This window comes from Xenopus laevis, chromosome 9_10S, assembly GCF_017654675.1.
Source record: "Xenopus laevis strain J_2021 chromosome 9_10S, Xenopus_laevis_v10.1, whole genome shotgun sequence".
Lineage (NCBI taxonomy): Eukaryota > Metazoa > Chordata > Amphibia > Anura > Pipidae > Xenopus > Xenopus laevis.
Window position 1 is genome coordinate 36,761,892 of NC_054388.1, and position 53,528 is coordinate 36,815,419.

Sequence of the window (53,528 nt, forward strand, 5' to 3'; positions counted from 1 at the left end):
TGACACCTTCAGCCTTAAAGAAGTATGTGAAAACAGCGCATCTCTATGTGCCAGATCATTTCACTAATGTGCTTAAATATTACTGCTAAGGGATTCCTGATCACACTGTGCTGGGGGGCCTCAGTATTATTAATTTCATGATGGAGGCTGAGGGCCGGTGTAAATTTTAGAACGGGCCGCACTTTGGACATGCCTGGAGTAGACAGTATATCATACTTCATGCATTTTTATTATATCATACAAGTGTCATAGTTGCAACTCCTGTCTAGAGCCTTTCTCTAGACAAAATAGCCCCAAACAGTACACTTCTTTTAAACATTGCCAGAAGGAGTTGCCCCCTATGCATGTGGATCAAAAACATCAGGGAACAGTAGCCCCCACCTCACCAGGGGTGATAATGTCTTTTTAATACTATGTTCGGAGGTAAACAGGGACCACCGTATGGGTTTACTTTAACGTGGTATCGTGGCTTATCAATTTTATTATCATAATTTTATAACTTAAAAAAACCCTGTTTTTGGAAATACACGCACTTGCATTTATACTGAATTACTTATGAGATAGAGGACCAGGGAATGTGCATTGATTAAATGGCCAAATCAGTAGCATTTCTCTCTCTCTCTCTCTCTCTCTCTCTCTCTCTCTCTCTCTCTCTCTCTCTCTCTCTCTCTCTCTCTCTCTCTCTAATACACAAAAGCCATGAATATCTTATATATAAATATAATATATTATATCCTTATAAACGGTGAGTTCTGATGTCACCAGTTATAAACAGTGAGTTCTGATGTCATTTCTGTCACATGACTCACTGAAACTTGTGTATTATAATAAACAAAGTACCCCCAGTTGCAAAATATGAGGATATTAGAAGTTACCTCGGCCTCGTGTTTTTATATGAAACTCCTCGGTAACTTATCCTTATAATTTACAACAGGGGGTACTTTATTCACTATATATTATTATAAATTGAGTTTTCTACTTCTAGAATTTGTAGTTTCTCAGTGTCCTGTTTGGTTTCCTGTGTGCTCGGTTTTACGGCTGGGCTGAGTGGAGGGTTGTACCATCTACTGACTGACAGCTGAATCATCCACTGATGTTTGTATTCTGGGAACTGCCTCTTCTAGAAAGGAAGGTGCCCCACCCATAACAGAAGTACCTTGGCTGACACTTTAGCTTGTATATTCTGCTGTGCTGCACGCTTTCCAGGTAAGTGCATCAGATTCTGTCCATTAATGGCTATTAAAGTAAATACTGCATATCTCAGGCAGCGTAACACTGCACTATTAGTTTGCAGAGGAATGCTGAGTATGTAGGGCAGCTCCTTTCCATCTGTTTGTGCTGCTCCCTAACTGCTGAGCAGTGTTTGCCAAAACAGAATTACATCAGATAAGAAGCACATTCTCTCCAGACTTCTCTCCTGTACCTTACTGACATGCTTTACTAATAAGATTGTGCAGCAGAGGCTGCTATAACCAGCTTCATTTAGTAAGGATTTGCACAGAGCTGGCTGCACCCTTTTCATTGTTCATGGGAAGGATCATGAGATCTGTAGTGTATTGCTTTACACATGTCTGTAGTCCTACCTTCATTGCATCACTCCTGACCGCTGGGGAAGCTAGGATCCACTTCTGTTACTGAAACTGTCAGCAAAGAAGTTCAAACCTGAAAATAAATATTTTTAGTGCGATGTAGAGGGCAATAGTTTTCGTGTTTTTATTACTTAGGGGTTTTGAGTTATTTAGCTTTTTATTGAGCAGCTCTCCGATTTGCAATCTTCAGCAATCTGGTTGCTAGGGTAAAAATTACCTTAACAACTATGTATTGCTTTAAGTAAGGTACTGGAAGATGAATAGGAGAAGGGCTGACTAGAAAGACAAGTAATAAAAAGTAGCAAATAATAATAAACGTGTAGCCTTACTGGGCTTTTTTTTTTTTTTTGATGGGGTCAGTGACCCTCGTTTGAAAACTGGCTAGAGTCAGAAAAAGCTAAATAATTCAAAAACTATTAATACAAGAAATAGAAAAGTTGCTTAGAATGCTTACAACTCTAAAAGTAAACATTTGTAATTACCATTGCAACTGTAAATGTTATTTGCGCCCCTTTTGCCTCACGAGGAAACTTCGGGCGACTTTGGAAAACGTATCGCTGCGTGTGATTAGCGCAGGTGATTTTTTATTTTAGCCAGGCACAGAGCGAGGGGAGGCATTCGGGGAAGATTGGTCAAGGAAATCACCGCGATTAGTCGCCAGCCGACTAAATCTCCCCAAATCGTCCAGTGTGTCCCAGCCCTTAGAGCAGGGGTGCCCAAACTTTTTGCAACAAGGCCCAGATTTGGTGAAGTGAAAATGTGTGGGGGCCGACCATTCAGCCTGACATTCTTTGAACCATTAACATTAAATTACAGGAATCAAGGAATCACGTAGCCGTAATATTTGGGCACATTAGTGAAATGATCTGCCACTTGGTCTATACTGCAGCCTGTGTGCTGAAGGTGTTAGTAATAGACATTTACTGGCACGTAGTGACGCCATACTTCTTTAGTTTGCTGTACAGGCCCGTCAGTACGTCTATTGACACCTTCAGCCCTAAAGAAGTATGTGAAAACAGCGCATCTCTACGTGCCAGATCATTTCATTAATGTGCCTTAATATTACTGCTATGGGATTCCTGATCACACTGTGCTGGGGGGCCTCATTATTATTAATTTCATGATGGAGGCTGAGGGCCGGTGTAAATTTGAAAACAGGCCGCAATTGGCCCCCGGGCCTCACTTTGGACATGCCTGATCTAGGCAGTTGTGATAATGATTATCTCCAAAAATCAAAAATGGTTCTTAAATCTTTGACATTATGCAATAGGTGTAATTTAAGAATGTGTAGAAAGTGCAGTGTGTTAAGGCAAGTTTTGGATGTCATTTTTTTTTTTTTTTTACCGATAACACATTTCCCCCCATGCTTCCAACATAATTGCAAATGCATTCCAAATTGCACCCACCACAATCATATGCAAGCTGTGTCTAGCATTTTCCTAGCATGGAGGTTGTGCCACTTCCAGAGTGTGCATTCAACACAGTATTTGCATCTGATTTGCTGGGTACAAGGGTGGATCTGGGGCAGGACACCATCCAGGGGTCCACTTGCCCATTAATTCACCCTTGGCTGCTGTAACATCATGGGGTTGCCCTAAACTGATCCGTGTGACCTCATAAAACAATAATCTCCCTCTTGACGCATTTTGTGTTGTTGGGAACTTCATCAGTTTGTAAAATCTGTTGGTCTAAGGTGTTAATGGCATAAAAGAGAGGGTGCAATTAAAATGGACTTGTTTTGACAGTGTTCATTTTTGTTAAATGGTAAAATATAAACCGGCCCGGATTTGTGACAAAAGCCTGGGCCTAAGGCAGCAAAATATTAGATGAATTATCCCTTTGGCATTTTCATCACTGCCATTTTTTCTAAGCAGTAGTCAAAATGCCTGTCCCTGTCTATGAAATAATGAGAAACTCTCTGCCTATGGCTGACGCTGCCAGTCAAAACGCTCAACCGAGAGCACCATGGCAGTCACACCAAGGTAACTGTACTTTAACTTGTAGAATGCAATGAGGCTGTACGGTGCAATTTGCTTGATCTCTGGCCAGATGTCTGATAGAATGTGCTGGGCTTTAAATGTATGCTTGACTTTTAACATAGACTCTCTCCCCGTAATAACAAGTTCCTGACTATAAGAATGAACAGATTCTTGCAAACACCTTAGTACAAGTCAAGTATTTAGCCTAAGGTCACGTCAGGAATCAAACCAGTAAGACAGCAATGAGGTGGCACTCCTCTTCCTATGTAATGTGAGAGAATCCATCTCAAGTATTCCCCACCTCTCTCAAGCAGACTGACTCTATGGTTCTTACTATTCCACTCAGAAAACACAGTTTCATTACCAAGAATGTTATCCTCGGGGCTGGGGCAGCAACTCGGGGAGGCCCATTTATCAAAGGTCGAATTTTGAATTCGTGTGAATTTTTTTTTAAATCGAATATTCTCACAATTCGTAGGAATCTAGTTTTTTTCCCGAAAATAAAACTCGAATGTCAACATCTTCAAATGGCTCAACGGACCTCTGCCACTGACTTGTAGGTTTTAGGTGGCGAATATTCAAATAAGGATTGTTTCTATGGTTGAGGGGTGATAAAGCTCACATTCGAATAGGGGGATTAAAATTTGAATGTGTGAATTCTGACACTTGAGAATTGGAATTTACTATTCGACCCTTGTTAAATCTGCCCGTAGGTGTCTTATACTTAGCAATATCACCCCAAAGTTAATCATATAGTTATGGCTTAGAAAGTCATTATCAGGGGTGTAACTAATGAAGAAGCAGACCCTGCTGCCTGGGGGGGGGGGTAGTAGGAATAGAGCAGATATTGCATTGGAATCTCATTAAATTATTAAAGATTCTCTTCCCTTTTCTGACCATCTAGTGTTAGTGGGAGTCTGGATAGACCTGTTGGGCAAGTCCTATTCCATAGACACTGTATAAACATGCTCAGACAGCAAACATACATATGCAACGTTGTTTTACAGAGGTTTCATGGGATCCCAATATTACTGGCAGGGCCTCTGGGTTTACACAGATGATTAAATTTGGCATTTTAACATATTTCACGTAATTCTTTTGAAGTGTATTAGGCGTGTAAGGTGATCACAACTTCTGTTGACTTTCAGCAGGCCAACCAACAATTGGGAAGTCCTTTTTAATTTTCTTGGTCTCTTGTCCCAAAAAGTAGATTAACCATGGAACTGGATTATATTTTGTCCAGTTAGATCTTCTCTTAAGCATCCCTCTGTGTGCAGTTTACAACACTGGTTGCTAGACTACATAGAACCCTGTAAACCAGATTACCATTCCAAACTGGGGTGCTTCGGAGAATAGTGCTAATATATTAAAAATAAACATTAGGACAATGCCTATGGTCTTCATTATCTGCTTCGTAAAGCCCCATGTATACCTTTACTTCTTTCTGAGGTTCTCCTGTCAGGCCCCTTCCCTTCTACCAAACCCCAGGCATAGCTCAGTGTTTTGCTTTAGAGCAGAAGGTACAGAAAATGGAGAAGGAGGTCTGTACCAGGGGAACTCCAAATGTGTGATTTAAAGGGTAATGAAAGTAAGAGACTAATGGCTGTTATGGAAAGCAGCGCAGTGACCCTATGCCATACAATTGCAGGACAACTGTGGTCACTCATGATTTCAGAAGACCAGTGTCAGACTGGGTCCACCAAAGAACCTGACATGGAGGGTCCATTCTCACAATGATTACATGAAGTCAGTGCTATAATAGGGGTCATATAGGAAGTTATAGCTAATAAAGTAAAGCCAAAAAAATAAAATAAAATTTTTATTTCTTTAATCTCAAATATACTTTAAATAAAAAACGTGTACTGTTTTTTTTTTTTATAAGAAACCTGACTGTATGCAGTGAAATTCCCCCTTCATTTACATTTACTGCTGTATATAGGAAACTTCAGACAGTCCCTAACTGCTCTGCAGAGAAACGAATATACTTTCAAACAGCAGGGGGAGCCCGCACCTTACATCCCAGAACTTGAGCAGCTTTGTTAGTTTTCCTGTAGAGCAGCTGGCAACTGAGTAGAGCTTCGTATCCGCAGCTGTCAGAGCAAATAAATGAAGGGAGAATTTCACTGCATATAGTCAGGTTTCTTATAAAAACAGTGCAGATTTAATATTGGGGATAGGGTTCTTTTTCAGTTAATAAAGTAAAAATGGGATTTTATTTTGTTTCCAACTCCAGCTGCAGGAACTAAGATCACGGAGCCAGATTAAAACAGATAAACTGGGATTCTATTTTTAAGGATTATTTTGCTGCAGCCACTGGCTCTGCAGAGTTGGAGAAAGTTTTGTATTAAACAATACAAAAACTATAAAATCCATATTAGATTACATGACAACACAGGACCCTGTGCAGTCTGCATATTCTGATTATTAATCAGTCTTGCTGTATTGGCTTCTGGCAGATATTTGACTTTGTGCTGTTTTGATGATGACAATCCCTAAACAGCCCAAACCACACTGAGCATGTGCATAGTCTTGGTCTTGCAGAGATGTATAACAAAGTTACAAGATGGTGACCCCCTGTGGCCAACTTTGAAAGCATAAATCATTTGTTTGATTAGGCTTCTGGTGCAGTAAGTTTATGTTTAGTATACAAAATACAGCATTTCTAGCCTAATTCTGTTTTAGACTTTAGTTTCCCTTTAACTCGGTCCTGCTGTATGACTTTCTGGTACTCTGCCAGGCCAGTCCCTCCCTGAATCCAATTATGTTATTGGTGTTTGTGTGTTTTTTTTCTACTAGCATTCTGGAGAAGTATAAGGGCCCCAAATTGCTAGTGTGAGATCCAGTCCCACTGGCATAGTTGGCACCTCCTCCTAATTATAGTCCATTGACCCCAGTTTACAAAAGCCTGGTCTGTGCTGTACTCATTAAACAAAAAAGACATGTTTCACATTGTGTAGGTATGATTCATTTTCATGGAATGCGCTGGGTAGGGGAAAATTGGATACAACTAGTTGCTGTGTGTATACGGGGTTCGACACATTCTGATTAATGTGGAATTCACAATTTGCTTTGTAAAGACAAACAGTAATTTGAATTTAAAAAAATCTTTCTTATGTAGATGGCTCAGTGTGTGACCAAGATTCAGCTGTCCATCGCCTGTTCAGATCTTCTGGACAAAGATGTGGGTTCCAAATCAGACCCTCTGTGTGTGGTTATGCAAAGCACTGGAGACGGCAAATGGATGGAGGTAAAACGTATTTTATTTTGCACACATCTACTGAACATAGTGGCAATAACGCGACTGTAAAGTTACTGGCAGATAAAGAGATTATTTGCCCATGATAAATCTCTTCTGCGGGTGACTAATCTCCTGCAAATGCTTTTAATGACGTTAATAGCCGGTGTGAAAATATATGAATTCATCCTGTTTTTCATGTTTCCTTGCTAGACAGCTTCGGGTGAATTCAGAAAAACTGCATATGTTTTCCCACTGGCAGTTACATTATCGCTGGTGGGAAAGCACATGGAAGAAAGTAATCGCCTGCAGTATCGTAGATTTATTGCGGGCAACTAATTTCCTCATCTGTCAGCGCCCTTAGGGTTCAGGTATTTGTACTTTTGTCTAAATGGGAAAAAAAGGGTTAGTCCATCTTCCTTTATTTAAAAGGTGTGGACCTCTTATTTTTTATATTTTATTTTTTTTGAGACTCGGTCATACCAGTTTAAGAAATAGCCATTTTGGGTATGCCATTATTTTATGTTAGGATGTATGTGTTTTGTGGCCATATTCATATTTATGTGTTATCCACTGTATATGGGGGGTTGACAAAGTCAAGTCTCCAGGTAGCTTACATTGCAAGTCACACTCTGACCCAAATTATCAATATTAAAGGGTTTTCTGGGAATGGTAGTTTGGTTGTATGTTGCTACTGGGTCCATATACCTCTCAACTGGATATGGGCACGATGGGGGGTTCCTCCGCCATCCTATCAGTTGGGAGGTAAGATGTGGGGGGCAGGTATCACAAACCAGGATTTAAATTAGTGCCAGGCATTCTCTCAATAGTATTGTCTTTTTTGGCAGTACAGTTATGTGACCTGGGGTTTTCCAGATAACTGATATTTCCATAACTTGGATTTTCGAACTTTAAGTCTACTAGAAAATCATGTAAACGTTAAATAAACCCAACAGGCTGGTTTTGCTTCCAATAAGGATTAATTATATCTTGGTTGGGATCAAGTACAAGGTACTGTTTTATTTTTACAGAGAAAAAGTAAATCATTTTTTAAAATTTGGATTATTTGGATAAAATGGAGTCTAATTCCGTAATTCTGAGCTTTCTGGATAACGGGTTTCAGGATAACAGATCCCATGCCTGTACTATTATTTCTTATTCTAAATGCTTTTGAATATCTGAATAATAAAGAAAGAAAAAGCTTAGCTCATCCTGATCACCACATATATCTGCTATTTCTCCTCTAGCTGGGACGTACAGAGAGGATCAAGAACAACCAGAGCCCAGAATTCTCCACTAAACCAATCGTGGATTACTATTTTGAAAAAGTGCAAACCATGTCATTTAGGATTTACGACATTGACAATAAATCAGTGGAGGTCTCTGATGATGATTTTTTGGGAGGCTACCAGTGCACCCTTGGGCAGGTAAAGTGGCATTGATTGGGCAGTGTCTGTGTATTATCACTGATATCCTCATGTACAGTTTATGGGTCATGTTGTTACCCAGGCAATTAATAGCCGAGTGTTGGTTTGTTGTAACCACACTCTCTGAAACACTGTTTAGTTTATGCCATCATGATGCTCCTCCTGCTTCGAATATTACATATCTATTATTGTACTAGACTTCACACAATATTTATGGCAGGCTACTTTGCAGAATTATATATTAGGGATGCACTGAATCCAGAATTCGATTCGGCCAGGATTCAGCCTTTTTCAGCAGGATGTGGATTCAGGCCAATCCTTGTGCCAAATGTTAGGCACCCCCAAGTTATTGTATCGACTTACCTGAAATTTACCTTTTAATAAAACTATATTGTTTAGTTGAATCGCCCTGTAATACAGGCCATTATTCTTTTCCATTCAGATTGTGTCCAGCCAGAAAATAAAGGGACCCTTGGAGCTGAAACAAGGAAAGCCTGCTGGGAAAGGAACCATTACTGTACGTTTACCAAGTAACTAGAATTAACCTCTAGATACTGTCATGATTTTCATGGTGTCGTTTTTTTAATACCATATTATATTGTGGGTATTGCAAATAATCCTATAATGTAAACCACTAAATGTATTTTAAGTTTTAAAAGTGGTATTTTTTCTTGCTGTCTTATTTCATTCTCCATGATCCTGTGGTTACAGAATCTGAATCTTCCAGCACGGCATCATGCAAGTTCAGTGGCCACAGCTAGTCAGTTCTTAACTCTTTGACTATATGACATAGCTTGTCCTCCTATATCTCAAACTTGTGTGCCATTCTCATATTTACCACTAGGTGATATTTTTAGTAGCGCAGACTATTTCTGAGCTAGGTTTGACTTGTAGGATGCTGTAACCTACTCCAGCCTTCAGCTAGTCTTTTTTTATTTTTTTATTTATTTTTATTTTTTGGAACAGTAATGGAAACTTCTGGGGTGTCAAGATACATTTCCTCTTACTGTATATAATTAATCTGGGGACATACTTTCCACTGACTCTCACTGTATTTAGTGTATTTGAGATGTTGGTATCCCCCTGCCTGACGCTGTATAATATAGTTAGGATGCAGAGATACTGTTCTTGGAAATTATTATACTATTATTTACAGGGGAAAATATATATTATATACAGTGGCATATATATATATATATATATATATATATATATATATATATATATATATATATATATATATATATATATATATATATATATATATATTTTACCATCTGATTTATCTATGGGCATATAGGGCTGTTTTTCAAAATTATATCTTGGCTAAACTGAAATGAAACCAGTTATGGGCATTCAGATGTTCTGTGTTTGATTGTCCCCTTTTGAGCAATAGATATAAACAGAATTTAATAATATCTAAAAATGTTGGTTGTAAAAAAAAGTTTATCTATCTATCAGTATTTCTATATTACAGGTGTTGGGGAATACAACCATATATTTGACAGCAAATGGGGGTCCTAAACCCAAACAATGTAAAGACCACTTCCTGGATTTATCAATTACTAATGTTTCATATGAACCATATTACTCTTTCGGTGCTCCTGTGTCTGACTTGCAAATTAGTTTTATTATGACACACGATCCCTTTCTTTTTTTTTTTAGATCATTGCTGAAGAGATTAAGGATACCAGGGTAATTAACCTGGAGGTAGAAGCCAGAAATCTTGATAACAAGGTACAGTCTCACAAGGGAACGAGCACCACAGATTCCCCTGCCCTATGTATTTTTCATGGTACAGGTATGGGACCTGTTATCCAGTAAGCTTGGGACCTGGGGTTTTCTGGAAAACAGATCTTTCTGTAATCTGGATCTTCATACCTTAGGTCTACTAGAAAATCATGTAAACTATAAATAAACCCAATAAGCTGGTTTTGATCCCAATAAGGATTTGTAATATCTTAGTTTGGATCAAGTACAAGGTACTGTTTTATTATTATTATTATTATTATTATTATTATTATTATTATTATTGAGAAAAAGGAAATCATTTTTTACAAATTGGATTATTTGACTATAATGGAGTCTATGGGAGACCGCCTTTCCGTAATTCAGAGCTTTCTGGATAACGGGTTTCCGGATAACTGATTCCATATTTGTACTGTCAAATTATTTCACTGGGCAAGATAGTACGGCAGCAAAGAAAAATCCCAATGGGAGAGTGACATTTCTTTATTTTGCTTAATTATTCCAAAAAAATAAAATAAATGTGTATCAGTCTTCAAAATTCCTTATTATTTTATGTACTTTTATACAACCTGGCTTGGAGGATGTCTTGACGATATAAAATCATATTAAACTCCCATAATTTCGCTGTTTTATAGATTTGTTTGGTCTTGACATGGTTGGCCAGTTTCTCCAAGGGAATCACCAGTGAAGTTTAATGGAGATTGGAATGGCTAGATCTTTTATTAATTATCCAGCTTTACATCAATTGCCTCTAGAAAATATATTTAGGCCTCTCCTCGGGGTATAGCATGTAAAGGATATTGTGAAAAAGTGGGAATGATAAAACAAATGAAAATGTTTACATTAAGGGGCACTTTTGCCTAGGGTCGAATATCGAGGGTTAATTAACCCTAGATATTCGACCGTCGAAGTAAAATCCTTCGACTTCGAATATCGAAGTCAAAGGATTTACCGCTATTCCTACGATCAAATGATCGAAGGAATAATCATTCGATCGAACGATTCGAAGGATTTTAATCCATTGATTGAAGGATATTCCTTCGATCAGAAAATTGTTAAAAAGCCTATGGGGACCGTCCCCATAGACTAACATTGGCCTTGGTAGGTTTTAGGTGGCGAACTAGGGGGTCGAAGAATTTTTTAAAGAGACAGTACTTCGACATCGAGTGGTCGAATAGTCGACCGATTTTTAGTTCGAGTCGAAGGTCGTAGTCGAAGGTCGAAGTAGCCATATTCGACCATTGGAAATTCAAACTATTTTTCCTCTATTCCTTCACTCGAACTAAGTAAATGGGCCCCTAATTGTCATGTGCCATTTTAAACCATATTTAGATATCTATGTGGCAGATATATTGGCCGGCTGGGGAAACAGTATGCTCAGTAAAGTAACCTCGTACAGGCACTTGCTCTTTAGGAGTGAAATAAAGACATTTCTGTTTTCCTAGGATTTCCTTGGCAAATCAGATCCATTCCTGGAATTGTTTAAACAAGGAGATGGTGGAAGCTGGCAGCTAGTCTACCGCTCAGAGGTAAATTGCATTACACACAAATATCTGCACTAGGAAACATTTGTCATCGGTGAAATAGATGAGTTTTTAATTCAGAGCATCGGAAGGACTTAAGGACTAACATTGCTGCCTTGGACACACTCTATGTTGTGCACTTTATTTGTATTTGATAATAATAATTGTAGTGCTCAAGTCAAGAGCATAAGGAGCAGTATATTAGCTCTATTACTTAATAGTATTAACGAGCTGCTTCATGTTCTGTATTTTTCCAGGTAATCAATAACAACCTCAACCCTACCTGGAAAAAGTTCAGTGTTCCTCTGCAGACTTTCTGTGGCGGTGACATGAACAAGCCTATTAAGGTAAGGACACATCTACCTTTAGGTAAACTAACTGAAATTGTCTACTCTGAACTGTGCAGTGTGATGCAGGCTTAAATCTAGAGGATGACTGAGCAGATGAATGGGTGAGTGAAGGAATGACTCTGTGTCCTGTTTTATCAGGTTTCAATTAGCGATCACGATGACAGCTCCGATTTTGACCTGATAGGAGAATTCGAGTGCACTGCTGGCAAGCTGCTGGAGGTTAAGGACCAAGCGGTGAGCCTTATGACTTCTTCTTCTCACTACCTGCCTCTCTCCCTCTAGGTACATTGTAGCGACTATGATAGTGATGGCTCCCATTATTTAATAGGCATTTTTGAGACTAACGTGTCTCAGCTGCAGAAGGGTGAGCTTGGTTCATTATTGTAATGTACTCTACATTTGATCAGATCATACATATATTCCCTAATCATTTTGGAAGTAGAATTAATTGATCCCAGCAGATCCTCCGCATGTGAGTATTCCTTTGCAATCGCTACATAAAGGCTTGTCCCTTCTGGGGCGCAAACGCTAATCTGACCGTGTAATAGCTGCGGTTTGAATCGAAATCTAACATGCAAGGGTATCTGCGAAATTAGAGAGAGCCTTTAATAACCTTCTATATCTTGCTGGAATTCAATTTTGCACATACCCCTCTTCAGGTGGAGTTTGACTGTATTAATCCACAGAAGAAACAAAAGAAGAAAAGCTATAAGAACTCTGGCACTGTGAGGGTCAAATCATGCAAAGTAAGTGTTTTGTTTTCAGCTGCCCTCTAAAAGACACATACTATGTATTAAATGTAGCAGCATTAATTTCCTATATTTACAGATCTCTTATACACACTTGATTTTAGTAAGAGAGACAGTCAGAGCTCTCCTATGAGAAATAGAAGTATAAGACTGAGAAACAAACATATTTTGTATGTATACACAGTTATAAATGCCCTTGTGATTAGACAGAAAGGTAGAGATGCTCAAGACAACTGTGGTGCAAATATCCTAATAAAAGGCATAATCAGGCAGCATGTAAAGTGAGATTTAGGGGCACATTTATTTTTATTTTTTTGGCTACTTTGAATCGAACGATTCGAACTAAAAATCGTTCGACTATTCGATAGTCGAAGTACTGTCTTTTTAAAAAGAACTTTGACTACCTACTTCGCCAACTAAAATCTACCGAGCATCAATGTTCGCCTATGGGGACCTTCCCCATAAGCTTTCTAACCTATTTCTGATCGAAGGAAAATCGTTCCTCAAATTGTTCGATTCGAAGGATTTAATCGTTTGATCGAACGATTTTTCCTTCGATCGTTCGATCAAACTAAATGCGGTAAATCCTTTGACTTCGATATTCGAAGTCGAAGAATTTTACTTCGATAGTCGAATATCGAGGGTTAATTAACCCTCGATATTCGACCATCGAAGTAAAATCGTTCGACTTCGAAGTCAAAGGATTTACTGCATTTAGTTCAATTCGAACGATTTTTCCTCGATCGTTCGATCAAACTAAATGTGGTAAATCGTTTGACTTCGATATTCGAAGTTGAAGGATTTTATTTCGATGGTCGAATATCGAGGGCCTCGATATTCGACCATCGAAGTAAAATCCTTCAACTTCGAATATCGAAGTCAAAGGATTTACCGCATTTAGTTCAATTTGAAGTTTTTTTCATTCGAATCCTTCACTCGAGTTTAGTAAATGTGCCCCTTAATCTGATGGTACCTTTCTTTTCCCCAAGATCGACGTTGAGTACTCATTCCTGGATTACATAATGGGAGGCTGTCAGATCAACTTCACGGTGAGTAATGTGAGCTCACAAATTACACAGAATACAGGTAAGGCACTTGCTATCCAGAATGCTTGGGACCTGGGGTTTTCCAGATAACTGATCTTTCCGTAATTTGAATCTTCATACCTTGTCTACTAGAAAATCATATAACATTAAATAAACCCTCTGAGCTCAGAGGAAGTGCCGAGCATTACGGCAAGAAACGTGTAAGTCCAGTACACCCACCGCACAAAGATCGTACCACTGTATGTGCCTAAATAAAGCCGTTTTTCAGAGACAAGGATTGTGTCCTGGATTACCGGAATAGCGCCTAATAATGCGGGAGTTTTCTATTTGTTAATTAAATAAACCCAACAGGCTGGTTTTGATGCCAGTAAGGATTAATTATGTCTTAGTTTGAGTTTGGATCAGGTACAATGTAGTTTTATTATTAAAGAGAATAAGGAAATGATTTTAAAAATTTGGATTATTTGCATAAAATTGAGTCTATGGGAGATGGCCTTTCCCTAATTTGGAGCTTTCTGGATAAAGGGTTTCTCATAACCTGTACTGACATGCAAGCAACTAAAATTTAGAGTAAAGACCCATGCACAATTTTCTATCCACTTCTATCTGTCAGAGAAAGAGAGCAAATCTGTTAATTACACTGTGTATGTTTGTGTGACTACAGGTGGGTATAGATTTCACTGGCTCCAATGGGGATCCTAAGTCTCCTGATTCTCTCCACTACATCAGCCCGAATGGAGTCAACGAATACCTGACAGCAATCTGGTGTGTGGGCAACGTGGTTCAGGATTATGACACGTAAGGATCCATTTATTGCTGTCATTGCAAGTTTTATTCTTCTTATCTCCAATGCCTGTAGTGGATGTTGATAGGTAACCAGCCCATACCAGCTCAAAAAGTGCTCGGGAAAGGTATTCCATAAATTAATACAAATCTTGCATAAAAATTATACTATTATCTCTCTCTTTCTCTCTTTCTCTCTTTCTCTCTTTCTCTCTTTCTCTCTTTCTCTCTTTCTCTCTTTCTCTCTTCACAGCCTATGAAGAGAGTATTGCCTGGGAATATTGTTACTCACTTATTCACTTCCTTCCTTAGAGACAAGTTGTTCCCAGCATTTGGGTTTGGAGCCCAGATTCCTCCAAACTGGCAAGTAAGTAGTTTAAAATAAAGTGAAACACTAACATTCCACTGAAGATACTGTGTACAGTGTAGCTGTTGAGTTGTTGCAAAATCTAGATGGAGGCAAGTTACCAATGTATAGCTCTAAATGGGTTTTGTGTACTTCATCACCAGTCTTATCCAATATGCCTACTTCTACATCTGTTCGGACATTGTCTATGTTTTATTTCTAGGTATCACATGAATTTGCCTTAAACTTCAGCCCTGACAATCCTTACTGTCCAGGTAGGATATCTGTGGAGTGTAGATGAACTGTGGAATGTATGGGGTTTTTTTTACACAAGGTTGAGGGCTGGTATTTTAAATACTATGAAGAAGGGGCTATTATCAAAATATAGTTCCTTGATTTCATGCAGACTGTATACTGGTATACTGTATTTATGTGCATCAATTGCAATTTTTTAATAGTCTGTTTTGTGGTGCCTCTAGGGTGTAAGTCTTTCGATATGAGACAGTTATGATCTAATGTTATTGTGCTCTTCTAGGAGTACAGGGCATAGTAGATGCTTACCGTCAGGCCCTGCCTCAGGTCCGTCTCTACGGCCCAACCAACTTCTCCCCCATCATCAACCATGTCACTCGGTTTGCGGCAGCTGCAGCTCAGCATAAAACTGCCTCTGTAAGTACATGGTGTCGTTTCTTTCAGGATTTGGAGAAACGAAAAGGAAATTAACATTAAAATTTGTGTCTGCAATGTGCCAAAATATATTGTCTGGCTATGAAAATTAATTAAAAGGGGTAAGGGTAAGGCCACACTGGGCGTCTTGGGGAGATTTGGTCGCCTGGCGACTAATTGCCTCATCTTTGTGGCGACCAATCTCCCCAAACGCAATTCGTTTTCTGAACGTCGCGTGTGATTAGCGCTGGCGTTTTTTCATTTTAGCTGGTGCAGAGTGAGGGAAGGTGTTTGGGGAGATTGGTCGCCACAAAGATGAGGCGATTAGTCGCCAGGCGACCAAATCTCCCCAAAATGCCCAGTGTGGTCACTTTTTAATCTTAACTGGAATGGTGCATTTCCTTCTATTCAAAAAGAAGAAATCGCACTTTATAATTCCTTAAAGGGAATAAACTCAGTTTCACTCCTGACATGAGAAGATGATTCCAGCATCTGTAAATTTTCTGTACCACACTTATGATATTAGCAGTGTAAAAACGGTTAAATTCATGAATAAAATGAGCACTTTTGTGCACTGAAATGTGTATATGCTAATTAAACTATTAAAGTGGACCCGTCACCCAGACATAAAAATCTGTATAATAAAAGTCCTTTTTAAATTAAATATGAAATCCAATTTCTTTTTTTTATTAAAGCATTCATAGCTGTTGTAAACTCATTTAAAAATATCAGCTGTCAATCAAATATTGTCTGCCCCTCCTCTATGCCAGTGGCATAGAGGCGGGGCAGACAATTACTTTCACTTTCCATTCAGCACTTCCTAGATGTCACTGCTCTCCCCACATTCCCCCACCTCTTAATGATTTAATTGTGTAACCAGGGCATGGGGATGGACATTGGGTCCCTGTCCCCTGGTGCACAAACAAGATTCTGAGATGATACAAGGCTTGTCTTAATAACAATGTCCACAAAATGGCTCCTTCCTGGTTGCTATAATTATGAGTTCCCAGACTGATGGAAACAATATTCAAATAATTTATACAGTGTAATTAAAGTTCATTTTGCTTGACTAACATGATAAAATAGGATTTGGAATAATTTTGTTTGGGTGACGGGTCCCCTTTAACGGCCACCTTCCTTTCCCAGCAATACTTTGTTCTTCTGATCATCACTGATGGGGAAATCACAGATCTGAATGAGACTAAAAATGCTATTGTACAAGCCTCCAAACTGCCAATGTCCATCATAATCATCGGCGTGGGCAATGCAGACTTCAAGGCCATGGAATTCCTGGATGGGGATAATGGTGTTCTGAAGTCGTCCAGCGGGGAACCAGTCGCCAGAGACATTGTCCAATTCGTGCCATTCCGCCAGTTTCAAAATGTGAGTCTATATTAATCCTTGTATTTTTAGTAAAGGTATGAATGGGAAAATAGAAAACTATAGCTTCTTGGGGCAGCATATACTCCATTTTCCTTTAACAATATCACTTCTAGTCTTTATAGTAGCTTGAAAACTGCCCCATTATAAATATATATGTTTTTAGGAGGGGGTTATTTGGCGTGGCTCTTAAAAATAAAGCCCAAATGAAGAATTTGTTGTACAGTCAGTTGGTTTCAACTACCGTTCTTGTTTCTTGCTGCACATTTTATTAACTGCGGCTTTTTCTGTGTTTTGCAGGCGCCTCGAGAAGCTCTAACCCAGGCTGTTCTGGCAGAGGTTCCCAAACAACTGGTCTCTTATTTCAAGTTGCTTGGTCTGGGGCCTGTGAAGCTTCCGGAGAAGAGTAAACCATAGGAGATATCTCGGTACCCTTGGACAAGGTGCTTCTCACATTCCCAACCAGAAGAATAGCAAATACTGGGTTTTCCCCTCTTTTTTTTCTCTATTGCTTTTTTTTTATATATATATATATATGTATGTATGTTTCATAGTCTGCTGCTGTTCACACTTATTTTACACTGTCACTTTGCTATACCAGACTATACGAGAGTCTGCACAACTCCAGAGCACATTTAAAATGATAGACCTTGGGGTTAAGGACTAGCAGCAATTGGGCTCTCAAACCTTTCAATGGGTTCTGTGCCTGTTACTCAACCACTTATAGTTTTGTGTAGAATTCATTTGTACATTTTTGTGTGACTATAGAATGTGTTATAATCAGGTAGGCCACCATTACTGCAGTATCAGATGCTTTGTGGATGTTCTTACCCATGTTACTCCTTTGTTATAGAGTGGGTGGCCTGCATTCAAAATGCTGAATTGTTAAATGTTACAGAATTTTTTGCACCCAGTTATGGGATCTTTTCTTCATTCTAAGTCGCAAGACACAAGAAGGATTTTCTCTTCTCAGCGCAGCAGCCCTAGATGTTTATCAATATGCCAGGCATGGACGGTGCATTTATAGGTAATAAGAGTAGACCAGATCATTCCTAAAGTTATTTTGATGCCTGTGGAAATTGTAGAGGATACGACATGCCTTCAAGCGTCACGCCAACGGCTCATTCCTTATCGCAAAGTCATTTTTGGCCATGTTTAAGAAGCACTCTAATACTGTAAGAATTACAACTCGATAAGGAGGACATGAGCTTGGCAGGTCATAGTATGTATTGAGGAGAGATTACATGGGTGCAGACTGGTTTCTGCTACACAGATATAATCACTAGCTTTATTTCTTGTTTTTAGTCCTGGGTCTGCTTCTGCTCAGCATGGGGTGCATGTATATTTTATTAAGCCCACAGATTGCTGGATGTATAAACATCCTGTTTTGGCTGCACCTCCTTAGATATGTGAAAGTGTCCCCGCTGCCTGTAGAATGGTCCCAAAGACCTCACAATGCCATACGTTGCCTTGCCTTGGAATTGCAATAGACTTTATTAGTTCACTACTTTGCATCTTGAATGCTGGATCTTTTAAATTGCATTTGCCAAATGCCTTATTTTTATAATTCCTGTGCTTCTATTATGACTGCTGCTAGAGTTTTCTGAATAGTTTGCCTTGCGTCTTCCTGAAAGCGGAAAATAGGGTTTATTTCTGTTACAAATGACCAATACTTATAGAATATATATGATGCATATAAGCCATATAACTGCCATTACAAGCTGAAACTGATACTAGCTCTTAGGTGCAATGTGATTGATGGATAATACAAAAAAAAACACCTATGTAACCAAACACTGTTTTTCTATTTTTGTTATGAGTTTTTTTTCCCTAAAAAAAAAGAATGCCAATTGTGATTACCAACTCTACTGTACTTTTATTTATTTGTTCTGCTTTTGTCAGTTACATTCAGTTGAGTGTTTAGTACAATAGAGCTGCAGGGAATTAACATGCAGAATGATAGTATATTTAAGATTATAATGTGGGTCCAATGGGGGGGTGGCAAAATAGAAATAACAAACTTGTAACCGTTGCCATTTATAAAACTATAGAGCCTGGAAATTCTGAGAGTTATTGTTTAACAATAGCTGCTGTTAAAACTGAAAAATATAATGCTGGAATACCCAAACTTAATTGGAATGTTAGTGGGTTTCAGGTTACCAACCACAAATATAATTCAACAATATGTTAACTGAGTCTGATATTCCCAACTTACTTTTTTGGGAGGAAAGAAGCAATGGCAGTGGAGGGTCACACAGGAAGGCCACATAGGGTAAAAACTGTGAAGAATTCCTATTTTTTGTCCTAGATACAACTCAAGCTCCAGTTCGAAGATGTTAGAGTGAGATTTGTGGTGAATTCCTAGATATTCTTGGAATTGTGTCCGTATGGTTGATACACTCATATGTTTCTACACCTGTAACCTTGTTGTAAGAAAAGCTGGCTATCAATCTTATGGGGTGAGTTTGATAAATAATATCATTCCCTGTGCCTTTCACTTGGAACTCCAGAAACAAGTTGTGTACAGGATTGAACCCATGTAGACTAATAGAAGCAGGTCCGGACTGAGAATTAAAATAGGCCCTGACATTTCATGTACACAGAGGCCCAAACAGCCCCTACCAGCCCACTAAATACTGACTTTCTATGGGACCTTATAGCAGACCCTCTGGCATTTGCCAGAACTCACAGATTGCCAGTCCGGGCCTGAATAGAAGTGTCAGTAATCGAGTTTGTAGGCCCTTGGCTGTAACCAAAGGGAAAGTCAGGAGCAGGGTCTGATCAAACCGTAACTACAAGTCAGGCAAAGGTCAGAAGCAAAATCAGGGGTAGTCACAAACTGTCCAAGAAGACACTGGCACACAGAGGCTAGTAACAGCAGGGTTATACCCTTGGGTGTTTATTCTGCAAACGTGCACGTTTGCAGAATAAACACGCAAGGGTATAACCCTGCTGTTACTAGCCTCTGTGTGCCAGTGTCTTCTTGGACAATTTGCTGTGGGGGGTGCCGATCCCTCCAACACCGTGCACCAGGCGTCGAATTGCTGAAGGCCAGGGTTGTGCGAGCGGGCTACACTACATTGTAGTCACAAACTGGCCAGTAGTCGAAGAATTCTCAGTGTCAATCTGGATGACAGTCAGCTTGCAATGCATTGAGGGCCTCTGCGTCTATTTACATACACTCTGTGTTTGTGTGGCAGAAAGTGGGCAAGTTATGTGCTAAAAGGGCACAGATATAGACCTGAGAGAAGGCGAGTCCTAACCCTGACACACATTCACAGCCCTGATTGCCATGCCCAGTATGAGATGTCTCACAGGGGCCCTGGATAAAGGCTGGACCTCCAAAGTGGTGCACAAATGGAAAAGTCCCAACAACCATTGCTGTAGACCCTATTTAGTGAAGCAGGGTTGGTATTTGATGAAGTAACAAAACAATACCCCATAACAATAGCTCATCAACACAGACATCTGGGCTATTTTGGAATCTCTTTCTGGAATCTGGTTTCTTATTGGTTCTCCTATAACCACCACCCAAACAAAAAAATCCACACTAACAGGCATGAGTTTCTGAAGCATCACAAGAGAGGAAAGCTGTCATAGAAGCTGAATGGCAGATGCTTCAACCACTGAAATGACAAAATAGATTTGTCTCTGTGGGGATTGTTTTAAAATATAGTATATAAATATATAACGGTAAAAAATAAAAACACATCTCTAGGAAGAAATGGTCCGAGGAGTTTGCAACTGGGGATACCTGTCTGGATAATTGGGGAGTTTTCAGCAGATCTTAAGAACGTTAACATGATAGAACTTTTACCCCTCCATGAACCAGTGCCCATAAATCTGAATATTCTGTACTGTGCCCCCTGCTACATATAGTATTTCAGAGCAGTGAGTTGGAAACTGGTTTCTTTAGTTTCAAGGAAACTGCACCATAGGAACATGGTAAGTTAGGTTGAAAAAAAAAAAAGACACTCATCCATCAAGTGATATCACCCCTATCCCATACCCCCAGCAGCCCATCAGCAGAACAATGGGAAGGTAACCAGATAACAGCCTCCTGGTAGATATAAGAACAACACTCAATAGTAAAAATCCATGTCCCACTGCGACTCCGTTACATTGAGTAGCACATGACCAGGCACAATGACCTGAGATGACTTGTTGGGTTAGGAATTAAATTTTACACAGTAGAGTGAATTATTTGCAGTTTAATTTAAAAATAAAAACTACACCATAAAAATCATGACAGAATCCCTTTAAACTGCATTCAGTGAATGCATATTTATATAAACAGAAGAATATGTCCACTTCAGCTTCATTTTGTGTTTCTTGCACTTTTCAGATACAGAAGCTATTCTTACTTAATGTATGTTCCCACATAAATATGAATGTGCACAGAGAATCCAAAGGTTTACCGCATTTCTGTTTTAAAACAGAATTGCATTGTGCCTTATACAGTCATATGAAAAAGTTTGGGAACCCCTCTCAGCCTGCATAATAATTTACACCACTTTCAACAAAAAAGATAACAGTGGTCTGTCTTTCATTTCCCAGGAACATATGAGTACTGGGGTGTTTTCTGAACAAAGATTTTTAGTGAAGCAGTATTTAGTTGTATGAAGTTAAATCAAATGTGAAAAACTGGCTGTGCAAAAATTTGGGCACCCTTGTAATTTTGCTAATTTGAATGCATGTAACTGCTCAATACTGATTACTGGCATTGGTTAGATTAGCTTGTTATGCTTTGAAGTTCATAAGCAGGTGCTGGACCGCCATCAGAAATCGTAGGGCCCCATACGACAAAATTTCCTGGGCTGCGCCGACCGCAAGCCCCACCTACAGGTCCGCCCTCCCTACCACACAGTAAAAAAAAAAAATATTGGTGGCTAGGACCCCACATGAGAAAAAAAATTGGTGGCCAAAATTGTTGGCCAGCCCCCCCCCCCCCCACCACATTATAAGAAAATTGTCGGGCAGGGCCCCTTAAACGTCCATGCCTTCCCGAAGTCAGCAGCTCTCAGAAAGATGGGGGGCCCGGCTAATCAAGTAAGTGTAGCGTGGCCAGGCCCCCCTTACCCTCGGGCCCCCTACAACTCTCCCCCCTGTCCCCCCCTGATGGCGGCCCTGAGCAGGTGTGTCCAATCATGAGAAAAGGTATTTAAGTTGGCCAATTGCAAGTTGTGCTTCTGTTTGACTCTCCTCTGAAGAGTGACAGCATGGGATCCTCAAAGCAACTCTCAAAAGATCTGAAAACAAAGATTGTTCAGTATCATGGTTTAGGGGAAGGCTACAAAAAGCTATCTCAGAAGATTAAACTTGTCAATTTCAACTGTAAAGGATGTAATCGGGAAATGGAAGGCCACAAGCACAGTTACTGTAAAACCCAGGTCTGGCAGGCCAAGAAAAATACCGGAGCATCATATGCGGAGGATTGTGAGAAAGACCAAAGACCTGCAAGAACATCTTGCTGCAGATGGTGTATCTGTACATCGTTCTACAATTCAGCACAATTTGCACAAAGAACATCTGTATGGCAGGGTGATGAGAAAGAAGCCCTTTCTGCACTCACGCCACAAACAGAGTCGCTTGTTGTATACCCAAATTTATTCACCTGTCTAATTTTGTTATGATGCATATTTTCTGTTAATCCAATAAACTTTATGTCACTGCTGAAATACTACTGTTTCCATAAGGCATGTTTATATATTAAAAGGAAGTGGCTACTTTGAAAGCTCAGCCAATGATAAATAAAACTCTAAAGAATTAAGAGGGGTTCCCAAACTTTTTCATATGACTGTATAAACATAAATATACTGTATGTATATACAGTACTTTTGTTGCAATACTTTAATGTAACATACACAACTCACACAGGGCCAGTTAATCGAAATTCAATTTAGAAATGAAAAATTAGTTTCCATCCACCAACTGCTTGTAAGGGAATAAAAGCCCTGTTAATTTCATGTTGGCAATGTACAGTGAGTAGGAGGATAAGTCATTGTACAGCTAAATAACATCTATTAAGGGGGAAAAGCCTTACTCAAAAACAATGTGTTTTCTTTTTTTTTAAGAATTACCAGTCATGTAAACTGGCTGCTGCCAGAAAAAGAAAGAGTAAAATGTTACATAGCTGAAGTATAATAATGGATAGAGAGAGAGAGAGACCACTGCCTGACGGCACTTTTATGCTTGTAGTTTGCTTGTTCTTTTCAGTGCATACAGTATGCATTTTTGTCCTTTAGGACCCTTTAAATAAGCTGTCATCCATTGAAAGAAGAGCTTGAAGAAGAAAGTCCTGATCCAGAGGAATTAGATTGGTACTTCGAATTACTGAGAGAATTAAATGAGCAAGTATGTTGTGGCAAGAAGAATGGTTTCTTTAAACCCTGTGACATTGCTCAGCACAAGAACACAATCCTTAGCTTTTCATTCAAGGGTTATATGGGTGGTATATCAGTACACAGAAAAAGCTGGATAAAATGTATATATTTTATACAGAACAGACTTTGGCTGTGGGATAGGAGGTATAGTAGGGGGAGATGGTACACAGATTTACCCCTGGGATCCTCCTCACCTCGTTAAAGAGGTAACTTTAGTACACAGATTTACCCCATAGTCTCTAGGAAGAGAGTGTGACTGTGGGATAGCAGGTATAGTAGGGAGAGATGGTGTCTATAGTAACAGTGGGATAATAGTCTCTGGGAAGAGACTGTGGCTGTGGGATAGCAGGTATAGTAGGGAGAGATGGTGCCTATAGTAACAGTGGGATAATAGGCTCTGGGAAGGGAGTGTGACTGTGGGATAGCAGGTATAGTAGGGAGAGATGGTGCCTATAGTAACAGTGGGATAATAGTCTCTGGGAAGGGACTGTGGTTGTGGGATAGCAGGTATATTAGGCAGAGATGGTGTCTATAGTAACAGTGGGATAATAGTCTCTGGGAAGGGAGTGTGACTGTGGGATAGCAGGTATAGTAGGGAGAGATGGTGCCTATAGTAACAGTGGGATAATAGTCTCTGGGAAGGGACTGTGGCTGTGGGATAGCAGGTATAGTAGGGGGAGATGGTGCCTATAGTAACAGTGGGATAATAGTCTCTGGGAAGGGAGTGTGACTGTGGGATGGCAGGTATAGTAGGGAGAGATGGTGCCTATAGTAACAGTGGATAATAGTCTCTGGGAAGGGAGTGTGACTGTGGGATGGCAGGTATAGTAGGGAGAGATGGTGCCTATAGTAACAGTGGGATAATAGTCTCTGGGAAGGGACTGTGGCTGTGGGATAGCAGGTATAGTAGGGGGAGATGGTGCCTATAGTAACAGTGGGATAATAGTCTCTGGGAAGGGACTGTGGCTGTGGGATAGCAGGTATAGTAGGGAGAGATGGTGCCTATAGAAACAGTGGGATTACCACCACCCCAGCAGTAGAGATGGTTTGCTTTGCTATCAGTTAGCTAATATCTTTTAACCTGATGTAAAGATTTCAATGATTGGCATTAAAGATTGGGGTAACCCAGCTCATTGCAGGAAGGCTGTGTCCTCCTAGATAAGGGTAAATAAATTACCCTTTTTAATAATAATAAAAAAAACCCTTAAAGAGGCTTATGGCTAAGACAATGGCCCCTCCACTGTCCAAAATGCCTGACTGCCAGTTTCCTAACTTCTGGCCTGGACTATTAATATGCTCATGTGTTTGAGTAGACACTTTACCAGCAGAAGCATAGATCAAAGTGTATTTTATTTCCGATTAAGTATTCATGAGGATTATGACACTAGTGCAGCAGTCCCCAATTTAATTTTTTACCTGTGAGCCACATTCATATGTTAAAAATTTGGAGAGCAAAACAAGCATGCAAAAAGTTCCTGGGATGCCAATTATGGGCTATGATCGCCATTTGGACTGCCAGCTTAGAGGAGGCTCTGTTAGGCAGCACACCTGGTTTTTATACAACCAAAATTTGCCCCCAAAATAGGAATTCAAAAAGTAGCTGCAATTTTTCCTTAAAGAGGAAGTGGTGACAAACATCTGGAGTTCTTTCCTTCCCATGATGAACATTTAAAACTGCCACATATATGGTACACCTGTGTTATTGTTGTTTAAAAGAACATAGCCGTTCAACAATATTGCCACTTTCTGCCTTAAACTTGCACTCTTGCTCCATGCCTACTGTTTGTGTTTCTGCAATATAATTTCTTATGGATTTAACTGAAATCTTAGAATCCCAGTATCCACTTCACAATGGAACAAGCTGAGGGAGGGGTTGCATTACACTGTGAGCCTAAGGAGGGTTGGGAAATGGTTCCTGCGCGTGTCATGGTTTCCTTTCAAAGATCTCCTCCATGTGTGTCCATTCCTGATTCTCTCCTGACTTAGTACAGTTTTCTTAATTGCATTTCTCCCTTGTGTGAATGACATGTTTTTGTCTTATAGATTTATAAGTCAGAGCTGGAGAAAGCGTTTGATGACTTCCAAGACTGGCTGTATATATTCTCCTTGCACCATGGAAAGGCACTGGATGATGATGATGACAACTATATGGGAAAATATATGGTATCCATGATATGCCATGTGATTCCAGCTATTACTAGTTTCTGAAGAATTTTAGAATGAAAGGGAACTTGTGTTTCCATTGGGTTTGGAAGATAGCAAAGATATTACTGTTGCACTACTTTATCTCCTTGCCTTCCCCATGTGAGTGTAGCCATGATGCTGGCTTGGGTGGGCACCCTTCATCAAAATATAAAATATAGGATTTTAATATTATCATGGTCTCTTTCAGGGATCCTTTTATATCTACTCTGCTTCCGAGGTACCAAGAAACCGGCCAATCAAAGTGCTTGTTAGAATCTACATTTTTAAGGGTGAGTTAAATAATATTATTAGTAGAAAATAATGCTAAACCTTTTTAAGATTAGCTGTGAGGTGCATTCTGGTATGTTATAATGTTACTGTGATGTTGTTATGTTAAATGAACTGCTACCGTGTTCTTTGCGTAGTAGGGAGGAAATAGTTTGCAACTGTGGCCAGTCAAGGGACCTTCTAGTTCATCATTCTGCATTCTCCTACTAATCATCTATGGCTTGGAGCTAATACTAACTAAGGGCAGGGGCAAACGGGCCGATTCGGCGAGATTTAGTCGCCTGGAGACTAATCGTCTCTTCCGCGGGGCTACAATCCCCTCCTGCTATAGTGAGAAAACGCCAGCGCCAATGCACTCGCGGCGCTTCGATTTCCGAAGTCGCCCGAAGTTTCCTCGTGAGACAACTTCGGAAATCGAATCTCCGCGAGTGCATTGGCGCTGACGTTTTCTCATTATAGCAGGGGGAAGGCAGTTCGGGGAGATTGTCACCACGCAGAAGAGGCAATTAGTCGCCAGGCGACTAAGTCTCCCCTAATCTGCCCGTGTGCTCCTGCCCTAAACAGTGTAAGGAAAACAATCTAAAAGGAGCACTTAAGGACAGAAGAAAAGTCAAATATCATATTTAGCCATGGTTTAACTACACAAAAATAAAAAGTCATGTTTTATCTCAGGAAAGCTCTCTTGAATTCTATAGAGAAATCTGGAGATAAATCATTTTCTTCAAGCAACTGTATTTACCTCATTTCACAATAATATTGACAGCACTAAGAATGTATTAGAGAGGGGATGTGGTTATAATGTCTATGGAGAATCGCACGGTTTAGCTACAAATAGGATCTGCTGTGTTGCCTCCACATATATTTGCAGCAAACTCTACAGGCATCATGTGACATCACAGGTTCTCTGAATCTCTTTCTACAGGTTTAGCTGCTTTTAATTTTATATAGACAACACAGTTGTCCCAGACAGACCCCAATGGAAAAGCGGATCCGTATGTGGTGGTGAAAGTGGGGGAGCAAGAGAAAAACAGCAAGGATCGCTATATCCCAAAGCAACTGATTCCAGTGTTTGGAGAGTAAATTATTTAGGACCGAGGAAAGAAGGAACTGAATGTGTTCTGGCTCTAGAGTAATACAAATATAATGTCTGTGGAAAAGCAACATACTGAACCAATATTGAAGAGCTATGATGGTATCATTGTAGACGAGGAGCAGTAGACAAGTGCAGCCTGGGTTCAATTCCAAAATTTAGAATATGAGCTATAGAGGGCAGTATCGCCGTGTCTAACAATCTTTTTCTCTGCACTTGTTTCATTCATTTACAAAAATTCTGTAAGACGTCAGACAGTAAGGGATTATTTATTAAATTCCAAATGCCACAAATTCTGTTTTTTTACTATAAAATCGGAATTTTTAGTGGAAATTTTTTTCGTTGCATTAAGACTTTTTCTTATTCACAGTCAGAAAAATTCGGATTTTGATAAATAAGGTCTTAAATGTATTACAGCTCTCAGTTCTTTGCTCCACTGACATTCTATGGCTTTATGTGTCTCACTGCACCTTATTAAAAAGGAACACCACCCAAAAACAGCTTTTTGTATAATGAAAGAAAACATCATTCAAACCAACTTAGAATGAACATTAAATGATTCAGGTGTTATTTGTAGAGATTTCCTTTTAAACAGTGGCCAGAAGATTGCAGCAAATGATTAACTTTTATCTGTTGCCAAAGAAAGACATCTAAAATAAAAACATAGAGTTTTTGGTTGCAGGATCTTGTCTTGGGTTATCATTTAGTCATTGGTTACTTGTTATGACATATTAGAAGTATATAAGTCTTCCTAAAGCATTTAATGGATCTGTCCTACAGAGCTGCTCTATGCTACAGGTCTGGCGTGGTAGGACCAAATGCTCTAGCAGTAGTTTGTGCTTTAATGTTTGGACTGTAAGCAGTTTGGCCAGGTCGCCTAGTTCTAAACATTTAGAACACTTTTATTGTTAATTGAGTCATTGAATCCCATCAATATTGCAGTTACAGTAGGAAGTATAAACCAGCATGTTTGGCTTTTAAAGATATGGTAGTAGTTGGTATCCACCACTGTCGGACTGGTCCATCAGGATACCAGAAAAACTCCTGGTGGGGTAAGCATTTGGCCGATTTCATGGCCATTCCCTATGTCTATGAGAACAAAGAGTCTAAATAGATGGTATAATAGATTATAGTATGTAAAGAAAAGATACTAGGAGAATAGAGGTTGAGGAGAGGAAGAATAACAGTACTGAGAATGGGCCCCTGGTCTAAGGTTTTTTTGGTGGGCCAGTCCAACACTGGTATCCACCGTTAGGCCCCTCAGCATTACCTGCAAGCCTTTGATAGTCGGTGGACGCTCTAGTAGCAGAAACTCGTTATTTAGAAAACTCTGAATTATGGAAAGGCCGTCTCCCATAGATTCCGTTTTATACAAATACTCCAAATTTTTTCATTTTTTTTCATTTTTCTCTGTAATAATAAAACAGTATCTTGTACTTGATCCCAACTAGAATATAATTAATCCTTATTTGAGGCAAAAACAATCCTATTGGATTTATTTAATGTTTAAATGATTTTCTAGTAGGCTTAAGATAATTACGAAAAGATCCATTATCCGGAAAGTCGCAGGTCCCATACCTGTACGCGGAATATTGCACTGGTCATTTCAGACCAACATTTTAGTAGGTGGAGACTTTAAGAAAACTATGAAAAACACATAAAATTTGTTATTTCCTCATAATATATAGCTGTCATTTCCAGGATAATAAAACTTCTCTAATGACATCCAGCTGCCTTTCCTTTGTTCTGTCTATTCACCAGGGAACTTTAAGAATGTGACCCATATGTAAGAAAACAGATAAAGAAACAACTATCCTTAGCCAAACTCTGCCGCACTTCCTCACTCAGCAACCTCACTATCTCTTTTTCTATTTTTGCTGTGCATGGTTGGTATTTGAAATGGCTGTTTCCTTCCCTATTGAGTCAGAGCTCTTTATCCAAGTGTATGACCTGGTGGGATAAGATGATTTGATTGGGGAAACAAAACTGGACCTGCAATCACCGGGCAAACTGCGGGCTGGCGTTCCAATACGATACGTAAATCAAGGGTGACAAGACATCTGTTGTTTTGTAAGATAAAGAACATAGTACTTTGGAGTCTCAATTTAATGATTAATGCAATAAGAACATTATACGGCCAATGTAAAGTTCTATTACATGGATAACAGAAAAGACCCCTAATTTCCAACATACATTTAGGGGCCGATTCATCAAGGGTCGAATATGGAGGGTTAATTAACCCTCGATATTCGACTAGGAACTAAAATCCTTCGACTTCGAATATCGAAGTCGAAGGATTTAGCGCAAATGCTACGATCGAAGGATTATTCCTTCGATCGAACGATTAAATCCTTCGATCGAACGATTAAATCCTTCGAATCGAACGATTCGAAGGATTTTAATCCAACGATCGAAGGAATATCCTTCGATCAAAAAAACTTAGGCAAGACTATGGGGACCTTCCCCATAGGCTAACATTGACTTCGGTAGCTTTTAGCTGCCGAAGTAGGGGGTCGAAGTTTTTTTTAAAGAGGCAGTACTTCGACTATCGAATGGTCGAATAGTCAAACGATTTTAAGTTCGAATCCTTCGATTCAAAATCGTAGTCGTAGTCGAAGGTCGAAGTAGCCCATTCGATGGTCGAAGTAGCCCAAAAAACACTTCGAAATTCGAAGTTTTTTTACTTCGAATCCTTCACTCGAGCTTGATGAATCGGCCCCTTAAAGTAACTTAGTTCAACCACCTTGTGTCTACTACCATATACTTAGGTAACTATATCATGCCAGTCCCGTATCATATGTGACGGGGTGGCCACTGGTAGATATACATTAGCCTTGCCCCTTATTTCAGAGATGCACCCATATTTTATTACCATGCAGTAAAGCAGCAATGCCATCTATTTAAAATATACAATAGGTTTGATTTACTGTTTCTAGGAACAGCGTTAGGTAATCTTAAATGGCAAAATCAAAAAGCTCCTCATTGTTCTTGCTAACAATATTGCATACATCTTCCCATTGTGCATGAGTCAGGGGCTCAATTTTACACCTGTAGAATCAGACACAGGGCACTTTATTGCACACCTAATTCTTGTGGTGGCAGATCAATGCACTTCTTATATCCATATAATATCAGACCTCCCGACTGTCCCGTTTTTCATGGGACAGTCCCGATTTTGACAGTTCAACCCGCAGTCCCAGATTGCAAGTGAAATGCCCCAACTTTCTCTTTGATCTCCTGCTCTGGAGAGCCAGAAAAAGATACAAAGTTTCTAAAACTTAATTGGCCTTTGGCAGAGAGCACAGAATATGTGGCAGGTGCACTTAGATACATTAGCAACAATTTAAGATAAGCAAATAAACAATTGTAACAATTTAAGTTCATTTGGAATACTGACAATGTTATTCTAGACTATGTCAACCCGTTTACTGGAGAGCCTTCAAGTAATATCTACAGTATGTCAAGGGGTAAGTGATATTGTTTTTAATTTGATCAAGTGACCAGAACTTAGACTTAAGAAGTAAGATAAAAACAGAGGTACAACACAGCTGTCCATCTTGAGGCCTAGAGATCAGGCTTAAAACCCTAAGGGATTATTTTGGCCCTCTGCCTTTCCAAGAGCTAGGAAGGCTTCTTTGCATGACATCATTTTAATATAATCCAGCCTGGAAACATATGACATAATCCATCCCCTGTATGAAGGATTTGCTAGGAGAATCCATCACACCTTTGCAGCTGAACATTCGTAAAGGTAATGAAATATACACATGTGGCCCACACTGGACAATTTTATGCGAGCAAACCTTTATTTTCCACAATTTTTCATGTAGGTGTAAACTAGATTTAATGCATCAAACAGCTGGGCTGATTTCTATAGACGGAAAGTGCAGCCTAAAAAAATATGGCAGCTCCTTTCTCAGTGGCAATAATTACTCCTGCATGGGCCGAGGTGCCCCCCCCCCAATTTGTGGCTGTGTGCAATATCACACCTTCTAGTCTTTGAATATGCAAATAAGGCTTTGGCCAAATATTATATTTAATTTCAAATATTTCATTTTTGTAAGAATCCAAGTAATAAGGATTTGTTGCATCCCTAATATCTATGTATTCGGACTGATGTTCTGTGCACACGATAACGTGATCAGCTGGAATGTTCTGGGCACATAAAAAGCAGTAGTACAAAGTACTTATATTATATGTTGGGTTTATTATCCTTTCAATGAAAGGACTGACTTACATTTTTCCAAGCTAAATATCCATATTGCTTTTTCAGCTGGATAAGAGGCTTAGACAGTGATAAGCTGGAGACCAATGTACATTTGAATTCCCTCACTGGAGAAGGCAACTTCAACTGGCACTTTATTTTCCAATTCGACTACCTCCCCACAAAGAAAGAGATCACGTATAAGAAGAAGGAGTCCATTTTCTCCTTGGAGGAGTCAGAGTTCTGAGAACCGGCTGTGCTGGCCCTGCAAGTTTGGGAGTACGATCATATATCCGCAAATGACTTACTTGGTGGGTAGCATGGATTATCATGTTTAAACATGGGACAGTTGTAAAACTGAAATAGACGTTGAATTATTCAACGTAGATATTTACATTATAGCTGGGAGTAAGGCATTTTCTGGGAGATTAGTCGTCCAAAGAAGAGGAGATTTGTCGCTGGGCGACTAATCTTCTCGATTCGCAGCGTGTGCCACCACCCTAAAGAATGCTATTCAAAAATACAGTAGTCATACGGGGGAATGTAATATTGGTCGGGGTCGCTAATGCAAAAATCATTCGCAATTCATGCGTAATGCGAATAAATGTTTGCAAAGTGAACTTTATATTTGGGAACACTTTGCCCCTCACGCAACAGTAGGATAGCGATTGCAAATATTATAGTTTACAATAGTGCGCAGTGTATGTAATAAAACTTCTTAATGTAAAAGTTGTTTCGTTTGCACCAAAAGTTTGCGCCACCTTCAAGCAGGTGCTATAGGTTTGCAAAGTACAATTAAGATTTGTAATGCAATAAAAGCTTAATGAAGAATATTGCATTGTAATATGCAAATTTTTAATTGCAACCTTGTTCTCTTTGCAAATTTTATTACCTTTCCACCATTGTGCTATAAAGAACTGCTTGCTATAAACGCATCACTGCATTCAGTAAGGTGGGTGGCACATGGGCAGGTGGTGGAACCAATGGTGGAACTACCTGTGGAGCAGGGGGTGCAACTGCTTCTACCCCCCCAATACATATTGCCAGAGTCAACACACTGTGCTACAGGGAGGCCCATAGGTAAGATCTTGTGTGTGGCGCATGTCTGGTGGTGAAGGGGGCAGTGCAGTTTCTGCCCTGGGCCCATGCTTTCTTTGTTACATCACTGGGTGGGACACCCCCTATCTCTCTAAGAAGTGTCTGGGACCCAAGCACTAAAGAGCCCTGTACTCTTAAAAGTACATGCCCAAAGCAGGCTTAAGAACAGGGCTAATTTGCACCTGCGAGTACTGTACTCTGTATCCTTCAATGGATCTTTGCAAGAGGCAGAGCACAGTCTGCACAAATCATTGTCCCAAATGCTAATGTTCTGTGCATGAGCTCTAAGGTGCAAAATGCCACCCCTAATAACTTTAAGACCCCAACTTCTGTTCTGTAAATCAGCTCCTCTAGTGCAGCACAAGTGTGCTCTGAATGATCAATGCATTCCCTACAGGGGAAAGTGGGGTTGGCATCAGCTTGGCATGGAGCTCAGAATTGCCCCTAGTCAATGAAGTCCCCAGCCACTGACTGAGATTTGTAACCCTCAAAAGATATTTGACTGAATTCACCCAGATTTCCATCAGGCAGGACAAGACACCTACATTCGAATGCTGTTCATAGACTTAGTTCAGCATTCAACACTATCATTCCTCAGCATCTGAGCCTGCTTGGACTGAACACCTCCCTCTGCAGTTGGGTTCTGGACTTCCTGACGGACAGACCAATAGTCAGTTAGGATTGGAAACATCATCTCCAGAACCACCACACTGAGCACCTGAGCTCCTCAAGGCTGTGTGCTTAGTCCTCTACTGCTGACGCATGACTGTGCAGCCACGCACCGCACAAATCACATCATAAAGTTCGCTGATGACATGACCATGGTGGGTCTCATCAGCAATAATGACGAGTCACCATACAGAAAGGAGGAGCAGCGATTAACAGACTGGTGCAGAGCCAACAACCTGTCTGTAAATGTAGACAAAACAAAGGAGATGGTTGTTGATTTTAGGAAGACTAGGAGTGACCACCTGCCACTGTACATCGATGGCTCTAATGTGGAGATCATCAAAAGCACCAAATTCCTTGGTGTCCACCTGGCGGAGAACCTGACCTGGCCCACAACACCAGCTACTTAGCCAAGAAAGCCCAACAGCGCCTCTACTTCCTGCACAAGCTGAGGAAATACCATCTTCCACCATCCATACTCAAAACCTTCTACAGAGGGACTATCGAGAGCATCCTGAGCCGATGTATCACTGTCTGGGCTGGGAACTGCACTGTCATGGAGCGCAAGACCCTACAGAGGATAGTGAAGACAGTAGAGAAGATCATAGGTGTCTCTCTTCCTTCCATCACGGACATTTACACCATTAGCTGCATCCGTAAAGCCACCAGCATTGTGGCTGATCCAACACACCCCTCACACTCACTGTTCACACTCCTGCCATCTGGAAAAAGGTACCGAAGCATTAGGGCCCTCACTACCAGACTGTGTAACAGTTTCTTCCCCCAAGCCATAAGGCTCCTGAATACTCAGGGACCGGACAGATCTCTCTCACACTCCATCTGACCTTATTGTCTAAATAAATAGCCATTGGATACAATATTGTTCTCTATGAGCACATCTGCACTTTATCGTGTTATTTATCATGTTCTTACTACTATCATATCGCAATGATACACCCATCATGTCTGATGTTTGGCATTATTTACTTAACTAATTACATCTGCTGTCTTGTCCTGTCCCTGCACTATGCTGTCCTGTCTTGCAGGAGTTGAATATTTTTGCACTTGCACTTTTTGTCTGTTGTCCGGTACATCTATGTTGTGAGTAGCACCATGGTCCTAGAGGAATGTTGTTTTGTTTCTCTGTGTACTGTACAAACGTATATGGATGAAATGACAATAAACTCACTCTTGACTTGACTCTTGACTTGGTTTGCTCACAAAACAATAAGCTACTAACTTTTTTTAGATATAAACCCCATGATTCTGAACAGGGGCAAATTAAGGACAGGACTTTTAGATATGTGTATTTATGAATATATCTATATACGTATTTATGTCTATGCCAGTAATGTCCATCTTTTTGCATTCCAGATATTGGCTTCTGTTTACTAAACCGCAGTCAATTTTTGCACACAAAAACTCCAATAAATTATCACAAAATATGCTACCGCCAGTTTATTAAATACGGTGAAATATAAATGAACACAACGATTAGCACCAGGTTTACTATTCAGCGAAGTGGTCCAAAGACAAAAGTGTCGCCATATTTATTGCCACCTTTGAAGTGTCAGCAAAATACATTTTCCCCAGGAAATTCTCAGGGGCAGGACATATATCATAAATCATTGTTTGGCTGCAGCTAGTTACAGCTCACAGTGAAGGTTGTAATACGAAACATGGGAGAGTTCAGAGTTAATGGCCAAATCCCTTTCTCTCCATAGAGGCCATGGAGTTGAAATTAAGTGACATGGTACAAGGGGCAAAGACCGCCCAACAGTGCACCATAAAAATGGCCAAGGACAGGGCCTCTCCCCGCTTCTCCATCTTTCGAAATAAGCGCGTGCAGGGTTGGTGGCCCTTAGTGAAACTTAAAGCTGAGGAGGATAAGAAGAGGGAGGAACGAGAAGAAGAAAAAGAAGAAGACCAATGTGAGGATAGAGGATGTGCAGTACACAGATTCAAGTGGCTATTATCACAGTTTTCAAGCACTCATACTTAGTGCACCAGTACCTAAATCTAACTCTCTGTGAATCCTATGGTTGCTCTCCTATGGTCAGCAAGGGGCTTAGTCTCAACTTAGATGCCAAGCAGAGCATTTTTCCTTTGAGTTGATGGTTTATGACAGAGCGGTTTATTGAAAACCCTTGTCAGCCCACATACTTGGGTCCATGTTTTTCTAACACTAGAAGCACATCCCAGAAGCAGGAAGTACAGATCTTTGGATGGGTGGTGGGGGCAAGTTCCATGTGGTACTATGTGTTTGGGGCAATGGATTTTTATTGACTTAAAGGGGAAGGAAACCTAGTCGGCGCAAACCCCCCACCCCCCCTCCCGTGTGTTGGCCACCCTCCCTCCTCCCCCATGGCCTACCCGTCCCGCTGGAAAAATGCCCCTAACTTGTTACTTACCCTTCTGCGCAGGTCCAGTCCAGGGAGTTCACAGACGACATCTTCTTCCACGCGATATTCTTCCTGCTTTTGACCGGCGCATGCGCAGTAGGATCATTTCGCCGGTACCATCTACTGCGCATGCGGTTGACTTTTGGCGCATGCGCAGTAGATCCGTACCGGCGAAATGCTCCTACTGCGCATGCGCCAAAACGCCGTTCACAGCAGGAAGAAGATCGCGTGGAAGAAGATGTCGTCTGTGAACTCCCTGGACTGGACCTGCGCAGAAGGGTAAGTAACAAGTTAGGGGCATTTGCCCAGCGGGACGGGTAGGCCAGGGGGGAGGAGGGAGGGTGGGCAACAAACGGGAGGGGGGTGGGGGGTTTGCGCCGACTAGGTTTCCTTCCCCTTTAAGCCTGTGGAACAGCAGATGTTTGCTCTACTGAGAATCACTTGTCACTGCTCAGGCTCCCTGCCATAGACTTACATGTGATAGAGGAATTTTGGCCCAAAGACAATGAAATGCATGTTTTTGGCCCAAAATTTCCCTGTTATTCACTTCAGTAGTGGCTGCTTGTGGAACAGATGCTTGAGCATTAAGTTTGAGATCACTGCTGGCCATCAAGGTGCTACACAAGACCTGCAAAGTACAGTACAGTATAATTAGGTTATTAATCTATTTGTATAGAGATTATGTAGACTATATAAATTGATGTTTTGGGGCATAACATGGATTGACATACTTCACCATTACTAAGACTTACCACTAGTATGTAAACATTGCCTGTGTACTGCACATCCTCTATCCTCACATTCTTTTTCTTCTTTTGATCTTTAGCCTCCCTCTCCTCATCCTCCTCGGTTTTACCCTGCACCCTGCATGCGCTTTATTTCAAAAAAGCGGGGAAAGGCCCTGTCCTTGGCCATTTTTACGGTGCACTGTTGGGCGTCTTTGCCACTCGTACCATGTCACTTAATTTCAATCAGGCACTGGGGGGAAAACCCCCAGCTACAATGATGTCACATGATTAGAGTCATTTTTATACATCAATTAAAAATTCAATTAGGGAAACATCCAGTCAGAGTGTATAAAATATGTGTCACGGTCGGCACCCTAAATTCAGAACCAATGCTAAACACCCTGATCTCGGCTCTTTCTTCAGCCTTTAACAGCCGCCTTTCACCTTGGGAGGAGCCCTCTGCTAATCGCATGCCGCCAGGTCTTATTAAGAGAGGTGCCAAGCAAAAGGTTCTGGACAAGCAAAGGGGCACGAACGTAAAGCAAAGTCTTTTGGGCTGAAGGTTGCAGTACAAGGCGTAAGCAGAAATCATAGTCAAATCAGGGCGGGTCGATGCGGGCAGACAACAAGCGGAGTCAGACAGGCAAGGGTCAAACCAGGAGATCAGTCAGAAGGGATACGGAAACAGGAGAGTCAGTTACCAGGCAGGGTCAGGATTACAGAAGTCAGGATCGTCAAAAACAGGCAGGGGTCACAACAGGAATCAAATCGCAGAAGCTTTAAACAGCACGGAGGTGCCAGGAACTCACTAGGAGGAAAACTATAACGGGCAATGATTACAATTACAAAGGTCCCTTAAGTACTGTTTGAAATTCGTGCCATTGCGCGCTGACGTAAACACACCAGCGCCAATGCACACACAAATTGCGGAAGTGCGCGCGTGCCCTAAGGGACCGGCAGTGTGGATGAAGCGGAGCGGCGTGGCGGGCATCCCCGCCGCATCACTAGACCACCAGGACTGTAAGTTGTTACAATACTTCTTTTTTTTTTGTTGTTTTCAATAATTTAATTGAGTTTTCCATAAACACAATAGAATATATTACGCAGATTGAGTATGTCAAGATAACAAAAGAAAAGAATATACAATGCTGTATAACATGCCAAAGATTCAAACAAATATCTATAAATATATACTCAAAAGCACACATTCCAAAGGAAAATAATTAACATAGTAAATAAAATATTGAAGTAAAGAAACAATAATAAACCAAACTTCACTCAATACTTCTTCATATTTTTTAGTACACAAACTATATTAAAAACAGTAACAAAAAGCAATAATGGAACTATGTCCATCCTGGTGCTATACAAAATGTTCCTAAATGTTGCTAGTACTCTCTGCATCTTTTATATATCTTATCTTGTTAAACTTGCACTCAGGGGGACGATTTCCATTAGTTGTATTGCTCATGTGAAAATCATTGAGGCAAGCACAACGGTCTCACCTACTTCTTTTGGGCTCTTAAACCTTTACTTAAATTGTCGTACTGACTCTTTAGTTCTCTTATATTTAACCCTATTTGGCTATAGTTCAGCAGGAAACGGCCTACTCTAAATATAACATCCCCACGAGTGACTGTAAATTCTAATTCCCCTTAATTAAATATGTAACCGGACCGCCCACCCTTCTCAATAATGTAATGTCATTCTTACTGGCTTTACAAGCAACAATAGATTACTATTGCTATGGATAATCACACCCCACACTTAATTTTAACACCACTAACACCTATCCCAAAGTACGTATCCCCATGAAATTGGGAGCAAAGTGTAATACCCACTACTGTGGATTAGTAAGTGCAGCTCTTACTATCACTTATCACTTTAATCAGTATATTATGATGTTGTAATGAGGGACCACTGTGGAGTGTTTGTATTACAAGCTATGTGTTACTTATATATACTGAACTCAGCCTGTTCCCTAGAGGTGTGGGTACAGGTGCATGTGTGTATCTGGGTCAGCTCGTTCCATGCCTAAAGCTTATATCTATGAGTTAGTCAGTTTGTTGTCTATTTATGACTGTCTGTGTTTTGTAAATATTTATTTTTAATATGTGCACAAAAGCCCAAGAAGGAAGAGAAAGGGGAAGGGAAACAAAAATAATAAGGCCATTTGATTATTAAGCAGTTACAAGAACTGGTGTAATGGGGAAGTGCATTACTGTAACACTGAGACCTTTCCTCTAAACATAACCAAAAGGTACTCCAAGCCTGGCATATAGCAAGATGCAGTCATATGGATGGGTAAAATACACACACACTGCTACATGTACCTTAAAATACAGTACAAAACCCAAGCCAGCCCTGGCCACTAACAACAGTCTTTGTCTGATCATCTGACAAGATTTATAAAGGCTCAGAACATAACCACTTTTGCTCTAGGGGTCCCTTTTACTTTTTGGACCTATAAAAGCCCAACTAGTGGTCCTTACAATGAACAGTAATGTTTCCAAGTAAGCCTGCTGTATTTGTGTGTATCTGTCAGGTGTTCTGAATTATTTCTCATCCACTTGCAGCAATTAGTGTTTGGCATCTAATTATTTATTTAAGCCCATCTGTTGTGTGTGTAGCAGTGTTTTATCTACATAGGGGAACACAAATAGCTGATTGCCTATACTCTGTGCTACTACAGCAGTGATACACAAAGTTAGCAAGAATATGGGCTCTTGCTTGGAATTAAAGGACCTCCATAGACTTGCGGCCATATTTGTTATCCGACTGCTTGGCCAGGTATTGAGCAGTGTTGGACTGGGACAACAGGGGCCCACCCTAAAAGGTTAGACCAGGGGACCACTATCAGTATTATTCTTCTTCCCCTCACTCAACCTCTATTCTCCTAGTCTCTATTCTTTGCATACTATAATCTATTAATCCATCTATTTAGAGTCTTTGCTCTCAAAGAAATAGGGAATGACCATGAAATAGGCCAAATGTTTAGCAGCACAAGGGCCCACTGACACCTGGGCCCATCGGGAGTTTTCCTGGTATCTCGGTGGGCCAGTCCGACACTGGTATTGAGTGACCTTTCCATCTACATGGATTTTATGGAGGTATTTATATAGGTATTTAAATATTTCTGCAGCTCCTTACAGAAACTATACTCTATAAATACTGCACCTAAGTCCTTGTTGCAGTGTGGTTTACAATCTAAGGTCAGCTCGTGTGTTCCACTGCGGAACGCAGAACTCCGGTGCTTCTTTCCCTCGGTCACACCAAGTCAATCAATGGGGAGGTTTTGAGATGAAGACACTGGCAGTGATACTTGTAACTTAGACTGCCAAAACTCCTCTTGTTCTTGTTACTGCGATGCGTTTCGCCATTCTTGGGCTTTATCAAGCAGATTCAGAAAGGGTGACCTATTAGTCGCTATAAATACCCCCAGCTCTTAAAGGGGCCATACCAATACATATTTCCCATAGTAATAACAGTTGTCTCCACATAAGCAGGGAAAATAAATATCTTATAGATATGGTGCCAGTTCAAACCTACTGTTTGGGCAGAGAGTACTTAGATCAAATATCCATTTCTGTTCTTTGCATCTTAGTACTTTATCCTTATCTCCTCCCGTTTTCCATTTTGATACCCCATCTATAGCCATAAATCTCAGATCTTTCAGATTACCCCCATGTATGGATAAGATATGTTCGTTAAAATATGCAGATCTGTATATAGCAAATTACATGTGCATTGGATAAGATAGACAACATAGCTTGACTGACAGTTATAAAAAACGTTTTATCTCGTAATTTTTAGAACTAGTATGAGATTTAAAATGTCCCCCCTTTTTTACCCAACTACATCTGGCACAATGTCCACTTTTATCTTCTGTGGGAGAAAACTAGAAGACGATAAGGAAGCAGAGCTGTCCGGCACTCAAACGGATCCACAGGACCAGAGATATTCAGTTAAAAGATATTTTTATTTCTCCGGTCCTGTGGATCCGTTTGAGTGCCGGACAGCTCTGCTTCCTTATCTTCTGCTGTACCGCTCCCTAAAGCTGGGGGTCTGGGGCTGGTGCACCCGGACCACTTTCACTGTATGGTGAGTTACTTTACATTTAATTCTGGAGCACCTTGTCCTCTCTTACACATTAGAAAACTAGAAGAGCTGTGTACAGAATTACTATTAACTTGTCTCAACTGACTAGGAGCTATTCTAACCTTAATAGTAGGTGCCTTCTTGAAGATAATATTCATTTTCTCATCTAAGATTTTTCCCAATATTCTGTCCTCTAAAAGGATATGCCAATGCTTCTTAATGATGTTAAATACCTTCCAGCTATCTCTACTATATTTAGTCACTAGACATGGACCTTTTCTTTTGCCACTATTCCTGCTACTTTTCTTTTTCAGAACCGATAATTGAAGTCTTTCTAACTTTCTCTATGTCTCCCTGTAGTTTTTCTTCCGCATAGCCTATCTCTATAAATCTCTCTTTCATATCATTAATCTGTTTATCAAAATCTTTCTACTACAATTCCGTCTAACTCTCATGAATTGGCTCTATGGAATGCTCTCCAACCAGACTTTTTTATGACAACTGTCTATAACAGATATGAATTCCCATCTACTTTCTTAAAGTTGGTAGCTGTGTGAATACGACCCTCTGCAACCGATATCACTAGGTCTACAAATACCACTTCGACCCCTTATAGTAGAGGTGAGTTTTATATTTTTGTCGTTCAGGTTCAATTGATTAATGAATTCCCTCAGAAGGGGTTCAGGGCCCCTCCAGATCATAATTATGTCATCTATGTAACGCCTCCAAAAAACAATATGGGGGCGATAGAATTCAACCAGATGGATTGTTCCTCCCAAAAGCCCATAAATAACCCTGCATAGCTAGGAGCAAAATTAGTTTCCATAGTTGTTCACCGGGGCTGTCTATAAAAAAAGGTTTTCAAAAGTAAAACAATTATAATTTAAAATAAATTCAGTACAGTGTAATAAAAAAGAGTTCCATGTGCCCAAGTCAAGGTGCTAAATTGATTTAAGAATAATTTGACTGCATCTAGAACCAAGTTGTGGTCAATGCAGGTATCAAGTGACGTGATGTCCAGCGTTACAAGAATACAATCTGGATCTCACTAGATCTCTGAAAAAGCCAAAAGTGCATCCATTGTGTCACATTATTCACTATTTATTCACTAAAAATAAATCAATATAGACAGACAGACCAGAGGTCAGTGACCCAATTCCAGATATGATGGGCCTTCCTAAAGGGTTTATTAAACCCTCCAGGAAGGCCCATGATATCTGGAATTGATATACTTTGTAGCGATGTGCAGGCCGACCCGATATCTGCGGGACCCACGGTTCGGGTGGGTTCTGGCCGACCTCGTATGCTTCATCGCAGGTGGGTGCGGGTTGAGCTCTTCTCCTGCTCTCCCTGCCCGCCACTGTCAATGCTGGCTTCCATCTTCCGGGTTCGTCTTTTATAGACACTGCGCCTGCTCGCCCTGCCCCTTTTATGACATCATCGGCGGAGCGGGTCTATAAAAGGAACTCAGGTTAGGGTCGGCTGCGGGTCGGGGAAATCCTGCACATCACTAATACTATGGTCTAGCAAACTTTTCCTTTTATCTTCTATATGTTCTTTCAACTTGTGATTTTTAATCTCTCCATTTTATTTGCATGCAGAAGTGGGGTGGAGCAAAAGAAAGGTCTGGTATTAAAATAAAAAAGTTCTGGGATAAAAAAAAAAGTCTACATCTCCCTGAGAGGATTCTATTTCACATAAATAAAGAAGTGGGGGTGGTATCTTTGTGCATCCCTCACCAATTCCAGTATTGTGCCCTATAGATTTTCAACCAGATATTCAGGCTTTTGAGAGGGATCCATACACATATAAATAAACTGCAGGCTCAGGAGGAGTCTCTAAATCAGGTAATTTAGAACTACATGGATTCTTATCGGCTTCCTCTTTATACCAATGTGGGCTGTAATCAAACCTAATCAGAATAGCCTTTTAATAACACCAGTGAAAGAGAGCTTGTGCCAGCTCAGGCAAAGATCACAGATTTATCATGAAATGCTATTGTTTGCTTGATGTACTGATCAACAGTAAATCTAAAAACTGCAGTAAAACTTCATCATCATTTATTTATACAGTGCCAGCAACATACCCAGCGCTGTACAATTTGCATCCAGCAGCCAAAATAATACTTGAAATGAAAACAAAAGACCAGTATACTCATGAAAATCACAGATGCAGCACACTGCAGAATATTGCGACCTGCATCATTCTTTATAACAATCCTTGTGATGTAATTATATATGGGGTGCCAGGGGCCAAACTGTATCTACAGTGAAATGCGGAAAGACGAGGAGCGAGGGAAGAAAACAAGCTGACAGACAGAAACTGAGGGATATTGAGATAAATGGCTGCAAGAAAATCGAAAGTGTATTGGTGAGCAAATAAATAAAAAAAACAATTCAGCGTACGGCTCATTAAATCCCAGAGCGGCACAAAAGATAAAATCAATAAGGATTCGTGTAGGACACGGTGCTGATGTGTGTTCTAAGTGATTGGATTTGGAGGGAAGATGTTTAATGATAATTCCTGCTCCTGTTTTGTCTTAGGGTAGTTTCACTGGACCGTATTCACACAAATTCCAAATGGATCAGGCACAAGGAAATGAGATGCTGTGTATATAGAATGCTGCTTCATTTTTAGCTGCCTCCAGAGAATCATTTATGATTAAGGCCCAGGATGGAGGGGTTTGGGACACTCTAAACCAGGGATCCCCAACCATTTTTCACCCGTGAGCAACAATCAGATGTAAAAAGAGTTGGGGAGCAACACAAGCATGAAAAATATTCCTGGATGGAGCCAAATAATAGATGTGATTGGCTACTGGTAGCCCCTATGTGGACTGGCTGCCTACAGGAGGTTCTGTTTAGTAGTACAACTGTTTTTTATGCAATCAAAACTTGCCTCCAAAACAGAAATTCAAAAATAATCACCTACTTTGAGGCCACTGAGAGCAACATCCAAGGGTTTGGGGAGCAACATGTTGCTCACGAGCTACTGGTTGGGGATCACTGCTCTAAACCATGAAGATGTTTTTGTTTGCACCTACACTTTGAAATGAACTTATTTTTATACTTTCCTTCATCCCCTATAGCTAGTGATAATGCAGCCCTTATTTTTCCTTTCCTGTTTGCTCTCCTGAATAAAGGATGATTTTAGGGTTTGTGTTTCTTCTCAAGGAGAATGCAGTTGTAATGGAAGATCAAAGCGCTTGGTGAACTGATCGGGATATTCTGATTACACATGTATTGTGGCCACCTAGAAGAAGAATTGTCTTTACAGAAGTCCAATTAGATTCGGCTCGTCTCTCCTACAGATAATACATAAATGAACATTTTTATATATTAAATTGGGTGGGGAAGCTTACTAATGCTGGTCAGGCAGCACCTACTCTATAAAACAATGGGGTTCAAAACATGTTTTGCTATTATGCCTTCACCATTCAAGACTGCCCAGAAAAAGGTGTTCATATTTAACTGTGGAGTAGGAACCCAATGCACACAGGGTCAGACTGGATCAGCGGGACACAGAGAAAAACCCTGTGGGCCCCAGCCCTCATGGACCCCCGCAGGCCCAGACCCGCTCCCCTGATCTGCTGGGCCCAATCAAAAAAGTGTATGGCGCGCCACGTACCGGCGTTCACACATGCTCTCTGGGCCCCCGGAAGTTTGGAACCTGGTGGGCCTCAAATGCTCCAGTCCAACCCTGAACACACATACATGGGCCACTATTAGTTGCTGACTTTGCTTCTGCAGAGCTGGTAACTCTGGCCATACAGAGGCTGATAAAAGCTGCTGATTTGGTGCTTCCAGACCATACAGGGACCACTGATGGACCTTCCTGACTGATTTTTCCATCCGACCAGGAGCAGATCAGCACACGGATGCCTCCTGTGACAAGATTGTAAGATCCTCTGTATCATTTGAGTGTTTTGATTCAATCGGATCGTGGAAAAACTGGAGAGAAAACCTGAATCGCTCGAATTTATTGGGCTTTATCAGGCTTTTTCCCGAATTCGGGCTAAACCCAGTACAGACCACGAAAACTTCAAATTGAGGTGACTATGCCATTGACTTCTACAGTACCTCGACAGGTCTGAGATGGATGATTTTCAGATATGGGCTTCTTGCAGCATTGGGCTATAATAAATCTAAAAAAAAATTATGTTTTTTTTCCTCTAAAAATTTTAATTTTCTAGTGAAAAAAAACTAAAATTTTTTTGAGATTTTAACATTCGGATTTTAATAAATAACCCCCATATAGTTAAGAGATACTTTGTTTAAAAATAACTCGATTTTATCTCAAATCCACGATTTAGACTTCCAGGAAAATCTGTGTATTCAAAAAGGATGTCCTTCTGAGTGTTTTATAGGCTTTTATTACTGATACAGATTTGCTAACTGCTCACCGACGGCCGTCTCTGGATTTTATGGCAGAGATTGAATGGAAGCACAGCGGTGGATTTCCCTCATTTGGCTTTCATCCAGCCATGGTGCAATGATTTACATTCCTCTTCGATTTTACCAGGACTGGGGTGAATACAGCTTAACTCTAAGCAAGGCACAAGTACATTATCTATGGTTTCATAATAAATAAGTCAATAAGTTGAACACATGGCTACAGCACAGAGCATATACAAATATACATATTGGCAGACACACAGTACAAAACATGAGCACATAATACATACACATGTACACTCATACACAAACAAGTGCACACACAATAATAATAACCTATACACAGGCACATACAGTATAATACAGTATAATGCACAGATGTTCTAGACACATATGCAATAGAAACACATACACAGAGCATACAGAGTCCTGTTGGCCTACTATATTGTGCTGCTCTTCTGCCAATCAATATTAGGGCATTGTGTGCAGTTCTCAAACTTCTTAACCAAATAATTTTGTCTCATTTCTGCTTCATGGCTCGGGTGAAGGTTCTTCACTATCTGCAATCTTGTCCAACCTCCAGCACCATCTGCAGTTCTTTGATAAGGAAGCAATATTCCCCATGCATTGAGCCTGGTGTTCTGATTCACTACGAAATCCATTCCAGCCTCCAGCCCGAAAAAGTCGCCTCCCAGGCTGCGCTCCCCAGGCTGCTGATCAGAAAGGAAGCTGAGTCTTCACAACATGGTAAGCTGTGTAACAAGAAAAGCTCCCGTTATCAATAAAAGTCACAGCTTAATGCTTTGTAATGTTTGTTCTTCATTTCTGGAGGTGCAGATATCTGCCCTGTAAATGGGGGCATTGTACAATATATACTGTAATAACCATTCTGTTCCTTATTCTGAAGTTGAATTTATGGCTTTCCTGCATCTGAATCAAGGTGTAAGGGTTCTAGGAAGGACTAAACATAATTTTTAGTTGTTCTGTCTAAAGCTGGCCATAGATGTTGAGATTTTTAAAAGATCAGATCCTCATCGTGAGACCATGATTTTCTCGGAACGATCGTACGATCATACGAATTGACCATCAACTAAAAAGACCAATTTGCCAGGAAAACAGCGGGGAGCTGCCTGCTTGGCCCTGCAAACATAGATAGATTGCACTGGGACCGACAAAGATTTTTTGACCTGGCCGATCAATTTCCTGACAGATGTTGGTCGAAAAATCGTAAGATGTACGATTGTTCGAATCCCACTAACTGCACGATAATTTCGAAGGATTGGTCGGACTTCCCTAAAATCGGTCGTTCGGCAAGAAGAATCGTCTCGTGTATGGGGAGCTTTAGTGTAGAGGAGATGAGACAAAACTCCATGCAGACAAGGCTAAGATAACTATGTTATTCCATATTTCTATATTCTGCTTTGTTATTCCATATTTCTTTATTCAACTTCCACATTTATTGTGTGTGCATTTATTTCCTTGCTAGGCCTTTTATATATATATATATAATATATAAATATATATATATATATATAATTATGAATTAGTCTTATATTTTGACTTTTCCATTCTATGTGTACTGTATATTGTGAGTGGGTCCCTAAGCTCAGTAAGTGACAGCAACACAGAGCATGTGCAGTGAATCAGCAGAAAAGAAGATGGGGAGCTACTGGGGCATCTTTAGGGGCACATATCTATCCTGCTAAAGGGCTGTGATGGCCTTGGGCTGGTGCAGAAGCACAAAACATAATGTACAACATTTCTAGCTACTTCTTTAGTTAAGCTTTAGTTCTCCTTTTAAACAGTGATACAAAGGCCCAAGCAGCCCCACACAGGATAAATATTAAGCATCAGTCTATGGCAGCTTACTGCAGATTCTTAGGCATTTGCTATAGCTTCTGGACTGAGCATTGTAAATTGAGGCAGTTTATTAGACAAACACTGTCTCAGTATGTTCCTCGTTCCTACAATTTTCATTTGGCACAAGCAATTGCTCCCGTTCTGGTCTCAGTCTGGGACTAACAGTGTTGTTTATTTTTTTCTTCAGAAAAAACACTCCCAAAACATTAAACGTATGAAAACCAACAGGGGTGTTATTTACAGGGCAGACAGCAAAGTAAAAAAAAAATGATTTCAATATGTCACTTTGCATCCTGCACATCATGTAGGAGAATTACTGTAGGTATCTCTGGGGATCTCTGAGTTATTCAGACATGCAAGTTAAGAAGTGCCAGTAGGCAGAGGCCACAACAGAGTCTTCTTACTTCATGGTGTGCTGGTTCCCGATCTTATCACATGCGTATACAAGGCATGTCCTGATGCTGGCGCTAGTCTGAATGTGTATTTGTGTTTCCTGCCTGGTTTGACCTTGTGCCTGTTCCTAACTACGCTTCCTGCTGCCTGCCCTGACTTATTGCCTGTTTTTGACTGCGCCGTTGCCTAATCCTTGTTTGTCCCATGCTATTGGAATCTTCTCTCTGGAATCTAAGCTCCTCTATCGATCCGACAGCAGAAATTCCAGGGCCCGAAAAGGGCATTGGTGAAGATCGGTGTCGGCTGGATATCCTGTGGGTTTTTTCTCTAGTAGTCTTAAGGTGTCTGGTTGACAAATCTTTACAGGAGCCCTGTATTTACCTCCTGCCAATGATATGGCTGCTTTGTGTCTGCTGGTGCTATGTTCTGCACTTCATGCTGGATTTTTAAAATCTGACAGGAGGCGCAAAGTGTAGCCAAACCCTGGCTGTAAGTGAATGAGCATTAAACGGTATGCACTTTTGGCTCTTGCACTTCAATCTGGGTCTCTGTAAATGACCCGCACTATGAAAAAGAGTTAAGTCCATGTTTAAATGCAGCAAAAGAAAAAAAGCAAGAATTAACAATTTACATTATTCATTTTTGGGTACATTTCTTGATGCCTCCAAAAACTGGGCATAGATTATGCCATCTGTATTATATTTTAATTTTGCTCTGTTCTATCTCAACTATGATATCATCATGTCACAATCTTGCCTTTTAAAGTGCTGCTTGGTTGCATTACACTTCCAGTTCATTATTTCCTGAAGCTTGAAGAGCCTTGAACCAAGTCAATTTAATCTAGTTGGATCCCATTACACTTCCAGTTCTTATTTCCTGAAGCTTGAAGAGCTCCCTTGCCTTGATCCTTGAACCAAGTCAATTTAATCTAGTTGGATCCCATTACACTTTCAGTTCTTATTTCCTGAAGCTTGAAGAGCTCCCTTGCCTTCAGCCTTGAACCAAGTCAGTTTCATCTAGTTGGATCCCATTACACTTCCAGTTCATTATTTCCTGAAGCTTGAAGAGCTCCCTTGCCTTGAGCCTTGAACCAAGTCAGTTTCATCTAGTTGGATCCCATTACACTTTCAGTTCTTATTTCCTGAAGCTTGAAGAGCTCCCTTGCCTTGAGCCTTGAACCAAGTCAATTTAATCTAGTTGGATCCCATTACACTTTCAGTTCTTATTTCCTGAAGCTTGAAGAGCTCCCTTGCCTTCAGCCTTGAACCAAGTCAGTTTCATCTAGTTGGATCCCATTACATTTCCAGTTCATTATTTCCTGAAGCTTGAAGAGCTACCTTACCTTGAGCCTTGAACCAAGTCAATTGAATCTAGTTGGATCCCATTACACTTCCAGTTCTTATTTCTTGAAGCTTGAAGAGCTCCCTTGCCTCCCTTGCCTTGAGCCTTGAACCAAGTCAATTGAATCTAGTTGGATCCCATTACACTTCCAGTTCTTATTTCTTGAAGCTTGAAGAGCTCCCTTGCCTTGAGCCTTGAACCAAGTCAATTTAATCTAGTTGGATCCCATTACACTTTCAGTTCTTATTTCCTGAAGCTTGAAGAGCTCCCTTGCCTTCAGCCTTGAACCAAGTCAGTTTCATCTAGTTGGATCCCATTACACTTCCAGTTCATTATTTCCTGAAGCTTGAAGAGCTCCCTTGCCTTGAGCCTTGAACCAAGTCAGTTTCATCTAGTTGGATCCCATTACACTTTCAGTTCTTATTTCCTGAAGCTTGAAGAGCTCCCTTGCCTTGAGCCTTGAACCAAGTCAATTTAATCTAGTTGGATCCCATTACACTTTCAGTTCTTATTTCCTGAAGCTTGAAGAGCTCCCTTGCCTTCAGCCTTGAACCAAGTCAGTTTCATCTAGTTGGATCCCATTACATTTCCAGTTCATTATTTCCTGAAGCTTGAAGAGCTACCTTACCTTGAGCCTTGAACCAAGTCAATTGAATCTAGTTGGATCCCATTACACTTCCAGTTCTTATTTCTTGAAGCTTGAAGAGCTCCCTTGCCTCCCTTGCCTTGAGCCTTGAACCAAGTCAATTGAATCTAGTTGGATCCCATTACACTTCCAGTTCTTATTTCTTGAAGCTTGAAGAGCTCCCTTGCCTTGAGCCTTGAACCAAGTCAATTTAATCTAGTTGGATCCCATTACACTTTCAGTTCTTATTTCCTGAAGCTTGAAGAGCTCCCTTGCCTTCAGCCTTGAACCAAGTCAGTTTCATCTAGTTGGATCCCTTGTGAGAATGTATGTATGGTACTCCAGACTATGCTTCCTCCTTGTTCTGTTCTTTACTTTTCCATACCATACCATACATCTGACTCCACACCTGAAGACAAGGTGGCACGTGAATACTGGAAGGGTCAAACCCAAGGGAAAGCTGTTGTCGGCAGAACAGTGCATGAAATGGGGAGGGTGATATACTGACATACAAATTTCTGTCCAGGTCCCTGGCAATAAAAAAAAAGTGGAACCCACACTCCACTGGCGTTTGTTGAGTTGTTACTATTGGGAATGTCCCTGTTTCAGATGATTCTGATAATAATTTCTCTCTGCTATATTACTCTTTTTTTCTTTTTTTTTTTGGCTGAAACGCTAAAATATATTTTTTTATTCGAGTTTACATGAAACACAAGGGGGCAGATTTATCAAGGGTCGAATTTCGAGGGTTAATAAACCCTCAATTCTACCCTCAAAGTAAAATCCTTTGAATTCGAATAGAGAATTCGAAGGATTTAGCGCAAATGCTTAGATCGAATAAAAATCTTTCGAATCGAACTATTTTAAGCGATAGATCGAAGAAAAGTGCTGGGGAGGGTCTCCATAGACTAACATTGCAGCTCGGTAGGTTTAAAGTGGCAAAGTATGAAGTCAAAGTATTTTTTAAAGAGACAGTACTTCGACTATCGAATGGTCGAATAGTCGAACAATTTTTACTTCAAATCGTTCGAATTATTCGATTCGATCGAAGTTGATCGAATTTGACCCATTCGATGGTCGAAGTACCCAAAAAAATACTTTGAAATTCGAATTTTTTTTCATTCAAATTCTTCACTCGAGCTTAGTAAATCTGCCCCAAGGTGTTAATCAAGAAAAAATGTTAACAATCACGAGAAATAACAATAATTATTGTAAATACTATAAAAAATGAATAGTACAATGTTTGTCAAATAACGGTGAAGGATTGTAGGGTTTCATAGGATATTACCCATTAAGGCTTTCAGAACAACTCAGGAATAATGCCGGAGAAAGTCACAGATCAGTACAAGTGAAACCATATTTTTCAAAGATACGTACATCCCATTTATACACTGTGAAATTGATCATGAGATGAGTATTATGCCACCCAAGTGAACAGCAGACTGAGCAATCTCTTTACTCAGTCAGTTATGGAAAACTGACAAAGATTAAGTTGTCTTTTATTATTTGATTCCTTGTATACATTTGCACTAGTCTCCAATTGTCTGTCTGTGCTTAACTGCATGTCTCAGAGCAGCAGTCTTCTAATTCCATTCATGTCCCTCTTTGACGCCAACATTTATCCAGGACCCCTCTTAGCACTTAATAAGGTGTCATTGTTTTGGCGTTTCAGCCATAGTTCAGTCAATATCTAGGACATCAATGAAGCGTTCATCCATAGTCTTGCTCTGATTGACCTTTAAATTGGGCATTTTGGGAGTATCTGGAACAGATTAAGACCTTCTTCCTAAATAAGTCTGTAATTGTCCTTCAGGCTCCATACAAGGCTCTGAGCACCCTTAGAGGGGCCAACCATACAGTTTGACAAGCTGCTGACTTAGAGGCACCTAGAAGTAGTTTTATGAATTGGTAACTGAATTGCATTTTGCATATACAGTATAAAAGAGCTGGGCAATTTGCTGGTGCCACACAAATAATTGATGTTGATGATGTCCTACCTTCTCCATCTTGTCCCACTGTCACAGCTCATAGCTCATATACACTTCACCCTATTGCTGATGTATGTGAGACTAATATCTCCAGTGGCTGCGGTGGGGCCAGGTATTTGGTTGGTAGAGACATGTCAGCATGAAAAGCCCTCCAATATCTTCAAAACTATTCTGGGCAGAGTTGGGCTAAGCAGTACTGGAGCTCAAGATAATACTGCTTGTCCTATTCCCCTGCCTGAATACCATCCCATTGCTGGGTCTGCACATTACCCCCATCTACCCCCCCCTCTTCCACTGATTGTGGCACAGACCACATCCCTACTGCTATTCCCACTGATCATTCCGCCTGCCATTATGCCCCTATGCTGCCTACACTATGGGGCAGCTTTATCAAAGATCAAGGAATTTTCGAATGAAAAAATATCGGAAACACGATTTTTTTGTGTACTTTGTAAAAAATTCAAATATCGAAATTTATCATGTACTGCCGCTTTAAAAATTCGACGTCGACCATTCGCCACCTCCTAGAACCCACTTGGAGTCAATTGGTGGACTTGGAAAAGTTTCAATCGAATTCGATCGAATTCGCTATTCCTATGATTCGAACGATTCAAATTTGTCCTATTCGCTTGAAAACTGACCTATGTGACCCAAAAAAACCCTTCAACTTAATTACGGTTGGTCTTTTTTGAATTCGAATTTCACAGTTTTTTCAATTCGAAATTCGACCCTTGATAAATATGCCCCTGTGTTTCAACCCTGATTTTTGGCCCAGCATTGAGGACATGTTTTGCACTTACTGTCTGTAATGGAACTCAGTACTAGACTAGGATACCCCTGGGCCTGCCAGCAGCATCTGGGTCTGCTGACTCTATTATATTGCTACTGCACTTGCCCTTGCACACAGTTATTGTGTGACCACCTTCCTTATTTGATGGTTCAATACTGGTCCCTGCTACTCTGTGCCTCCCTAAAAAAGCATTAGATTTGTATGACTTCTGCTTGCACTGAGCTAAAATTGTCCCTCTGAGCAACCCAGCTAAAAATGCTGCAGTCTAAATGCCATTCATTCTTGATTGGACTTATTTAGAGAGATACTCATGAATGAGAGCTTTATCTTATAAGGAGACTCGCTTGTTAGGGGTCACACATACAAAGACTGCAAACTCCCAATCCATGGGGACTAAACACTGTAAATTTCCCCCACTCAAGTAGAATGGGGCTCTTCTGCAGGGGGAGGGGGGCGAATGCAGTCAAGTTTTGGGAACGCTCAGTGCTTAAAAAAAAAAAACAGCATTCCTATAGAGTCACTGGCTGGGATAAATTTGAATGGAACCTATTTAACCCATTCACCAGCAGAGAGCAGACAATGCATAAGGGTGCGGCTGTGTAGGATCCAAGTTCATTGCTTTGGGCAGATCTGCAACACTTATGGCTCTGACTGCAGAGGGTAATTATTTGTGCCTCATTGTGTTTAATTTGGTGATTAAAGCAAGGGAAAGTGTTGCCTGTACGTGATTCCATTAAGCAGCGTTTGGGAAGCTCACCCTCCCTACCCCAGGACTGTCTATTGATGAGCCCAGGTCCAACTTTCCATCTTTTCTGTCTGCAGATTTTCCACGGAACTGGCAGCTGTTTGCTGACGGCGAATTCACTTTGTGTTCAAGAGATGCTTTTGTTGCTAGAAAAGCCCATTGTACAAGCAGGGCACACAAGGCCCTATTTATAACCCCTCCAAATCAAACTATTTTTAAGAAACCAATTTTGTTGTAAATGTATCATGTCTGCTAAACTGTTGGCATGTTATTTGATAGTTTTAAATTTAATTTCCAGCTTTTTAGGGTGATGTTGGCCACCTCAGTTTCCTCCTCAATATGGCCCTTATTTTAAACCTATTGGAATTGTGAATGAACTCCAGACCTAACTTATTCATGTAGTTCAACTAGGATCGGTCTGAGTGGTCATTTTATATTTATACCAAGAGATCCAACTGACCCCTCCTTTCAGTTGTTTTTAGATTGTTCCCCAGAAGTAAAGACTTTCTTCAATTACTTTCCATTATTTATTTTTTACTGTTTTTCCAAAATCGAAGTTTAAAGGAGAAGGAAAGCTACGGAGGCATTTTATTGCCAATAGATTAACTGCAATTGTGCAAGCTAAAATGCTATATTTATTCTGCAGAATGCTTTACCATACCTGAGTAAACAGCTCTAGAAGCTCTCTGTTTGTTTAGGATAGCAGCTGCCATATTAGCTTGTTGTGACATCACTTCCTGCCTGAATCTCTCCCTGCTCACTCATAGCTCTGGGCTCAGATTACAGCAGGAAGGGGAGGAGAGAGGAGCAAACTGAGCATGCTCAAGTCCTAGCCGTTGAGGTTTATGCTGAAAACAGGAAGTCTGATACAGAAGCCCATGTGTACACAATAGAAGGAAATAATTGCAGTGTTTATTTTGACAGAGGACTCTGCATTACTTTGAGGGTTTACTGGTATAGTTAGGTGGACCTTTTTGATAAGGCTTACTTAGATTTAACCTTTCCTTCTCCTTTAAAGTTGAACGTTTGTGTCTCTGGTGTTTGAGTCTGGCAGCTCAGTAATTCAGGTGCAGACTCTAAACTGTTACAGTTTTGCAACATTTAGTTGATACATTTCTCAGCAGCATCTCTGGAGTATCAGCAACTATTGTATCAATTCTAACAGCTGCCTGTAATGAAACTCAGGGATTCTGCTCAGCAGGGCCAAAGATAAGAAATGTATCAACTTAATGTATCCATTTAGAACAGTTTACAGGGTCGGCGACCCCCTCCCAGAGCTGCTTCAGAAGGAGAGAAATGACACTTTAAGCTTCAGTATTAGAAAAACGTCACACATAGAAAATAGAAAGTTATTGGAAAAGTCGTTATTTCTGGTGATCTATCTGAAAAAAAAACTAGTTGTTTGAAGGTGAAACACCCCTTGGGT

At 40.4% G+C, this 53,528-nt stretch overlaps 1 protein-coding gene and 1 pseudogene across 2 annotated transcripts; both read left to right on the forward strand.

Moving 5' to 3' along the window:
* Positions 1-1,086: 1,086 nt before the first annotated feature.
* cpne1.S (copine I S homeolog) lies at positions 1,087-18,883 on the forward strand. Of its 2 annotated transcripts, XM_018237435.2 has the most exons (16): positions 1,087-1,206; positions 6,687-6,815; positions 8,051-8,230; positions 8,673-8,747; positions 9,896-9,967; positions 11,425-11,508; positions 11,760-11,849; positions 11,991-12,086; positions 12,512-12,598; positions 13,591-13,650; positions 14,312-14,445; positions 14,743-14,797; positions 15,000-15,051; positions 15,312-15,445; positions 16,589-16,825; positions 17,123-18,666. In XM_018237435.2, exons 2-16 carry the CDS (start codon positions 6,687-6,689, stop codon positions 17,237-17,239), a joined length of 1,602 nt encoding a protein of 533 aa, XP_018092924.1. In that variant the 5' UTR covers positions 1,087-1,206; the 3' UTR covers positions 17,240-18,666.
* On the forward strand, positions 17,592-36,160 carry LOC121398780 (annotated as a pseudogene).
* Positions 36,161-53,528: the final 17,368 nt, after the last annotated feature.

Bases quoted from the DNA above. Each gene is read 5' to 3' on its own strand.
- cpne1.S (XM_018237435.2), top strand. From the start codon at position 6,687: ATGGCTCAGTGTGTGACCAAGATTCAGCTGTCCATCGCCTGTTCAGAT. The intron at 11,509-11,759 runs GTAAATTGCATT...GTATTTTTCCAG, and splicing joins AGCTAGTCTACCGCTCAGAG to GTAATCAATAACAACCTCAA. The intron at 13,651-14,311 runs GTGAGTAATGTG...GTGTGACTACAG, and splicing joins GCTGTCAGATCAACTTCACG to GTGGGTATAGATTTCACTGG.